Here is a 72089-nt window from a genome sequence, read left to right as displayed (position 1 = left end):
AAACTATGTCCGATTAAGATGATTTTTTAGATAAATAATCTTTGCTACTATTTTAATCATTTGAATGGTGATGATCATAAAATCCAAAATGTAATTATATGAACCATCAAAGAATGGATATTGAAGTTGCGAGAGAAGGAGCTTATTTGTATTTGTTTCGATTGAGGAACAGATACTGAAGTTGCAGAAAATATCAATCAGAATCTAAAAGATGTTATTTTAATTATTAGTCAAAAATCAAATAAATCTTATCCTTCAAATATGAACTCATTCTTCTCTTGCAACTTCAGTATCCGTTCCTCGATCGAAACAAATATGAGCTAGTTTCTTCTTCTCTTACAACTTTAGTATTCATTCTTCGATAGTTCATATATACATGATTTAGATTTTATGATCACCACTATTCACATGATTAAAGAGATAGCAAAGATCATTTATCTAAAAAATTATCTTAATCGGATGAAGTTTGGTCTTTTGATCACTCATTTTTCATTTAACGATCGAAATCATCGTGTGCTAAATTGACCATAATAATGATATTTGATTGAAGTAAAATTTTGATAGTGTACTACAAATATCACCAGATCTATCGGTAGTCTCTGTCTATTAGATCATTATGCGATCATTCGCGATCGTTCAAATCAAATTTTATTGATCGACATAGCTAGGGCCATCGGATCGAGACAGTCTTTTATCACGATACTCTAACAATAATTATTTAGATAATAAATGGTGAAGATGATATTTAAATTTTAAATTTATGTCATATTCAGAGAAAAATATAAAAAAAATTATATTTAGGCTCTATAGCAGCGGTTGAATAATAATCGCTGCTATAGGTATATTGCAGCGATTTGTAAAACCACTACCATAGGTCTATAGCAGCGGTTGCCACAACCGCTACTAAATGTCTGTTACAGCGGTTGATAACCGCTGCCATTGGCCTATAGCAGTGGTTTTAAAAATTACTGTCATAGGATTGAAATTTTTTTTCTCTCGCACTCTGTCTTCTTCCTTTCGTGCTTCCCTCTCTCTCTTCTCCTCTCTACCTGAACCCTAACCCCCGCCGTCGCTGGCCCGCTCGCCATCGGCCCCTCCCTCTAGCACCACCGTCGGTTCGCCCCACCATTGGCTCCGACTCCCTAGGCCTCGCCTCCCTCAGCCTCGGCCCTTCCTCCCTCGGCCTCGGCCCCTTTGGCCGCTGCCCTCCTCCCTCTAGCATTGCCCTCCCTCAGCCTCGACCCCCTTTGGCCTCACGCCCTGCCTCCCTCGGCTTGGGCCCCCATTGGTCGTTGCCCTCTTCCCTCTAGCACTGCCCCCCTCCCTCGGCTTCGGCCCCCTTTGGCCACCGCCCTCCTCCCTCTGGCGCCGCCCCCCTCCCTCGGCCTCGACCCCCTTTGGCCACTGCCCTCCTCCCTCTAGCGCCGCCCCCCTCCCTCGGCCTCGGCCCCCATTGGCTGCCACCATCCCTCTAGCACCGCCCCCCTCCTTCGGTCCCGACCCCCTTTGGTCGTCGCCCTCCCTCTAGCACCGCCCCCAACTGCCACCCCCTTTAGCGCTGCCCCAGGCAATCCTCGTAGCTCCTTGCGACCCCCCTCCCCACAGCAGGTATGAATTTTTTTTTTAAATTTTATTTTATAATAATATTTATAATCATTTCATAATAATATTTAAAGAAACCCTCGTCGGTGGGTTCTGGGCCGTGTCGGCGGGCTCTGGGCCATGTCGTCGGATTTTGAACCATCAGATTTTGGGCCGTACCGGTGGATTTTGGATTATGCCGATGGATTCTGGACTGTACCGATGAGTTTTGGATCGTACCCATGAGTTTTGAGCCACACCGGCCAGTTCTGGGCCGTGCCGGCAGCTATGGGTCATGCTGGATTCTGGGCCATTGTATTTTGGGCCATGACGATGGATTATGGGCCGTCGGATTTTGGACCATGCTGGCGGGTTTTGGATCATGCCCATGAGTTCTGGTCTATAGAATTAGTGTAATTTCTATTATGAAATTTATTGCATAAAATTTTTTGAGTTACTGTTTAGTCCCTGTTGCTTTTGCTTGTTGCATTGTATAACGATAGATCTGTTAATTGATTAGTATACATAATCTACAGTATCTGTATATTTACACATTTTATATACGAATGAAAGAATTATATACAATGGATAATTGATTGTCCAATTTGAATAGTTTGAAAATTATAAATATTCTATAAGTAATTACAGTAATCAAATGGTATGCTGAGGGTTCAAAAAAAATTTTAAACATCATTTTTTTTTGTTCTCCCTAGATGGGAGAACTAAAAAAAATACTACTAAAATTTTTTTTGATCCTTGTTGCGTATCATTTGATTACTGTAGTGAATCTATAGAATTAATGTAATTTTTGAATAGGATAGGATCTATCTTTATCAATTAGATAATGATCGGATGCATTTATTACATAATCAAAACAAAGAATAGAAGGTAAAAGGACTTGGTAAACCTATGAAATAATGGAAAGCAAGAATCTTTTCAACATAGCTTCCATTGATTCCAAAATTAAATTAATCTTAATTACAAAGAACATAGAATAAGTTGTAGGAGATATCATCAGAAATTCCTAATCAAATTCCTCTTTTTTTTTTTCTAGATAACAATAGGCCAAAAAAATACCTAAAGAAATTTTAATGAGTAGGATTACAGAAAAAAAGAAAGAAGGGAAAAAGAAAATAGATGAAGGGCACAGCACTAGTACACCCTTGACTTATTCTTCTAAAGAAAAGTCTTGTACCTCTAAAATCCTCATGTCTCCCATCAGAACTGTTGCATCAACAATTAAACAAGATGCCTAAAAGTCTAATTCTTCATCTCAAAATTGATTTGACTTTGTCAAGAAATATCGCATAAGATGCTCTGTATTTCCTCTCTAACCTAGTTGCACTCAGAAAATCATAGCTCCGACAAAGAATATATAGAAAAATAACACGATTGGTCACATCTATCAAGCCTCACATCAGTAATTTGTCATGAAAATTTTCTTTTACATAGGGAGCAAGTCACTTTTATCTTGAGTCTTGCATCAACTTTCAATAAATTTCAAACACTTACCATATGAAAGATTGAAACCAAACTTCTACTACCCCTCCAAATTTGTCCTTTATTGAAAGAATTGAATATTTTCCCCTATCTTATCCCATTTCTTCTCCCATTTGGAATGTGTGGACTATAATTTATTTTTTTAATTAATTTTTTTAGACACTCCGTACCTCCTCTTCTCTCAAAAGGAGAATAGCACTTGAAAAACAAGTATATCCATCCAGCTTCACACCATTAATTTGCTGTTAACTTTTTCTTCCTTATTGAATAGCCGAGTCAGTATCATCTTGACTCTCACATCAATCTTGAAAAATGTTTAAAGCCAACCATATGAAAGGCTTAAAAGAATCGGATATATCCTACTATTTTGTCCCATTTCTTCTTAAATTTAGAATGTGTGGACCATACTTTCATAATAGATCTACTCTCAAAACTTATTCTTAGAGAATAGTAGGCACCGAGTGGCTAAACAAACTTATTAAATTAAGAAAAAAATAAAGCTAGTATAGGTAGAAGTAAAGAGAAAGAAATGGAGAGTAGGATGTAGTCCTCTCAGACTAAGTGGAAGAAAAAACACCACTCAATTAAGTCCTGATGAAACCAAGCCGAGGTTTATACATAGATGCACACATAAGTTTGGGACCGGATAGGCCTTGGGCCGAGTGGATCTAAACTCCATATAATGGGCAGGCTCAAATTGTAGGCCCGTTTTGGCCCATTAGATTTAAAATTCAATCTCAGGCGTAGATCCGTTCGGAATGCTCTAGGCTTGGGCAAGCCGTTCGACATTTAAATAAATCAATTCTTAGAGTGCATATCCACTCCAATAGTTGAGAGTATGGGATATCAAAATAAAAAACTGATGGTGAAAGGATTGTATGAAATCATGAAAGGATGGAAAGCAAGATTCTTCTTCCACATAGCTGCTGTTGATTCCAAAATGGAACTAATTTTAAGCATGTCACAATATTATAGAGAACACAAAATAAGCCATACAAGACAACATCAGAAATTCCACAGCACAATAAGCATGAAAAAGCCTGAAGAAAATTTTAATAAATAGGGTTGCAAAAAAGCAAAGAAGAAAAATAGAAAATAAATAAAGGCTGCAACATTATGACACCCTTGACTCATTCTCCTAAAGAAAAGTCACATAGCTCTAAAGTCTTCAGGCTCTCATCAGAAAAGTTGCATCAACAATAAAACAAGATGGCTGTAAATGTTTGATTTTTTCCATCTTTGGCTTGATTTGTGTTTGCTGGGCATTTGGAGCTAGAAATATTGCACAGGATGCTCAATGTTTTTAGTCTAACCTAGTTACGCTTAGAAATACATAAATCTGATAAGAAAGATCTGAAAAAGTCACTGCTAGTCACGTCTATCAAGTCTCACACCAGTAATCTGCTATGAACATTTCTTTTTATATTGGAGAGCAAGTCATTTTTATTTTGACTCCCGTGTTCACTTTCAAGAAGTTTAATAGCTAACCATGTGGATGGCAGAAACTAAATTTCTGCTGCCCCTCCAAATTTTTTCTTTGTTGGAAGAATTGAATATTTTTCTCCATCTTATCCTGTTTCTTTTTGCAATTGGAATGCGTGGATCACACTTTATTTTCTAAAGAAATTTTTAGACACTCTATGCCTCTTGTTCTCTCAAAAAGAGAGTAGCTTTTGAAGAGCAAGCGACATCTATCACACCATTGATTTGCTATTTTTTTATTGAAGAGTTAGTCATTGTCATCTTGACTCTTGCATCAACTTGCTCAAAGCAACTATACGAGAGACTTGAAAGGATTGGGACTTGTCCTTTTATCTTCACTTATTTCTTCTCATATTTCATAGTAGACCTGCTCTCAAAAATTTGTTTTGAGATGATGGTAGGCATAGTGTGGCTAAACAAATTCTTTAAAGAAAAAAATAAGTTGGTTAAATGAGACAAAAAGAGAAGAAAATCGGGAACTGGATGTAGTAGTCCTTCTAGACTTAGTGGAAAAACAGAAAAAAGCACAACGTGGTTAAGTCCTGGATCCTGATTCTTTTGTAGAATAGGTAAAACCTTTTCATTTTCTTAATATACAATACTTGGTGCTTAAACCCTTAAGCCATGTCAAAACAAACTCACATGGTTTCCCCATCCAACAACACTCGAAACAAAAAAAAAAAAAATACCCGAAGCCTGAGCAGTTTCTTGTATCCCGATTAATTCTTATACGTTCATCCCTAAGGTGAGGCCACTTAATTAGGTTAAACAACTTGGTCAAGGATCTAGACTAAGAGGTAGCTCAGTGGTGATAGATCAATAGAGAATAATCCTATGATAAATAGATATCAGAACCTCAGGGATTGGAGAATTAATCGTTGGTTGTTCGAATACTATCTATGACTGCTCTTTGGGTTTTTTTTTTTTGGTGAACGTGAGTCTTCATTTGAAGACATCTAAAATAGGGAATCCAAGTTTGACATGTCGTGGTGGTTAATTAGTAGGTCCTCCATAATGTAAGATAGGATAAATTGTAGATTTTTAGCTGGCCTCAGAGACCCTTGAGTTAAAGGGTTTAATTTTTGAAATGGTTGTGATGATTTGTTAAAATTTAATGTCAGGATTGCTTATTTACTGAAGTTAATCGAGACTTCTATATATGGTATTGTTTTCAAAACGAGTCTAGTAGTTTAGGAAATTCAACTGATTTGGAATACCTAAGAAAACCATGAAGATAAGGAAAAGAGGCAATAAACAACGAGATGTGTATTGTATATTTATTTCTTAATTGTATTTTTAGTAAATAGTTGTGAAGAGAAGAATTAATATATTCTACTCAAATAATATGATATAAATAACCATAATCTCGTTAGTCCGCTACATTTATAATTTAATATTATGGAATATGCCTTGAGTTTATAAGATCTAGAGAGGCAAAAAGGAATCCTTTTTCAAAGCAGAGCCAGAGCATAGTGCAATGAGTAAAATGACGTATTCTAATTTAAGTCCAAATCAACTTACTTTATTAAATATATAAAATTTAAAAAGAAAGATAAAATTGAGTATTCTAGAGATCGAATGTATTAAAAGCTAGAGTTTGGAAGAAAATCTTGGACTCTCTAATTTTCAATTCTTTATAGTGGAACTTTTGTATCGACCTAGCTATGGACGTAGCTCAACATACCAAACTACATAAATATTATTCATCCCTATTATTTTTCTTTTTCTTTTTGTTTTATTGCTCTTCCTGTTTATCGTAACAAATTTCAAGATTTTGTATCGGCCACGGTTTATTATGCGAAGCTAGCTGGCCTTGGGTAGAGTAAATACAATTCTTTCACCGGTTCTAGCGTTATATCATGTGTTGTCTCCAAAATTAACTAGTTGGTCATTATATTATTAGAAATTGATCGAGCCTTCCCACGGAAGAAGCAAACGCTCTCATCACCTTCTATCGTAAGGCTTACAAGCAGAGTGGGGTACATGGGAGAGAGAGCTATGCAAACAATACAAATATTATTCAGACTAGGGAAAGTGAAGATAATAAAATTCATGAAAGCAATAGACACAAGTACTTAATCAGTATTTTTTCGAAAAAAAAGTCTTTCATATTGTGTAGCAAATTAAAAAAAAAAATTCAGAAACAAGGTCAAGCAACGTTCCACAATTCTGCATGCATAAAACAGGATGCACAATGCCATGGATTTATTGCAAAAAGAAATACAATCTGATAGACCCGTGCTTTAGTCAGGGAAAGTCATCATGCTCTGAAATGATTGATAATCCAGTGAAAAATGAGTTGGTGCAAGTCTGTCTCGCAGACTTTGGCTGTGGTGAGCAAAAAAAAAGGGCCTAGGTGGCATTTGCAGGTTATCTTTATCCCCTTCGAGCATCTCAACAATTTTGCTCATGGGGGCGATTAGTTAGTTGACTTCATCTAAATGCACCATAAACCCACTTTAGATAGCTTGCTTTCCACTTCGCTAATCTCCACGATGTTTCCAGTTTCGAGCCCTTCTTGTTGAGTGAGCTGATCATATATCCATGAGTAGTAATAAATCTAACTTGAGTTCTCCACTCTTGGATCCACATTCCTTTTCCCCCCAGCCATCTCCATGAGCAACATTCCAAACCTATAAACATCAGATTTGTTAGATATAACCCCAAAGTTCCTCGACATTAATTCAGGAGCGATGTATCCTATTGTCCCTCTGGCAGCACTAATGGACACTTGGCTATGATCCTTCGGATACAACTTTGCAAGCCCAAAATCTGCTATCTTTGGGGTGAAATTACGGTCGAGGAGAGTGTTGTGGGGCTTGATCTCAAAGTGTAGAATTTGCATATTATATCCCCGATGGAGGAAATTAATGCCTCAAGCCACTCCCAGGGCTATATCAACGAGTTTATCCTAAGTGAAGGGATGATGACTTGTTCCATTTGAGGAGACTTATCAAGTGATCCATTAGGCATGTACTCATAGATGAGAGCCCTATTCAATCCCTCTGAACAGAATCCAATCAGCCGCACAATGTTTATGTGATGAATCCTACGGATGGTAGAGACCTCATTGATGAATTCTTCTCCACTGCACTTGGAATTCCCCAACAACTTAACGGCAACCAGTTGTTCACCTCTACAATATTGACCGGCATCCGCATTCTCCAAATTTGCAGGGGAGAAAAAGGCCAAAAATTAATGGCGCAAATACAAACCTACTCACTATTGCCAACGCTGCAAGCAGAAGTTCTACCAAGATTTTGGATGTAAGTAGTTATTTATAATGATAAGTAAGCAAAATAGTTTGAACTGTGAGCCTCAAAATCATTTGGGATCTTACTATATAGTACTGTATAATCGCAATCAATATTACCAGGCCAAGTGTGATCCAATAAACAGCAGTAACACTTGCCTTGTAATCTACACATTTAACAAAATTAATCTCACTTTGTTTTATGAAGAAGACCAAAGAAAGTATCTGTTTGCTCGTAAAATGACTGAAAAACTCTCTGCATTTCATATGAAGGAAACAAATGTGGAGATGGATAAGATTACACACGTTCCTTGAAAAAAAAATGAAAAAGTGAGAGCCCATTTGGAAGAATGGGTTGAAATTTTCATTGGATTTATTAGATTGGGCCGGCAACCAATTACAAATAGACTTATAGATTGGGCTCGTGATCCAATCACCACGCATGGTGCAGACAAAGAATTTCGCTTTGTGGATATGGTATAGCCCAGCCCATATAATTCTATTTCTAATTGGCTGTATTGGCTCAATTCAATGAATCTAATGAGATTTTTAACCCATTTATTCAAACAGACCCTAAAATGAAAGAGAGTGAAGATGATCTTTGGGTTATTATCTGGCAGCTCAATTTTGGATGATTAATGTGGATATAGATGGATATAAATGATGGCTATGTACCTTGATACTTTTGTAAGACTGGAATGGATGATATCAAGACATGTGAATCTGCTACGTCTTTCCCTAATACAATGAACCCGTTTTGTAGGAGTACAAAAATATCTGTTGTTGAATTCATGACAAGAGCATCATGGGCCATAGGAATGTAACAGGCCAATACATTAGGTTGTGCGCTGCCCGACTACAGTTCACAAAACTAGGCCATACCCTTGCCAAATAGAAGTACAAGTCTTGGGAAATCTCAAATGCTGACCAAGACTCGAGGGGGAAGTGACAACCTCCATTTGCCAAGCTTGCACCGACAATATTAATCATCTCATACAAAGAACAAGGTAGAGCCTCCGTCTCACTTCTCCTTACTTCACACTGGTTGATCTGAAAAGAATGAAATAATCAAATCTTTCGATTCGAAGCATACTCTATTTTGAAAACAACGAAGAAATCTATCAAGGTCTTTGAAGAATGGATAATGAGAACTAAGGATTCAAAAGGATCAAAAAACTCAAAGCTTTATGAAGAGATAAAACGAATACAGGAGCACGCTTCGAATTTGAGAAACATATGGGCAGCTAGATCTTCTATCAGAGAGAACGATTCTGATAATTATCAAGCGTTAGGACAGGAGAGAGATCGATTAGAAGAAATCTGCCGGAAAAGCTATAATGTAGCTGTTCTGTTTTTCTACCTTCCTTTTGCATTCATCTTCCCTCGGGCATTTGGTGCTGACGACATTTCTAAACTACATTCTGTAACAAATATGTAAATATTAAATAAACTACAATCTGAAATAAATATGTAAATATTAAATATTAATATATAATATATCGCTCTGGGAAAATATCCTTTTCTTCCTTGCTTCTCAAAAAAGATATTAATCATCTCGTAAGATTTGGTCGCATGATATTTGCCTGAGTGATAGTCCAAGATAGTTTTGTTACTATCACAGATAAATTGGCACTTTGGATCCCCACATTCAGCTGGATCGCCTTTTAGATGGAAAGGGTGTCTGACGGGGAGTTGTCCTCAAGATGAAGGAGAAGAGTCTCTAGCTAATTCAACAATGGAGAGGAGACATAGGAGGAGAGAATAGAGAGCAAGGTGTGGCTTCATTATGATTGTTGGTGGACTCTTGCATCAATCTCGGAGAACTTTTAAAGCCAACCATATGAAAAGCTTGAAATGATTGGCATGTCCTTCTGTTTTATCCTATTTCTTGTTGAATTTAGAATGTTTGGAGCACACTTTTTACCTAACGAAACTTGTTTTGAGAAAACAATAGGCACGGAGTAGCTGAACAAGTTTATTAAAGAAAAAAATAAAGATGGTACAAGAAAAAGAGAGAGAAGAAAATGAGAAATGGGATGCAGTCCTCCCAGAGCGAAAAACAGCACCACGTGGTTAAGATTTGATGGAACAAAGTTTGGGGTTATATATATATATATTCATCAAAAAATATATATACAATTAAACACATAAGTTCCATATGGAGCCCACGGTTATATATATAGATATCAACGATAAAACAAGAAATCTAAAAGTCCGATTTCCCATATCTGGCTTGATTTGAGATTGTGAGGCATTTGGAATCAAAAACTTTGCATAGGTTGTTCCATGTTTCTAGTGCAACCGGGCTGTGCTTGGAAAATCATGAGAAATTATTGCCTGGACAGGTAGATCCAGGCAAATCTTGAAGCAGCATCTTCATGGTGGATAATGCATAATCGGAACTTCATGAAATACTGTGGTATGTTATCCACCGGGGATTTGGATGGTTTATTTGGGCGTGGTTCAGACAAATAAGGACAGGAAAAATCATAGCTTTGATAAGAAAGATGACTTGTCACATCTGTCAAGTCTCCTACGAAAGAACTATAGACTTCGTGCTAAGACGCGAGCGGTATGAAACCATCCTCCGACCTGAGAACGTTTTCTTCGCAAACTCCCTCACGCTAGGCGGTATCAAGGCTGTTGGAGAGAAGTGTAGCCCCTTGTTCCAGGCTCACGAAGATGCAGCCATGCTTGATCTCAAGGAAGTCGAAGTTCAGCGATATGGGGTGGTTGCTAAAACCACAGCCACCTAGACAGTCGTTTGATAGCCATCCATATTTGTTAGTTTTTGGGATGTTAATGGGTCTTATCTTCATCCTTTTATTCTTTCGGTAACCAACACGAGGTTTTTGGTGTCAGAAGTGGAAGAGGCCTTGTACTCCCCATTGATTACTTCCATCCTGGTTCATGCGATATTGCCACGATCAATGTATTAGGATGGTGGAAGAAGTCATGGACAACCGCAAATTGCTCAATGGATTAGGATAGTGGAAGAAGTGTACAATCCTGCGATGCACAACCGAATCAAGAAACATCCTTGTTCTTCTTGTTCTTTATTTTGTTTCTTCCTGTGTTCTTTTTTATTTTGTTTATTTCGAAAGGAATATTTTTTTTAAAAAAGAAATAAAAGGTGTAGCATCACTGCTGTAACTCATGCCAACTCAGCATCACCGCTATAACTGTGTTGTATAGGTTTTATTTAATAAAAAAAAAAAAGGGTAGCATCCTTCTACCATCTTGTTGGGATATACCGACCGGTCCCTCTCACGCCGACTCACCATCGGGCCCGCCTGACCGACGCCCGACTCTACCGACCGACGACTACCAACACCGTTCGACTGAAAGTATGTCGGTCGGACAGACCCTTTCCGTTTCCGACTGGCCGAACGATGGGACCCGACCTCCGACTTTCGCAACACGCCAGACTGACTACCGGATGGTCCCTGGGTCTTCACCTGACATCCCACAACCAAATGCCGATGCATGGCCGATCGGCTCCCCCAAATGTTGTACGACTGCTGAGGGCCACCGTCCTGACAAAGGTATGCGGCATAGCCGTCCTGGGACATTGTCTTGCCAAGGATATAGATTAATCCCAGTGATTTGACAACCCACGGTGACTTAACAGTCTGTGGCGACTTAACAGTCCACGGTGACTCTGACAGTCTCTGGCGATTTGACAACTCCCCCGGTTGTTTGCACCATTAATGGCGGCACCACGCCGCGCCCTACTATAAAACAGGAAAGGCAATAGTATTGCGAGGAGGTTTTTCGAAGCCCCTGAACTCCCCCTCTCAGTTCTCTCTCTCGCTCTCTCGCTGAGCTCTCCTGATTCTTTTCTACTGTTGCCTAGTCTCCTCTCTGACTTGACCGTCGGAGGGTCCCCGCCGGAGGCATCTCCGGTCAGTGTGGACTTCTCTTGCAGGTGCTCGTTCCCGACGATCAGGCGACGAGGAGATTGGCCGCAATAGGTTTTGGCGCATCAGGTAGGGGCCCGACCCCCACAGAGCTTGGAAAAATTCTTTCGGAATGACAAGAACTAGGGCTCAGCAATCGAGGGCCACCGGATTGGCGAGGCACTCTTTCCATCGGGAAGAGACCTCTCCTCCACCCTCCATGGTGGAGCCCAGCTCTCCGCATCCTGTGGTGACCATGGAGGCACAAATTACGGTGATTGTGCGGCAGATGATTGTGCTGACGGATGTAGTCAAGAGCCTTCAACAACAACCGATCCGGTTGCCTCAATCGTCGGTGGGGCAACCGGCGGCACACCCGATGCCCTCCAGGAGCAGCCACCGACGCCCACGTCGGTCTCCGTCTCCTCCTCTGGAGCAGCTGTCATAGCACTCCCATCGAGAAGAGGAGAGGCGGCCACGGCATGATACCCATCGATCCCGACGATCGTCTCCTTCCCAGCTGGAACGAGCGAGGAAGGAGAAGCGGCCGCGAACACCGTCTGCCTCCCTCTCGGATTCGTCGGGAGACTCCACCCCCGGGGTCTCCTAGCACCGACGGGCCGATGACTACGAACGCAGGTTCGAAGAAATCGACCGTCGGCTCGCCCAGCTTCAGGTGGACAGACAGAAGTCTTCGAACGACGTCGACTTCCAGACCGCCCAACCTCTCTCCCGACTCATCCTCGACGAGTCGATCCCTAGTCGGTTCAAGATGCCCCATGTGGAGCCCTATGACGGCTCCACTGACCCAGTTGACCATCTGGAGAGCTACAAGGCTCTCATGACGATCTAAGGGGCAACCGATGCTCTTCTCTGCATCGACTTCCCCACCACACTTCGTAAGGCCGTCAGGGCCTGGTACTCCGACCTCCGCTCAGGAAGCATCCACTCCTTCGGACAGCTCGAGCATGCTTTCGTGGCCCATTTCAGCACCAGCCGAAAGCCCCCACGAACTTCGGACAGCCTTTTTTCCCTCAAGCAGGGGGAAACGAGACACTCCGACACTTTGTGACGTGATTCAACACGGCCACGCTTGAGGTTCGAGACCTCAACGAAGACATGGCTATCTCGACCATGAAGAGGGGGCTAAGGGGGTCCCGATTTATGTACTCTTTGGACAAGATCCTCCCCCGGACATACGCTGAACTGCTGGAGCGTGCGTACAAATACGTGCATGCAGATGAAGGAGCTTCCGACCGACGCCTGACTGAAAGAAAGGTCGGGCTCCTGCCGAGCCTAGCAGGCCCCCGACCGACAAATAGGTCTCACCCCAGTGATGGAGCCCGAGATCGCCTCGACGGCGAAGTCCGAGATCGATGCATCCCAAGTACGACTCCTATACTCCCCTTTCTACTCCTCGTGTGCAGATTTTGATGGAGATCGAAGGGGAAGAATATTTGCGATGGCCTCCACCTTTGAAGGCAAAGGGCCTCGACCGACGAAAGTACTATCGATTTCATCGGGGCCACGATCACAACACCAAGCAGTGCATCCAACTCAAGGACAAAATTGAGGCCCTCATACGTTGGAGGTATCTCAAAAAATTTCAAAGGAAACCACCGACCCGACCCATCCCCGACCGACGACCCCAACCGACCGAGGAAGCAGCGAACAATCAGCCCACGATCGGAGTCATCAACATGATCTCCAAGCGAATGGACCCGTAGACGACTGCTGGAGGGGAGTCGACGAAGAAGCTACGCCAAGATGATGTAATTACTTTTACAGACGAGGATGCTCAGGGAATCCAAACTCCCCATGACGATGCTGTTGTTATCTCAGCAACAAAAGCAAATTATGATGTAAGAAGGATCTTTGTTGATAATAGAAGTTCGACTAATATTTTGTTTTACTTGACCTTCTCTCGAATGTGACTGTCGGCTGATCGGCTCGAAAGAGTCTCCACGCCCCTGGTGGGTTTTGCTGGGGAAGCCATCACGGTGGAAGGAGAAGTTACTCTTTTCGTGACGGTTGGAACCGAACCACGATAAAGCACCATCCACCTAACCTTTGCAGTCATCCGAGTACCTTCGGCCTACAACGCCATACTCGAAAGACCTGGGCTAAACGTCCTCAAAGCTATAGTCTCGACCTACCACCTGCTGGTTCGGTTTCCGACCAAAAATGGAGTCGAGGAGATACGGGGGGATCAATAGCTCGCTCGATGATACTTCCAAATCTCTGCTCGAAGTAATGAAGCAAAGGACTCCTTGACGGCCGATAAGTTGGACCAGCGGGGAGAGGAAGAACGGGGCAAACCGGCCGAACAGCTGGTTTCCATCCCGATAGCGGGGAATCCCGAACGAGCGGTCTGGGTCGGATCCCAATTACCCGACCCTGAGCAATTGCAGCTAGTAGAGCTGCTGAAGGCCAATACTGACGTATTCGCTTGGTCGGCAGCGGATATGTCCGGCATCCCCTCGGAGATGATGACTCACCGACTCAACATCAACCCTGAAATGAGGTCGGTGAGGCAGAAAAAACGGTCTTTTGCTCCTGAAAGACAGAAGGCCATCGACAAGGAAGTGGACAAGCTACTTGAGGTGGGCTTCATCAGAGAAACCACGTACCTCGATTGGCTCGCCAATGTTGTCATGGTGAAAAAAGCCAACGGGAGGTGGAGGATCTGCATCGACTATACCGACTTGAATCGTGCCTGCCCGAAGGACAGCTTTCCACTTTCGAAAATCGACCAGCTGGTAGACGCGACGTCCGGCCATTGACTGCTCAGCTTCATGGATGCCTTTATCGGATATAATCAGATCCGGATGGTGCCCGAAGATGAGGAGCACACAGCCTTTGTGACCGCCAAGGGCCTTTACTGCTACAGGGTAATGCCCTTCGGACTGAAAAATATCGGGGCCACCTACCAGCGACTCATCAATAAGGTCTTCAAAGGCCAAATCGGACGCAATATGGAGGTGTACGTGGATGACATACTGGTGAAGAGTGCACAGGCCTCAGATCATGTCCAAGACCTCGAAGAAACTTTTCACACTCTTCGACGACATCGGATGAAGTTAAATCCGACTAAATGCGCCTTCGGGGTGACTTTGGGAAAGTTCTTCGGGTTCCTCATTTCTCAGCAAGGAATTGAGGCTAACCCTGAGAAGATAAAGGCAATCATCGATATGTGGCACTCGAGCACCAAAAGGGAGGTACAGCAGCTTAACAGAAGGATCATCGCATTCAACCGATTCATCTCTTGGTCGGCAGAGAGATGCCTCCCGTTCTTCAAGACCCTGAGACAGGTGAAGGACTTCTCTTGGTCGGATGGGTGCCGGCAGGCCTTCGAGGACCTGAAAAGGTACCTGACCTCTCCGCCACTACTTGTAAAGCCAGAAGTCGGAGAAATGCTGTACGTCTATTTGGCAACCTCCCCAGAGGCGGTTAGCTCAGTGCTCGTCCGAAAGAATGAGAGCCGAATTCACCAACCCATATACTACACCAGCAAAGTACTCCACGAAGCTGAAGCTCAATACTCAAAGATAGAGAAGATGATATTCGCCCTGATCGTGTCTGCACAACGACTCCGTCCGTATTTTCAAGCACACGCTATCGTGGTCCTCACCGACCAGCCCCTGAGGGCGATATTGCGTCGCCCCGACACATCAGGACAACCGGCGAAATGGGCAATGAAGCTTAATGAGTTCGACATTCAGTACCGACCACGACCAGCCTTGAAAGCCCAGGTCTTGGCCGACTTTATTGCAGAGTGCCCGACGACCGACTAAGGATCGGAAGGCGGGAGCCCCAGAGAAGTTGCAATCTCCGAACCTGACCTCGGGTCTACCTGGGTGTTGCACATCGACGGAGCTTCCAACGCTCATGGGAGCGAGGCCGGGTTCCTGCTCACCAACTCAGAGGGAGTGGTTACCGAGTATGCCCTTCGGTTCGACTTCAAAGCCTCCAATAATCAAGCTGAGTATGAAGCGCTCCTCGCTGGCTTGAGAGTAGTGAAGGAGCTCGGGATCAACAGCCTCATAGTCTTCTCCGACACCCAGCTGATCGTGGGGCAAGTTAAAGGTGACTTTGAGGTGCGGGACCCGACCATGACAAAATATCTCCAGAAGGTGAGAGATCTCGTGACACACCTTAAGTATTTCGAGATCTCCCACATTTTCAAGTCGGAGAACGCTCGGGCCGATGCACTCTCCAGGCTTGCGACATCAGCCTACGATGCCTTGGGTCGGACATTGGTGGAGAGTCTTGAGCAGCCGAGCATCGACAGGGCCGAGGAGGTGCTGCAACTAGCGACCGAACCAAGCTGGATGGATCCGATCATTCGGTATCTGACCGACGGAACCAGTCCTGAAGATCCCACGGAAGCCAAACGACTCTGATAGGTGGCCTCCCAATACGTGATAATAGATGGCCGACTCTACAAAAGGTCATTCTCCCTTCCCTTGCTCAGGTGCTTGGGACCGACTGATGCGGACTACGCACTCAGAGAAGTGCATGAAGGGATCTGCGAAAATTACTTAGGGGGCAAATCCTTGGCCTACAAAATCCTACGGCAGGGTTATTACTGGCCTACCATGAGAAAAGATGCGGTCGAGTTGGTTCGGAGGTGTGAGCCATGTCAAAGGTATGCTAACCTACAACACCGACCAGCCAACCAAATCACTCCTATTATCGCCCCGTGGCCCTTCGCCCAGTGAGGGATCGACATACTCGATCTTTTTCCTCCGGCATCTGGCCAAAGGAAGTTCATAGTCGTCGCAATCGACTACTTCACTAAGTGGGTGAAAGTCGAACCTCTGGCATAGATCACCGAGCGAAAGGTGGAAGACTTCGTCCAGAAGTCTATCATCTTCAGGTTCGGACTACCGCATACCATTATCACCGACAATGGATGACAATTCGACAATCGAGACTTTCAGGAGTTCTGTGCAAGATTTCATATCACACATCGATTGACCTCGGTCAGGCACCCACAGTCCAACGATGAGGTCGAGGTGACCAACCGAACTATTCTGCATAGACTAAAGACCTGACTGAATGAAGCCAAAGGCCTCTGGGTCGAGAAATTGAATTCTGTCCTATGGGCATACCGGACGACACCCCGTGTCCCGATCGGGGAATCTCCTTTCAACTTGGCCTATGGGTCGGAGGCGATGATCCTGCTCGAGATCGGGCTACCATCGACTAGAGTCGAGCAGTACCAAGAGCCGGGCAACTCCGAGTGTCGGAGAGCCGATCTGGACCTCCTACCCGAACTCTGATGCGAGGCTCAACTCCGCATGGCTTCCTACCGACAGAGAGTGGCCTGATATTATAACACCAAGGTTAAGCCGAAGCTTTTCAGGCCTGGGGACCTAGTCTTAAGAAAGGCAGAAGTTTCGAAGCCTCTAGACCAGGAAAAGTTGGCTCCGAACTGGGAAGGACCCTACAAGATAGCGGACACCTACGGGCTGAGAGCTTACCGACTGGAGACTCTAGAAGGGAGCGCCATTTCCCAGACTTGGAATGCCGACAATCTGAAGTTGTACTACCAGTAAACTCTGTGTGCCCTTGTTCGGAATACAAATTCAGCTTCAAAACTTCAGAATTTAGAATCTCAGCACTCCAACGGTGTGTCAGTGCTTGCTAGTAGTACGAACCCCGACGCCACGGCTTGGGCCCAGAATTTCATTGGAAATCTGTGACCCAATCATCGATGGCACGTCGGACTCTTGCGATGACCGACATATCTACGTTGGTGGACGGCCGGCGATGGCGATGAAACCTCCCTAAGTTGAAGCCACGCCCCTTCCGCAGCCAGCTCTTGAGCAAGGCGACTGGCTAACTTGCCGACTTGACTACGGTCAAGAAAGGCAAAATACCAACGTGACCAACGTCGCGTTCGCGACATGCCGACCAGGTCACGATCAGTTGAAGGGTACTCGGCTTACCACCATTTATCACACACGTCCGTCAAAGAATCGGGCAAAAGATGACCGACCTGTCATCAACTAAATACGTCGGATACTATTCGACTATCGGACTCTACAAGATGATCGGGTCAAAGAGCTAGCCCGAAGGATGGGTGATGCCCGACTCGACGAATATGCCCGACTAAGGTCTGGGCAATGGGCACTCGACTTAAGCTCTCGACTGTCGGGTCATACGACAGTCGGGAGGCCGATCTAAAGTCGGAGCTTGCTCTGCCTTTACCATGGCATATGCTACCGACTATCCCGGCTAGCTAACTGGGATCTTATCGAACATCCTAGCTAGTACGTCAGGCCTACGACTTATACGTTCGGAAGGATTTCGGCGAGGCATACACGACATATCCCAAGATACATAAAGACAGAGAAAAAGTTAAAAAGATTTTGATTTCATTCAAACTTGAACTAAATTTACAAAATTGGGCCGAAGCCCGATTATAAGTACACTAAACAAAAATAAAAAGATAGAACAAGCTCTGACTACTCACCGGAGTCGGCTTCCTCTACTGGGAGAAGTCTGGGGGCGGTCGGCGTATCCGCTCAGGCCGAGGTAGCATCGGGGGTCGGAGCCGCCTCGCCTTCGACAGCTTGATCTGCGTCGGCCTCCTCCACGGTGGTGCGATCTCCCGACAATGGGTCGGCGACCTCTCTCGCGACTCTGCCCTCCGACTCTGGGGGGACGATACTGCCGAGATCGAGCTCCGGATATAGGCTCTGGATGGCTTCCCGAGCATCCTCGTACCCCACTCGGTACGAGAGGAAGCCGCTTTCCAAAAGTTCTTCCCGGTATTCATCGGAGCCGCGGAAGTCCTCCACGGCCCGACCTATGGCCTCTCTCGCCGACTCTGCCTCCGTCCTCGCTATGTCTGCGTCGGCTTGAGCAGAGGATAAGTTTTCTTCGGCCTTGGCGAGATTCTCCAAATTTATCTGGAGCTGCTCGCGTTCGGCCTTGAGTTCCTTCACGGAGTCATCCCACTCGTGACGCAGCCGACGAACAGTGCGGGACTTTCGCTTGGCATCCTCGCGAGCCGACTGCAGCTCGATCCCCGAAGTGGCCAGAGCACCGGTAAGGCGGGAGACCTCCTCGGTGAGGCGGGAGATCTCCTCTTCAAGCCGGGCCTCTCGATCGACCGACTGCTTCAGCTGGTCGACCATTACCGCCTTGTCGGCCTCGACGGCCATGGCCTTATCTTTTCAGGCCGCCCGGAGATCGCCGAATCTCTGATATCCAGTCTCCAGCTCAGACATGTTATAAATCAGCTGCAAACAACAAGACCAACCGTCAGAAAACCGAACTTATAAAAAAAAATGATGATGAAAATGAAAAGTAAAGGGGAAAGAATTACCCGTATCAGGGTCGGGTAGGAGGAAAGCATGTCGGATACCCGCTGGTTCTTCATTACCTCATGGTCGGCCGGAAGGATGATCGCCTGGCACAAGCTCCTGGCCAAGTCATGGTTGGCCAGGGCCGACGCTCCTTTGGGAAGTAGGGCATCGAACGACGTGCCACGATCGGCCGACCTCCTGTTGTCATCGGGCGCCATCGGGGCCTTCCCTCATTCAGACACCTAGGCCCTGACGTCAGAAAGGGAGGGCAGACTCGAGCCCGACTGGGCCCCTCCCGAGGGTGCAGCGGCCGCCGACGCATGTTGATCGGGCTCACATACCTCTGTCCGAACCTCTTCCACCGGTTGAGCGGCCAGCACATCCTCGACCGTTTCCTCAGTCGCCCATCCCTCGGATGGGGCTGCTCCCTCAGCCGATCGTTCCTCGGACAGGGCTTCGGTGGGCACTGTCGACACCGACAGTGCGATGATCAGCTCCCGATCCGACACCCGTTCAGAATCGGGCTCCGCTCCCGCCACCGTTGGTGCTACTTGGGGCCTTTTGGGAGGCCGTGATGGTTCGGCTCCATGCACCGGCCTCTTCCGTGCTGCGTGTTGCCGAACGTCGACTTCCGTTAACCTCACCCTCGGTGGCATGTCTGCAATTTCGACAGAGGATCAGCACCGCAAAAAAAAAAGGGGAAGAGAAAAGAAAAACAGACCTAGGCGAGGAACCGAGCTCAGACCGGCATTGTACAGGGCTTGCTCGATGACGAGCTCCCTCTGCTTCGGTACCGAGATATCCTTCAGACGGTGGAAGTCCTCTCGGTCCTCGATCTCCACCCGACTGTTCTCATTTGGTTGAGTTCAGGGGTCCCCCCAGCAGGAAGGGAACCCCCAAGGAACGGGAGAAGAGACAAAGAAGAATTGGTTCTTCCATCCATGAATTGACGATGAAAGATCAGTGATAAAGGAAAGACCCTTCCGAGGGTTGAAAAACCACCACCCTCGGACTTTAGGGTGGGGTCGGAGAATGAAAAAGGCTCAGAAGAGGGAAATACGAGGATTGGTCGGCAAAAGCCGACACAACAAAACAAAGCTGACTACCAGTCGGACTGAGTTCGGCGCCAGCTGCGTCGGACACAGTCTGTAGTAGTCCAGCACGTTCCGGACAAACTCCAGAATCGAAAAGCGAAGACTGACCCAGAGGTCTTCGACGTAAAAAGCCACCTGACCCGCGGGCGGGTTGTTAACCCGACCATCAGCTCCGGGATGAAAAGCCGAAACTGCTCCGGGATGCAGTACTGCTCCCGGAGCCGATCGACGTTCGGCCCCGAAAGTGAAGAGACCTCCACCTCCAGGGTCGATCGAGAATCGTCAGTCGAGTTCGCCGACCGACTTTCTCGTGGGGAGGTTCTGGCCATGATGCTAGAACCGAAGTCAAAGAATGAGGCGAAGAAGAAAGAACTTTTCAAGGAAGCAAGAAAGAAACAAAAGACAACGAAGGCTTCTAGAAAACTCTCTAAGGAAGGAAGTGGAGGCAACTACCTGAGACAAGGGACCACTCGGCCAGAGTCTCGACAATAGGATTGAAAAGTAGGGTTTTGGATGCAGGTGACCCTGTATATATAGTGCCCCTCGACAGTCGGGATGAGAGCACGCCCAATGAGAATCTCCCAGATCGTGACACGTGACAGCATCTGGGTCTTCCCTCGGTCCGACGATTCGACGCATCTATCCCAGATCAGGCCACGTCGCCTCCATCCGCCTAAACGGATTCGGCCCAATGGCCCCCCGCCACGTGGTGGAAAAGCTGTGGCGGTTCGCGTTCCCGAAGAGACGACGGAAACGATGGTTCCTATTCCTGATAGGATGCCTGGCATTGATGGGATGTCTGGCGTCTGGCATCGGACCGATCAATGGTACGATCGTCAGAGTCAGAGCTTAACGCGATGGATATTCACTCCTTTCGCCTGAAGCCGCCGCCCATGCAAGGATGCTGGCCAGCACGTCATCCGACTCAGGAGTGGGGGGGGAACTATTGGGATATACCGACCGGTCTCTCTCACGCCGACTCACCATCGGGCCTGCCTGACCGACGCCCGACTCTACCGACCGACGACTACCGACACCGTCCGACCGAAGGTATGTCGCTCGGGCAGACCCTTTCTGTTCCCGACTGGCCGAACGATGGGGTCCGACCTCCGACTTTCGCAACACGCCAGACTGACTACCGAAGGGTCCCTGGGTCTTCACCCGACATCCCACAACCAAATGCCGATGCATGGCCGGTCGGCTCCCCCAAACACCATTCGACCGCTGAGGGCCACCGTCCTGACAAAGGTATGCGGCATAGCCGCTCTGAGACATTGTCCTGCCAAGGACATAGATTAATCCTAGCGATTTGACAACCCACGATGACTTGACAGTCCGCGATGACTCTGACAGCCTCCGACGATTTGACAACTCCCTCGGTTGTCTGCACCATTAATGGCGGCACAATATCACGCCCGACTATAAAACAGGGAAGGCTACAGTGCTGCGAGGAGGTTCTTTCGAAGCCCTTGAACTCTCCCTCTCTAGTTCTCTCTCTCTCGCTCTCTCGCTGAGCTCCTCTGATTCTTTTCTACTGTTGCCTAGTCTTCTCTCTGACTTGATCGTCGGAGGGTCCTCACCGGAGGCATCTCCGGTCAGTGTGGACTTCTCTTGCAGGTGCTCGTTCCCGACGATCAGGCGACGAGGGGATTGGCCGCAACACACCTATTCATATAAAAAAATAAAAAAATATGACACTGCTTTCGATAAAATGAACATTTGCAAAGAATTTTGAAATAATTCAAACATCTGATAACAAGAAAGGCTGCAGCTTGTGCTAATCTCTTTTCGATATACCGTTTGAACAAAGACTTAAATTATCCAAACCTGGATCTAAAGGGCAAGATTAGGATGTAGCGATGGAAGAATCGATACTTCATGATTGATGTACATAGAAGTAGATGCGGTTGCTTTAACTTGGGTGGCATGGAGGCTATCTCATACCAGGCCTCAGTGCGAGAGGAACCTTGGTGCTTGAAACTTTGCATGGAAAGAAGCAAATAATCTGCTGAATTTATGTAGCTGGTTGATTTTTTTTTTTTTTATTTTGAGCATCAAACATAATCTATACTTTATAATACTTAGTAATTGATGTTTTAAACATGCTATTATAGAGGAAGAGAAATTTGGATACGACACTTTTGAGATTATTTAGATCCAAATATTTTGCAGGAATTTTATATTGTTTGCTTGCTTCCTAAGAACATGTTTTACAGAAAGCAAGAAAAATATTCTGACAAAAAAAAATATTTAATCATTCTATTTAATTTATATTTTATATGAATTAGTTTAATATGATCTTTTTCGCATGATCATGTTTGCATTTAGCTCAAATCTTTCATAGTCACCAAAATGACCGTGAACTCAGTTTCCTGCTGCTCTAGTATTGCTTGCACAAAGAAAATTTTAGGAGCAAGACTAGTAAAGATCGAAGAAATAAAATTGAGAGGAGGAATCATTTTTTTTTTTGCTTTGTTTTTCTAATTTTATGCCACCACTAACTACAAGATAAAGACTAGGCATACGCAGCTAATATTCTATAGTAATAGGAGATATAGACTCAACAAACTAATCTGGACTAACAAACTCACCAAGGGTTATTCAAGTAAAAAATAATAAAGCCAAACAATAAAGCTAACATTCCTCCTTAATCCTGATTCAAAAAAGAAGCCATCATTTCAAGCATATGCTTTAACTTGGTAAAAGCATCATACTTCTAACTTGATCTCTCAAAAAATGATAGCATGTATTAGTGTGCTTGCTTCTTCCATGTGCGATAGAATTCTTTGCCAAGTTGATTGCAGAATTATTGTCAATGAAGATCTTCATTGCCCCTCAACTGGAGCATGGATTTGGCTCATTATGTTGAGCAATCATATTGCTTGACATGCACTTGAAGCTACAGCTACATACTCTGCTTTACAAGTTGAAAGTGCAACTATGGGTTGCTTTTTTGATGACCATGAGCAAGCTATAGCACCAAAAATAAAATAGTAGCCAGAGATACTTTTATGGTCATCTAAATCTCCATTCCAATCACTGTTGGAGTAACCTATAAGAATATAATTATTAGATGAGGAATAGAATAAACCATGATCATAAGTCCCCTTTAGGTACCGCATGATTCTTTTGGCCACCTGCATATGAGATTGGTGAGGAGATTCCAAAAACCTACTAATCAAACCAACACCATAAGAAATATCTGGCTTTGTGCGTCTGAGATATCTCAAACTCCCAACAATTTGTTTGAAATAAGTTGAATTAATACGCATCCCTTCTCCATTCTTTGACAATTTGGTACCAACCTCCACAAGAGTTCTCACATAATTACAATCTTGCATATGAAACTTCTTCAAGAGTTCAGTAGTATATCTCTTTTGACAAATAAAAATCCCATCTTCTCTTTGAATAACTTTGATACCAAGGAAATATGACATGAGACTAAGATCTGTCATTTCGAACTCATGCATCGTAGACTTCTTGAAATCTTTAATCATTTTGAGATTATTGCTTATGAATATTAGATTATTAACATAAAGACACACCAACAATATATTTATATCACCAGAGTCATTAATCTTCATGTAGAAAGCATATTCAGATTGTAGCGAAAATTTAGTGCAGGGGCAAAATGGTAATTTTAAAACTTTTTCAAAATTACTATTTTACAGTGAAATTATTAATTAATCTCATTAATTAATACTAATTAAGCCTACACTAGGATCTAAATATGATACAACAGCATGCATTTAAATTTGAAATTCAAATTTGAATCAGTAAACCTTTTACAGTACTATGTTCAGAACACATCACCTTTTGCGGGTAGTCGATTATCGTAATTTGATCACCGTCGGGGGGCTCTGATCGTCACGTCATAGCCACACAAATATATGACCTCTACGGATCATCCACACGAAGCTCCCGTCTGATCAGCTCCTCACGAATGCTAGTTCATGATTTCAACCTTTTGATGGCAGATGTTGATCGAACTCCTTCGATCAATGTGTGCCGACTCCTCGGATGCTCCAGATTATTTGCACGATTGCTTGAGAGGCTGATGGATCTCTCCCTGAAATTTGGTGGACTCACGACACTCGTGGTACACCAATCTCACTTCCCAAACCCTAGGTAGAAACCCTAGGGTACACACTAGAAACCCTGCGCTCAATTTTCTTTCTTTTCTTTCTTTTTCTCTCGGAAGGTTTTGGACCTTCACCTTGCGCACAAACTTTTCTCATGCCCCAAAGTTTCTCTCCTAAAATTTCTACGCACGTCCCACCTTTCTCCTCTTTTTAAAACAATATCGAACGTGTCTTATCCGCGTGAGAGGATAAAGATAAGTGGTTGCACATTTGAATTCAAATCAAATTTGAATTCAAATGCAAAACCAACTCATCCCTATCCACTTGTGCGTGAGAAGAGAAGGGGCGTGAGTTGATTTGTGCGTGGAGAGTTTACACGAGAAACATTTTTTCGTGTAAAATATGGGGCGCACAAGATAAGACCATGGCGCATGGATTAGTTGGTTGCTCATTCAAATTCAAACTTTCTTTTGAATTTGAATGGCCAACCAACTTATTTTTATTCAGATATTTGGTACACAAGGGTGGGCATGGGATGGCTTCTGCGTGGAGAAAATTCATGAGAAGTTGCTTCTCGTGAATTTAAATATGCACAGAAGAAGTGAGGTGGCGCAGGGAGAAAAGTCAAGGTGGTTTGAACCTAATTGAGCCAACCTAATCTAAATAGGTTAAGCGCAATTAGAATAAATTAAATCTAACTTAATTAGGCTTAATAAAATCTTAATCAAATCAAAAATTAACTAGACCTAATCCCTGATCAAATCAGGGACTAAACCACCTTAGCGATTAGGTCAACATTTAACCTAATCGGGTCAATCCAAACTGAATCCAATTCAATTGGATTTGATCCAAAAATAATTACTCAATCAAATTGAGTTAATTAGCGATCAAATCACTAATTAAACCTCTCATAAATATTGAGTCCAAATTCGATGGGCAATCAGGCATCAGAGACCATCGATATGAAACCCTGATCAAAGAGTTCAAATTTCAAATTCAAAATTTAAAATTCAAAATTTTGACCCCGATATCCAAAATGTGTGGAACTCATGATCAGAGAATCCTAATTCTCAATCATAGAGTCCCAGACACATAAGACTCATAATCAGCCATCTGATCAGAAAGGAACCACTAATGTGTGTGACCCCACAAGTTCGAACCTAAGCCGGTAGCACAGGAACCAATTCCTGTACTAATCAAAGTGACCATCTAGCAATGGTACCCGACGACCGGATAGGTCGAATAATCGCAATCGCAATATTCAGAACCTACGTGAATATGGTTATCGTATAATTCATCCCTTTTGACCCCTGTGTTTAGGACGACTCAGGGTTAAACTGTCAACCCTGATGATATCATTCGAATCGTGCTCAACTCAATTAGTCCTGTGACTCCTCACTAGGACTACCCTGGCCAAGGTTTTGCTAAATTGAAATACGACTGTACACAGCTCCTAAACTGGAGTGGTCAATCCCATTTTGACACACGCACCGACAAGTCAAGTACTTGACTACACCCAGCAGGGAATTTAAAATAAGGTGGTTTGATTCAAATTGAGCCAACCTAGTTTAAAATAGGTTAAGCACAATTAAACCAGATTAAACCCAATATAATTAGGCTTAATTAGGCTCAATAAAATCCTAATCAAATCAGAAATTAACTAAACCTAACTCCTGATCAAATCAGGGACTAAACCACCTTAGCGATTAGGTCAACATTTAACCTAATCGGGTCAATCCAAACTGAATCCAATTCAATTGGACTTGATCCAAAAATAATTACTCAATCAAATTGAGTTAATTCCTAATCGAGTCACTAATTGAGTTACTCAATCAAGTACTTGACTACACCCAGCAGCCTTCCGTCATTGAATTAGAAATTCAGGTAGTCCAGTGCCTAAGTGCAGTGAGTTGCTTGCAAGTAACCGTGACGGTCTCAGATCGGAGGGACATTTATACCCATATCCCATCAGAGCAAATCTTGACAGCAGAAATAGCTCCGAAGTTGGTCACGTTCAGTGCAGATGTACCATTACATCTCACCTGTATGCCATACCAGTGTCTCCACACTCTTTGGTTATGAGGACAACCAACCCATATGGCACACAACGACCTATACTCGATAAATATTGTCGTCCTTGGTAACAACGTATCATTTGATCGCGAACATGTTTAAGGACTAAGTGACAAATCCTCCTTTATCGAGTCTAAATAGTCCTAAGGACTTCACCACAACACAGGAGTTCATTAGAAGATGAAACATTTGTGATGAAAAAATACCAAAATAACTTTTATTTATTTATAATTCATGTACTAATACAAAAGGAGCACAACCGTCAACAGACTGACGATTGGCTTTGGGATACTATTCTCAACAATCTCCCACTTGGCCTAAAGCCTATCGGTGCAGTATGTAATACCCATCTTTGACTTGTAGTCGTTGAACTCCTTCACCGCAATGGCTTTAGTGAATGGGTCGGCCAGGTTCTCCTTCCCGTCGATCTTCTGAAGGTCGACGTCACCTCGATCCACGATCTCCCGGATGAGATGGTAGCGGCGCAGAATATGCTTCGTCCGCTGGTGTGCCTTTGGTTCCTTCGCCTGAGCAATGGCTCCAGAGCTGTCGCAGTAGAGCAGAACTGGACCAACAAGGGAGGGTGCTACTCCGAGCTCGGTGATGAATTTTCTCAGCCACACCGCTTCTTTGGCAGCATCTGATGCAGCAATATACTCCGCCTCGCATACTGAATCAGCCACAGTGTGCTGCTTGGAACTCTTCCAGCAGACAGCCCCACCATTAAGGGTAAAAATAAATCCTGACACACTCTTGCTATCATCGCGATCAGACTGAAAACTAGAGTCTGTAAACCCTATAAGTCTCAAGTCCGATTCACCATATATAAGCCATTGGTCCTTAGTATTTCTTAAATACTTCAGGATGATTTTAACAACCTTCCAGTGATTCTCTCCTGGATCAGATTGGTATCTACTCACTACCCCTAGTGAGTATGCCACATATGATCGTGTACATGTCATGGCGTACATGATAGATCCCACTGCCGAAGCATATGGAATCCTACCCATACGTTCTCTCTCTTGAGGTGTTGTCGGACAATCCCTCTTCGAGAGAGAAATTCCATGGCCTATCGGTAGATAGCCTTTCTTGGAATTTTTCATGCTGAACCTTTTCAGCATAGTATCAATGTACGTAGACTGGGATAAGCCAAGCAATTTTTTTGGATCTATCCCTATAGATCCTCATCCCTAGGATGTAGGAAGCTTCTCCCAGATCCTTCATGGAGAACTGTGACGATAGCCAAATTTTTATTCCCTGTAATGCAGGGACATCATTCCCGATTAAGAGAATGTCATCCACATACAATACAAGAAATACTACTACTGGATCATTAGCCCACTTATAAATGCAGGGCTCTTCTCCGTTCTTAACGAAGCCATACGTTTTGATCGTCCTATCAAAACGTATGTTCCAACTCCGAGATGCCTGCTTAAGTCCATAAATGGACCTCTGTAGCTTGCACACCTTAGACTCATCTGTGGATGTGAACCCTTCAGGTTGTATCATATACACCTCTTCGTCCAGCTCTCCATTTAGGAAAGCTGTCTTCATATCCATCTGCCAGATTTCATAGTCAGATGGGCAGCTATCGCAAGCATAATCCGAATGGATTTGAGCATTGCCACAGGAGAAAACGTCTCGTCATAATCTATACCATAACGTTGACGATATCCCTTGGCAACCAGACGGATTTTATAGGTCTCCACCTTTCCGTCTGCGCCCCTCTTCCTTTTGAAGACCCACTTACACCCTATGGGTTTTACTCCTTCGGGTGGGTCAACCAATGTCCACACATCGTTGACCTTCATGGACTCCATTTCGGATTTCATGGCCTCTAGCCATTTCTCAGAGTCAGGTCTCTGCATTGCATCCATGTAGGTGATCGGATCCTCATCGTTTTCATCAAGTTCGACAGGATCACCATACCGGATCAAGAAACCATAGTATCTGTCCGGTTGATGTGGTACTCTACCAGACCGCCTTAAGGGTGCATAATCAATGGGCTCCGGATATGATCTAATCAAAACCAGTTCAGGTTCAGTAACATGTGTCGGTTTTTTCACCTGTCGAACTTCGTCAAGTTCGACCTTAGAGGTAACAGTTTTTTCACTAAGAAACTCCTTTTCTAAAAAAATTGCCTTAAGGCTAACAAACACCTTTTGCTCATCAGCAAGATAGAAATAATATCCTTTGGTCTCTTTTGGGTACCCTATAAAATTACACTTGTCAGACCTAGGTCCAAGCTTGTCTGTAATTAAACGTTTAACATAAGCCGGACACCCCCAAACCCTAAGGTGCGAGAGTACTGGCTTACGTCCTATCCATATCTCATATGGCGTCTTGGCTACAGACTTACTCGGAACTCTATTTAGAAGGTAACAAGCCGATTCGAGTGCATATCCCCAGAGGAAGATCGACAGACCAGCAAACCTCATCATTGATCGAACCATGTCTAACAGGATCCGATTCCTCCTTTCAGACACACCATTATGCTGTGGTGTTCCAGGAGGAGTCCACTGAGAGAGAATCTCATTCTCCCCTAGATACGTCAGAAACTCATTGGAAAGGTATTCACCTCCTCGATCAGATCGAAGAGTTTTAATATACTTTCCAGTTTATTTTTCTACCTCATTTCAGAATAGTTTGAACATTTCAAATGATTCCGACTTATGCTTCATTAAATAGACATATCTATACCTAGATAGGTCGTCTGTGAAGGTTATGAAGTAGAAAAATCCACCTCTTGCACTTGAGCTCATGGGTCCACATACATCAGAATGTACCAGACCTAAGAGTTCACTGGCTCGCTCACCTTTTTCAGTAAAAGGTGACTTGGTCATCTTCCCAAGAAGACAGGACTCACAGGTTGGAAGTGATTCACAATCACTAACTTCAAGAATTTCTTCTTGAGCCAATCTGTTTATCTTGTTCTTATTGATATGACCTAGCCTACAGTGCCAAAGGTAGACTTCTGACACATTATCTATTCTAGAGCGTTTACCGAAGTTTTGAACCACATTAACAGACTGTGATAGTAAGTAAATTCTATTATTTAATTGTCCAACAAATATTGTAACACCATTCAAAATGATATTGCAAATATTTCTTTTTATTAAAAAATCATAACCGTACATGGCCAAAAGACCTACAGAAATAATATTTAATAAAAAACTTGGACAATAGTGACATTCACTCAGAATTACATTATGAGAATTGATTACAAGACTCATGATTCCTAAAGCTAGAACTGAAACTTTGCTTCCATCTCCAACGTTCAGGAACCTCTCACCTTCATCAAATCTCCTACTGACCTGCAGACCCTGCATCGAATTACAAATATGATAAGGGCTTTCGGTATTCAATACCCAGGCAGTAGTATCACAAATCGAAAAGTTGCAAGGAGTTATCATATAATTACCTTGCTTCTTCTTTGGCCTGTTCGGGTCCAGGGAGGCAATGTATTGAGGACAGTTCCTCTTCCAATGCCCGTGCTTCTTGCAAAAGAAGCACTCCGCCTGGCTCTGGTCGTGCATGCGCTTCTTGGTCTGACCCTGTGCTACTGTCCCAGCATGAGATTACACCTTCTTATTTTTCTTCTTCTTGTTCTTCTTCCCCTTCTCAAAGGGTTGACGACGAGAAGAAGACCCTCCCACTACATTCACCGACTCCTTATGGAGTTGGTGATCCTTCTCAAAGTTCTGCAGCAACCCCAACAATCCGTGGTAGTTTACTGCAGGCTTTGTCATTCGAAAATGAGTAAGGAATGGGAGGAAGGACTTGGGCAAGAAATTAAGGATCGCATTCTTATCGAGCTGCTCGTGCAGAGGAAAGCCCAATTTGCTTAGGCACTCAATCATCTCGATCATGTACAGTACATGATCAGTGACTGAGGCCCCATCCCTCATCCGAGCATTGAAAATGACACAACTAGTTTTGTGCCTTTCAACATCGTCAGGCGTGCCAAAGGAGTCGTTCAACATTTGAAGCATCTCCTGTGGCTGGGCGTTCTCAAACCTTCGGCTGAACTTGTCATTCATTGCTGCCAGCATAATACATCGAACGGTGGTGCGATCATTGAGCCACTTCAAGTAAGTGTCTCGGATCGCCTTACTAGCATTCGGAGCTGACTCCTCAGGTGCTGGATCCGTTACTACATAAAGGATCCACTCATGCTCAAGGATGATTTTTAATTTTCGATACCAGCTATCGAAATTGGGTCCCATGAGCTTGTCATTATCTAATAATGACCGGAGCGACAGGGTAGTGGCCATAGCTGCATAAAGGAAAACGAGACCTCTATTAGTACATAAATTAATACTAAAGACTTGGACTTTAGTCTAAAATTTTTTCCAATATTTTTACGAACTGGTAGCCTCATCCTCCAATTCGAGGAATTACTTTAATTCCTTAATGGGTACTAGAATCCACACAGACTACACACGAGCCCAACTTTGGTTGGTCAATCCATGTGCATCTATGGGTAGGTTCTTAACCAGTTGTTTCTCTAAACAACTTCTAGTAATTGATTTTGCCCCAGAACCTAATCAGTAGGCTTTGACCTCTACTGAAAAGATCTGGTTAGGTCCAACCATTAACATGACTTAATTTAGTGAATCGGACCAATAAATGATCAGACCCGACTTTGGCCGGCCAACCTAACCACCATCAGAAAGACTCAATCAAATTATCATATTATGAATAATAATTTCATTAGCCAATGAGCACCAGGCCTTTGGGCCTCCAATGATCATTGAACTAATGGACTCATTATCACTCACTTAATGGGAGGCTATGACTTAGTTATCATTATAACTTAATCATTTTAGGGACCTAATAATTTTGAGGATTTTATTAAAGAATAGTAGAGAAGAAATCATCCAGCCAATTTCAATCCTCCCACTGACTTCACCAAGTCAGATTAAAAAAGGATTTAATTAAAGCTGGCATTAGGAGCACCTAAATCAGTCACACTGATTTACCTAATGACATGGGTGAGCTTTAATCACCAAGTGATCTAATCAAAATCTAACTTACCAGATTGGTCAGGTAAGTGAGATCAGTGGTGGGGATTTGCCATTAACTCGTCAATGATCGAATCAATACGAGTAGCTCCCGCTTAAGAACCACTGGTCAAAACTGCCGAACTTACCTTAGACACCAACCGGTTCATTAGTTTTAATTTTGATCAACTTAGTAAATAGGGCTCCACCGCGTAGCCATGAATTAAGTCCATCTTGGTCTAGTTAAAGACATGGACCCATTCAACTACAACTATTGAAGTTGAGTCTAGAGTATCCTTGACGTAATCTAATTCAACTTTTGATTAGATTTGACCAATTACTCCATTTAGTCTATTTTTTAAGCTAACCTTAGGTCTAACCCAATTATGAACCTAATTCATCTAACCCATTGACCCACAAGTTTATGCAATTGTCTTAGGTCTTAATTCACAATTCTAGACCTACTAGACAACACTTAATTCTTTTAATTAAGTACTTGGGCTGATGGGTCAGGATTTGGCATTTCAAAAATAATTTTCAAATTTTGAAAGATTTTATTTTCTGTTCACCAAATATGTTGACTCATTTCACAAACGGATCAGCACATTTCATAAACAATAATTCTATTGCTCATTTCATAACAGAAAATAACTCAAAATAAATTATAATTTTTTTTTAAATCTAATCTAACACATTCATGATAAATTTCTTAATTAAGTCCTTTCGCTGCTTCATCGGCATGGGATATAATTGCATCGGCACCCCTACCGCCATAGGAGACCCCATCGAATGGGAAGAGAGGACCTTTAAACCCTACTTTTCTCCTATGACCGGACGGCCATGGCAACCAACCCAATTAGATTACTTGCTACTTGGATCAAGTATATCTAAATATACCAATTTCAAAATTTAAATTTTAAATTTTAAATTTTAAATTTCAAATTTCAAATTTTAAATTTCAAATTTGAGATTTCAACCAAATTTTAAATTTCGAATTTCCAATCTTTGAATTTTAAATTTTAAATTTTGAATTTCAAATTTCAAATTTTGAATTTCAAATTTCAAATTTTAAATTTGAGATTTTAACCAAATTTTAAATTTCAAATTTCCAATCTTTGAATTTTAAATTTTAAATTTCAAATTTTAAATTTCAAATTTCAAATTTCAAATTTCGAATTTCAAATTTGAGATTTCAACCAAATTTCAAATTTCAAATTTTGAATTTCAAATTTGAAACTTCTAACAAATTTCAAATTTTAAATTTTAAATTTCAAATTTTTTTGAATTTTGAATTTTGAATTTTGAATTTCAAATTTAAACTTATAGATTACACCTTAATCTATATATGCATATGTATATCATATTCTAGAACCATGCTCTGATACCATTTGTAGCAAAAATTTAGTGTAGGGGCAAAATGGTAATTTTAAAACTTTTTGAAAATTATTATTTTACAGTAGAATTATTAATTAATCTCATTAATTAATACTAATTATTCCTACACTAGGATCTAAATATGATACAACAGCATGCATTTAAATTTGAAATTCAAATTTGAATCAGTAAACCTTTTACAGTACTGTGTTCAGAACACATCACCTTTTGCGGGTAGTCGATCACCGTAATCTGATCACCGTCGGGGGGCTCTGATCATCACGTCGCAGCCACACAAATATCTGGCCTCTGCGGATCGTCCACACGAAGCTCCCTTCTGATCAGCTCCTCACGAATGCTAGTTCGTGATTTCACCCTTTGATGGCAGATGTTGATCGAACTCCTTCGATCGATGTGTGCCGACTTCTCGGATGCTCCGGATCATCTGCACAGTTGCTTGAGAGGCTGATGGATTTCTTTCTGAAATTTGGTGGACTCACGACACTCGTGGCACACCAATCTCACTTCCCGAACCCTAGGTAGAAACCCTAGGGTACACACCAAAAACCCTGCGCCCAATTTTCTCTCTTTTCTTTCTTTTTCTCTCGAAAGGTTTTGGACCTTCACCTCACACACAAGCCTTCCTCACGCCCCAAAGTTTCTCTCCTAAAATTTTTACGCACGTCCCACCTTTCTCCTCTTTTTAAAACAACGTCGAACGTGTCTTATCCGTGTGAGAGGATAAAGATAAGTGGTTGCACATTTGAATTCAAACGAAAACCAACTTGTCCCTATCCTTTTGGGCGTGAGAAGAGAAGGGGCATGGCTCTTTGTGCATGAAAAATGTTTCACGAGAAACCTTTTCTCGTGTAAGTAATGTGGCGCACAAAATGGATAAGGATGAAGGGGCAAGTGATAAGTTATCCATTCAAATTCAAACATGCTTTGAATTTGAATGGCTAACTAATTATTTTATCCATCCATATGGTGCACAAATGAGGGCGTGGAGAAGGTTTTTGTGTGAGAAAAATTTTATGAAAAGTTTCTTCTCGTGAATTCAAATGGGTGCAAGGAAGTTGGGTGTCGCAGAGAATTTAAAACAAGGTGGTTTGATTCAAATTGAGCCAACCTAGTTTAAAATAGGTTAAGCACAATTAGACCAGATTAAACCTAACATAATTAGGCTTAATTAGGCTCAATAAAATCCTAATCAAATCAGAAATTAACTAAATCTAACCCTTGATCAAATCAGGGACTAAACCACCTTAGCGATTAGGTCAACATTTAACCTAATCGGGTCAATCCAAACTGAATCCAATTCAATTGGACTTGATCCAAAAATAATTACTCAATCAAATTGAGTTAATTAGTGATCAAATCACTAATTAAACCTCTCATAAATATTGAATCCAAATCCGATGGGCAATCAGGCATCAGAGACCATCGATATGAAACCCTGATCAAAAAGTTCAAATTTCAAATTCAAAATTTGAAATTTAAAATTTTGACCCCGGTACCCAAAATGTGTGGAACTCATGATCAGAGAATCCTAATTCTCAATCATAGAGTTCCAGATACATAAGACTCATAATCAGCCATCTGATCAGAAAGGAACCACTAATGTGTGTGACCCCGCAGGTTCGAACCTAAGCCGGTAGCACAGGAATCAATTTCTGTACTAATCGAAGTGACCATCTAGCAATGGTACCCGACGATCGGATAGGTCGAATAATCGCAATCGCAACATTCAGAACCTATGTGAATATGGTTACCATATAATTCATCCCTTTTGACCCCTGTGTTTAGGACGACTCAGGGTTAAACTGTCAACCCTGATGATATCATCCGAATCGTGCTCAACTCAATTAGTCCTGTGACTCCTCACTAGGACTACCCTGACCAAGATTTTGCTAAATTGAAATACGACTGTACACAGCTCCTAAACTGGAGTGGTCAATCCCATCTCGACACACGCACCGACAAGTCAAGTACTTGACTACACCCAGCAGCCTTCCGTCATTGAATTAGAAATTCAGGTAGTCCAGTGCCTAAGTGCAGTGAGTTGCTTGCAAGTCACCATGGCGGTCTCAGGTCGGAGAGACATTTATACCCATATCCCATCGGAGCAAATCTTGACAGCAGAAATAGCTCCGGAGTTGGTCACGTTCAGTGCAGATGTACCATTACATCTCACCTGTATGCCATACTAGTGTCTCCACACTCTTTGATTATGAGGACAACCAACCCATATGGCACACAACGACCTATGCTCGATAAACGTTGTCGTCCTTGGTAACAACGTATCATTTGGTCGCAAACATGTTGAAGGACTAAGCGACAAATCCTCCTTTGTCGAGTCTAAATAGTCCTAAGGACTTCACCACAACACAGGAGTTCATTATAAGATGAAACATTTGTGATGAAAAAATATCAAAATAACTTTTATTTATTTATAATTCATGTACTAATACAAAAGGAGCACAACCGTCAACAGACTGACGATTGGCTTTGGGACACTATTCCCAACAGTTGGAGACCTATTCAACAAGTAAACAAAACATGAAACAGCTTCACCCCAGAATGAATTGGGCATTTCTTTTACCTTTAGTATGCTCCTCGTCATATTCATTATAGTTCTATTTTTTCTTTTGGTAACTCCATTGTGCTATGGAATGTAAGAAAAAGTGACTTCATGCTTGATTCCCTATTCTTCATAATATTTATTAAATTCATTGGAAGTATATTCAACCCCACCATCAGTTCGTAGAACTTTAACAAAATAACCACTTTACTTTTCAACATGCACCTTGAACTTCTTAAAGCAATCAAAAACTTCAGACTTCCTTTTGCAAAAGATAGACCCAAATTTTTTGAGTAAAATCATCCATAAATGTCAAAAAAATACCTATTATTACCATTTGACAAGATATTCATTGGGCCACATACATCGGAATGAATAAGCTCCAGTGGTTGTATTGCATGTCGCTGTTCTGCTGCAAATGGCAATCTGTGATGCTTTCTAAGAGTGCAAGCCTCACACAATTGTTCTGGATGATGAATACTAGGCAAGCCTTTCACCATATTTTCTCTGACAAGCATTTTTAAACTTCTAAAGTTCAAATGTCCAAAGTGAAGGTGCCACAGCTAAGACTTATCATTTATGGCATTGAGACAATTATAAACACCACTGAAAATATCAACTTGAAACATAGGATTCTTTGTCAAAGGTGCTTTGAGAATGAGCATACCTTTTTTATCAAGAATGGAAAGTTGGTTGCCATAGAGGTTCATAGCATACCCCTTTTCCGCCAACTGACCTATACTAAGCAAATTACTCTTCATGCCTGGCACATAGAAGACACTAGAAATATACTTACGATCTTCATTCTTCAAGTTGATAAGAATCTGTCCTTTTCCAGTCACTGGTATGGTACTGTCATCGGCAAATTTAACTTTGGTGCGAAATAACTCATCAAGATTAGCAAATAGCTCCTTTTTGCTACACATATGATTGGTACACCTAGTGTCAAGGAACTATGTATGGTAGTTTGGTGCTTCACCAGTTGCAGTGACCATCAAGAGAGCATGGTCGCCACCATAATCATCATCATCTTCTTGTACACAATGAGCCCTCTGAGTGTTATCCTTATATCTGCACTCATTTGAATAATGGGCATATTTGTCACAAGAATAACACTCAACATTGGATTTGTCATACCTTCCTCTACCGTGTCCACGGCCATGACCTCTTGAGTTTTGTTGATGGCTAGTACTTGATTTTTCTTGATTATTGCCTCCAACTCCATGATTGTTATTATGACCACCACGATCTCTATTGTAGTAATAGCCACCATGTCCTCATCCTCTGCCATGAGAACCACTGGGCTTTTGGCTTGTTTTACCACCTTGATCACCTTTGATGGGGACTTGACTTTGAAGAGCTTGCTCAATAAGGTTCTTAACTTTCTTCTCATTCATGCGTTGTTCATGGGCTTGCAAAGTGCTGGATAATTCCTCAATAGTCATTGAAGAAAGATCATGTGCTTCTTCTATCGCCACCATGATATGCTCAAATCTAGAAGTGAGTGACTGTAAAATCTTCTCTACTTTGGGTTGCTCCTTGTACTCCTCTCCATATATTTTTATTTGATTTGTCAAAGTAAGAACTCGAGTAATATAAGTAGTAGTAGTTTCTGAAGACTTATATTGATGTCTCAGAGTTTGGAGTCTCACCTTCTTAACTCTGTCCACACCTTTGTATGACATCATCAAGGTATCCTAAGCTTGCTTTGATGTGATTGGTCTCACAATCTTCTCAAAAACTTCATCATTCACCTCTTGATGAATGAAATGTAATGCCTTCTTATTCTTTTTCTTGCTCTCGTGGTGGGTGTTCTTCTGTGCATCGGTTGCATTTTCTGCAAAATCAGCAACACCATTTTCCACGATATCTAGCAACTCATGGTAATCGAAAAGCACCCTTATTTGAACACTCCACCGATTATAATTTTTTCCATCCAAGATAGGAATTGAGAATTGAGTCGAGCTATTCGTTGTACAAGCTCTGATATCACTGATGTAGTATTACTTACACAAACAAAATTATAGGAGCAAGATGAGTAAAGATCGAAGAAATAAAATTAAGAGGAGGAATCAATTTTTTTTTTTTTTTTGCTTTGCTTTCCTGATTTTATGCTACCACTAACTACAAGATAAAGACTAAGCATACATAGCTAACATTCCATAGTAATAGGAGATATAGACTCAACAAACTAACCTAGACTAACAAACTCACCAAGACTTATTCAAATAAAAAACAATAAAGCAAAAGAATCAGGATTAACAGCTAACACCTACAAGGGGGTTTGGACTTTGAGTTTGAACAACTAGGCAAATAGATTGTTGATACTAATTATAATTTTGGTGCATCTGTCACTAAATTTGAAACTTTTTATTACCCTCCATTTAAGCTTTTCTATCAGCTTCTGTTCATCTTGAAGGACAATGAATGCTTTCATTGAATTATTTCTAGGTATTATTTACAAAAAACACTTAGAGGAAGTCATGATAGCTGAGTAGAGGATTGATGAAGTCTTGACATGGCTTAGGATTAAGCTATGCAAAGTACGAACATAACATTATACAGGATTGATAGGGTAGAACATGTATAGTATTTTGTAGTATATCAATAGATTTTGCTCTTGAAATCTGCAAATTGTTTACACACCATTCCCTTGACTAGTGGAGGAGACGAAAGGTGTGGAAGGTATTTGCAAGCTCTCCAGGTTCCCCATCAGCATCTGAACCACTCTGGTCATAGAGGGCCTATCCAGGGGCACTTGGCTATTGTGATGGATTGAATTGAGGGGTCGATGAGGGTTATTACTATACATCTCTTTTATTATGGAACATTCAGAAGGGATTTTGTAGATCAATATATTGGTTACTCCATTGTCTTTTTACAATATTTGTTTTTTATTTGTTTGACTTGTTTGGTTGTATTCAAGTTGTATGAGTGCTCCGCCTTAGCCAAAAAAAGATAATTTTCGGATGGACCCTTAGTAATGTGAATGGTGATGGAAAGAGAGGAATGGAGGGGTCTGGATTGTATCTTATGTCCGAAAGAATAATTGATTTTCTCTCATGATGTCAGCCACTAGATGACATCTCATATAGATTTCAAAGCACCATCGAATTTTTCTTTCATCTGCTTACATAGCTTTCAAAGTGTAGATTGGGCAATCTAACGGTTAGCAATATGAATGGAGGTGAATCATTCTTTAATGTAAAAGATGCAACTTGACACCTTCTATGCCTTCTAGGGGACCATAGAAGGCGCATTTGTCACATTATGATTTGTGAAAGGGTGTTGGCATGGAGGCCCACCATGTGACAAGGAGTGGTGTGATGGGATGTTCATAGCCATTGGATGAGAATGGTGACATTTAAGGAAACTTATGATTGGTGGGGTTTGGCATCCAAATCTTTTTCAGAAATAACTGGAGGGATCGGAGTCAACAGGAGAGGAAAGCTTTGCAATTGGTTGGGGTTGACCTTGGGTTCACTTACCCTATTGAGGTAGGAGATAATTTAGTATTTGGTTCTAAATAGAGATTTTATAGGAGCTCATACATGTCACTAAGGAGGGCCCCTTTGCATCAATCTTATATCATGCTTGAAATTGCTATGTGTTTTTTAAAAAAATTAATAATAAAGTGGTTATGCTACTACTATATTGCCATAAACTGACTATCACAAGACATCAATAGTAGATAAAAGATTAAAGAAAAAACAAACCCAAAAAAAAATATGAGAGAGTAAGCAATAATATATAAAACAAGAGAAGAAAGCTATAATTAGCTCCAAATAGAGTAAGTAAGCATTAGGTTAAATGATGGCCCAAATTGCATCCTCAACACCTTAAAAAATCATTGAAACTGTGCAGCAAGTAGAAAAAAACTAGAGGCCCTTACTTGTGAGTATGGGATTATGAAACACCAGAATTTGAACAATTAAAATGCCTATAATAGATTTTCTGAATAGAGACACTTGCATATGGTTGTAGAAATAGCCACGCAATATAAAAAGATGAAGCAAAGGAACCTTAGAAGTATAAACATGACATGAAAACCCTGATGATAAAAGCCTTGGACTAGATGGCTTCACTTTTCTCTTCTTCCAACATTTTTGGGATTTGGTTATCCAAGATTTGATGCTCTTCTTCACTTAGATGTTCTTCCCGAATCTTGACCTAGCCAAAATCAACTATGTTTCCCTCACCCTTATCCCAAAGAAAAAAGTGGCTAAGGTACCTTCCGACTTTCAGCCAATAAGTCTTGTTCATTGTTGTATAAGAATTTTTACCAAGCTGCTCGCTAACAAGTTGAGACATTTCTTGAATGACTTAATCGATTCTAGTCGAACTACTTATATTAAGGGGCATTCTATTTTGGATAACTATTTCTATGCCAGTGAGATCATTCACTACACCAGGCGATCCTCTGGATAAAATCTGATTTGCAAAATAGACTTCCCAAAAGCCGTCTATCAGATTATTCCTTCTTACATTGTCAAAATTCTATCTTGGTTCAACTGCTATATCCCTCATTTTTCATTCAACTATCTTGGGCAGTCGTTGGATGGTCAGAGGCTCTCAAGATCAGACTAAAATGTTCTTCTCTTAAAGGTTGAATCCCGGTCTACCACATAAAAATTCAAGCTTCTTTCCTTTATAGGGAGGCTCATCTTGGTCAACTTAGTTCTCATCTCGCTATCCTTATACTTCATATCTTTATTCAGGTTACCTACTTGGGTGGCTAAGAAGATCGACTCTTATTGATGGCCATTTCTTTGGGCCAGGTCCTCCTTAACCAGTGGCTTATCTTGTAAGGTCAGTTGGAGTATCGTTTGCCTGAAAAACAGGATGGCTAAGGTTAAGAATATTTACTAGTTAATACCTCTCTTCTTGCTAGGTAGTGGTGGAGATTGCTCTCAAATGAATTTGGTATGTGGAAGAAGCAAATTTAGTGGCCATATCATAAGAAAATTAGGTTAGCTAACTTATAAAGACCACCTAGGAGGTACTCTTCCTTATGGCAAGATGTCATGCATGTCTTATCTGCCTTTTGGAATCGCGCTCAATTTAGCTATGCAATAGTCTCCACAGCCTCTTTTGGAAAGATAATTGGATCATCAACACTCCCCTCCAAGTGCTTTCTCTGACCTCTTTAAGCTCTATAGGAACAAGAATGACATGGTAGCAAGTTACTTCAATTCGAGTTCAAGAAGATGGCATCTCAAACTACTTTCTAATTCTTCATTTGAGGTATGCACCCAATTTGCCCACATCTTTACAATCTTGAGCTCTATCATGCTTTGTAGCAATGAGGACCGGCTAATTTGGAAGGCTATTGGCAACGGTGACTTCACTACTGACTCGTTGTATCAATTTCTTAACTCCTCTGGGAGCGTCTATAGGTTTGCTTCCACTTTGTGGAATCTCTATTTCTCTGAAGGTTTGATATTTCCTATGGCTATATTGGAATAATAAATTGAATACCAGAGATGCTATTGGAAAGAAGCTCGGTAAATCTTAGGTGGCTATTCAATCTGTAGCTCTTCATCTAAAATTATTGACCACCTCTTCTCCTGTTGCCTCCTCTCTATGATTTGGAAGTCCATGTCTTGCCTTGGGGGTCTTCCACCCTCAATCAACCTTCAGGTACATATGCATAGATTGGATGGAAATAAAGTTTTCAAAGGCTGTCCAACCAGTTATCCTGATGCTCTTTGTCGATGTTGCTGGGACATGCTAAAAGGAATGTAACTCTAAGCTCTTCCTATAAAGAACCTCCTCTACATTGGTGGTCGCACGCGATGCCTTTTTCCTCTTCAATGATTGGCTTGTCCTCTGCAAGCCCAAGTAGCTTATAGTCTTTGGTGCAATTTGGTCAAAGATAAAGCGAGTCCCCACTTCCTTGGCTAGCGCCTAATCTCCATTATCTTGCATCTTGGTCTGTCCTCATTTGTAGATGTATCCTATTCGTCTCCTTAGAAGTATTTCTCTTCCACTATGTCAAGGAGCTGTGTAACCTCTCTAACTTGTAACTCTTTCTCTGATTCTTTTTTAATAGGATCTTCCTGGTGGTTCTAGTGGCTTTCAATTTAGATAAAAAAATAAGAAGAATTATAAAACTATAGGAGAATGGGAAACTAGGCTCTCAATCGCTATAGAGAAAGAAAAGAAGCCCAAGAATCTGCAATATAACATGAAAAACTAGATAATTATAGATAAAAAGAAGACTGACAATAGACTAAAGATAGAGGCCATTACAAAAATTTAGAAACCACAAGTCTGGTAGCCTAAAAAATCATTAGAGAGCACCACAACCTATCTTTTGAGATTCAATTGAAACATAAAGAGAAGACGGAAAGCAAAATAAGCAATATTAACCATTTGCAAAATATTAGATTCAAAATTTGTGTAGCTAATATATGAGCCAGATTAGGATGAACCTTCTCATATTGAAACTAAAAAGTTATCATTCAATGCATGCTCAGCTGCTCACAGCTGCTTTGTTAGTAGCTTGATGTCCTTCCCTCCTCATGTGCAACACCTTGAATTTTTTAAAAGAGTGCTTCCTTTGCAAGATATCCTGCAATATTGGAGAGCAACCAGCACTGCGGTGTGAAAAACAACTAATCTAGGCCACTGCAACATACAATCAAACTTTTCGTGGGTTATAATGAGTAACTAGAACATATAGTCTCAGCCAAGCCCCATTAATATTAGTTCAGCATAAGATAGCGAACAAGGCCACTTATAGCTTCCTAGTTTCTCAGGGTCCCATCAAAGTTCACCATCAACACTCTAAAAGAAAGGGACATCCAAGAAATAAAGGTCGAAGAGGGATGAGGCTGATGAATCAACTGAGAGATACCTAGGTCTTTGACCAAGTGCCAATGGTGAGTAAGTGTGAACCAGGTAACTGGAACATATCATAATAGAAGCAATGACAGTCTCACCAAATCCTCTGCTGTATTATGCTGCTATCAAAAAAAATACTTATTTATGCCATATAGGTGGTCATTGCTCATATCACCTTCCTTACCAAGATATAAGATATTTGAAATTATTGTTGATGAATAGAAATTTGCTATTTAGGACTCGATAGTAAAGTACTATCTCCTCAATCCTAACAAGATTTCCATAAGATTTTAGAGTAAAGATGCTAGTTTACCATGGTAAAGTCTTAGATATTTGTGCAAATAGAATCCAATTTTCATTGACATCTTGAGGACAGTATAGAGTATGAAAAACATAAATCTTTTGTGTGAAAAACCATCTCCAACTTTCATTGAGATTTCGAGGGCAAATAAGATATGAAAAATATAAATTTTTTGCATGGAAAATATGTCAAGACATATGAGTACACTTAATTACACATGCTTAGAACCTTCACATTGAGTTGTAGCAAAATTTTGTAACCTCTAGCAAGTACTATTTTTTTAGGCATAGTCTAACAAGTGAGAAAATGTTGTCACTACTATGACATCATATGGATGAACTTCTCTCTCTAATCTTTTTAGAGAGAGAAGGTTTGAGAAATTTTTTTCCTCCCACTAATCTTTGAGCACTGAGGCCTCCTCTGACGGATCCCTTCCTTTAGCGATCGACCACTGGGCCCCTCTCTCTTCTCCTTTCTCTCTCCCTGTTCTCCTTTTTCTTCCTCCTCTCTCTTGTTTTCTCACTACTTGAAATAAGGGCTTCACTAGTGAAATTTTCTGACGGACATGATCCATCAGAAATTTCTGATGGATCACTAATAGATTAACGTCAAAAAAGGAGGTACAAAACATAATTGATATATCTCAAAATCTCTGATAAATTTTTGATGAATTATTTATCAGAACCAACTTCATCAGAACATCTGTTAAAACATCTGTCTGAATTTTTTTAAAAAATCTAAATAATATAAAAAATATTTGGGACTAATTTTGTGTTAAATTATTTATCAGTAATATTTCTAACCAAAACTTTCATCAGAAACATAATTTTAATAATTTTTAAATTATTAAAATATCTATTTCTAATAGAAGAGCTATCAAAAATTTGAAATAAATTTTGTGATGGATAATTTGTTAGAAATTAACATCATAAGTATGATAAATTTTGTGATGGATAATTAGTCAATAATTAACATCATAAGTTTGTGATGGATAATCTATCAAAAATTAATAACACAAGTTTGAAATTTTGTGATGGATAAATGGAAGGATTTGAACTCTAAATCCTTAGATAATTTATTCACTACTTTAGCCATCAAAACCTAACCAAGACATACTTATACCATGATTGATAAACTATTTATACTACTTAAACCCTTCTATATAAATCCAACTCAAAACCCTTATTTTCCCATTGACTAAGCTTCCCTATTTGAACACCATGTTTTCTGTTTGATTGCTCCTTCATTTGATTAAGGTTCTTGAGGATGAAAGAAGTAGAGAAAAAATAAATAAAAAACTCCAAAAAAATCAGAGGAAAAATTTAGAAAAAATCAGATAGAAATAAGAGAATATGACAAGAATTGAGAGTAATAGTGGTGACACAATAGTAATGATCTAAAAAGTTGTTACTGCGCTAAGTCTATAGTGATGATATTAACATTTGTCATTAATATTGAGTATAATAGTGATAACATATAATATTGTCATAAGAGATTAATTTGTAGTGATGATATATTACTCGTGGCTAAAAAATCATCATAAATAATATATTATTTGTAAGAACATCACGTGCCATCATAAAAATTATACTATTTATGATAATATATAAGCGTTACTAGAAAGTTATGACTAATAGTATATTATTTGTGATAATAATTTATATTATCATAAAAAGATACTATTTATGACAATATACAGTGTAACTAAAAAGTTATCATGATTTGTATATTATTTATGATAATATAAAATATCATTATAAAAAAGATACTCTTTGTGGCGATATGTAATGCATTACTATAAAACCATTATGATTAGTATATTAGTTATGACAGCATAAGATGTTGTCCCAAAAAAATATACTATACATATGCAATATCAAAAAGTTGCCATGATTAGTATATTGGCTTAGTTTAATTTTAGTTTACAAAATATAATTTGTCAATAAATAATAGATGATTAATTGAATTGGCTACTGAGTTATTAAGTATGAGTAAATATTTATTATAAAATAGATTATAATAAAATTATCTATTTTTTATGTAATTTATATTTATATAATTTTTTTATATATAAATATTATCATATTAATTAATTCTTCTCACAAGTTGGTCGAACTGATTTTACTTGAAATTTATCAAACTTGAGTGACTACAATGCAAAATTTGATAGACATGAGGCCAATTCCCCTCCATTAAACTCAATATAGTATCTGTTGCTTAATACACACCTTCGGCCCTTTTACCAAAAAAAGGAAAAAAAACTCAATATAGCCTATGAAATTAGTTAGCTTTGATAGTTTTTGATGTCCCCAACAATATCCAAAAATATTAGTTAGAATGTTATTAATGGAGGGCCTTAACTGTACTTCGTTGTTCATGATCCCTAGCACCCACAACCCTGAGCAACCCACATCCCAAACCCCTTTCCTCAAAACCCTCGCGACTTCACCATGTTCTTCTCCTCCGCCGCCACCGCTGCCGCACCGGTTCAACCAGCCGCTGTGTGGGCTCGGATCCGTCTCGCCAACAGCCGGGACATCCCCCACATCCACCGTCTTATCCACCAGCTGGTGTTGTTCGAGAAGCTGACCCACCTCTTCTCCGCCATCAAGCCCTCCCTCTCCTCCACCCTCTTCCCCTCTCCCCAACCTCCAGGCTTCCTGTCCTTCACCGTGCTCATCCTCGAGCGCTCCCCGAATCTCTTCTCCAAAGGCGATGAAGAGCACAAGGACGCGGCGAACCCCTCTCTCTTCTGCCCGATTGTTCGGCGGGTGGAGCTGAAGTGCTGGAGGACCCGAAGGCGGTGGAGTTCGCGTCGCCGCGCGGCGGAGGGGCGGTGGGGTTCGTGCTGTGCTTCCCGAACTACTCAACCTTCCTGGCGAAGCTGGGGCTGTACGTGGATGATATATTTGTGAGGGCGGCGTGGCGGTGAAGGGGGCTTGGTCGAATGCTTCTGTCGGTGGTTGCGGCGCAGGCTGCGAAGATGGGGATGGGGAGGGTGGACTGGTGCGTGCTCGATTGGAACGTGAATGCGATTAGCTTCCATGAGGAGAGGGGGGTGGAGGTGCTGCTACAGTGGCGGATCTGCCGGCTTACTGGAGAGGCCCTTCAGCGTTATGGGGCGGAGGGTGGTGGCCGGAGTTAGAGCGAGTTAAGTTCCTAATTTTCTATCTTTTTTCCGCTACTTCCTTCTGAATATTGATTTTTTTTTTTTTTTTTTTGTTTTAAGAAAAGGAGCAGAGCAGTGATGGATTTGCCTTTCCTTTCTGTTTTTGTTTTCTAGGGTTCCTTCCCTCCCTTTTCCCATCTTCTGATGATTAGAAAATGCCTTTTTGTTCCTGTAAGCTAGGACTGGGTGGGTGTGTCCGATTGCCGTCATTTCTTTGGGATGTGCTTTCATAGACATTCCTGTTCTATGGGTGCTTTCATGCACATCCCAAGTCCCGTGATTTCATGTATGCATTTGTTTTTGTTGCTTCCAGAAAATTTGCTGGATTACATTTTGTTTCCTGCAAGTAGTTGAGCGACTAAGAGGATCTCATAGTGTGGATGCGTACTGCTGCTCTGCCTACCTTCAGGACACTGTATGGTATAATTGAAGTGGATATAGATGGTGATGAGATCATAATAGTACATCTTGTCAACAAGTACTATACTTACAGCTTTGAGGGGAAGAAAGAAAAAGATTGTTCTTACTACATCCAATTGGCTGGGAGGCAAAAATGGTTTCCTTGGGATGGCCTATATTGCCACTGGCACCTCCTTCATTCTGATCTGTCTTGTTTGCTTTGATTCATGTGAAATACCCAAAGTAAATTTCTACACTGGCATGATAGCATTCCTTTTAACATAATGACGTGTCTTGAAAGATTGCGTACTTTCAATATGTTGATAACAGCTGCATATCAGGATGATCTCTTCATTCCTATCCATTGTTTTTTCTTGTAATTTCTGTATCTCTGTTGTAATATGTTATGTTTGAAGCATTCGGTTTATCATGTCAATAACAAGTTGGTTTTGCAGCAGTGACTTTCTAACTAATGCAATTATGCTGTATAGCAATACATTAAGTCATAGTCTCCCCTTAAGGTTTAAGTATATGTTATCCTTTCTTATGATTTCTGTTTGCAAGCCCCGTGGTGATCCAACTTATTTGTCTTGGAACAAGAAAAGCAACGCCCGCTAATGTGAGATTTCTGGACCAATAATTTCAACCCTCATTCATATTTTTCTTCAATGACAAGTTTTATGATCGAAATCTAGGTTCCAGAACAGGTTAATTTCTTTGGCTACTCAGGTCTCAAACAATTTGATTTACTGTGCCACTGGGGTGGCTCACTGTCAGAATCCATTCAGTTTCATGTGGCTGATTGTTGGCTGGTGATCATCCAGATTAGCTACATATGGGGTCATTGATGCTTAGCATCCCAATTACAGACACTATCCCAATCAAAGTTATTGAGGAGAGTTTGCGAAAAGCTTTTCTTGACAAAGCTTGTATTTTTAAATAGGACAGACAGATATCAAGTGTAGAAGCTTTTGTTTTCTTGTTCTTTGATGTGCATGTTGGGGGGTGGATAGTGGATGATGAGCGACACCAAATTATCAAGAGAACAATGCTGTCTCTGTTATAACTGAAATTAGCTTATGGTAATTTCTGTAATTACATTAATTAAAAATGATTACATATTTAAAATTACTTAGGTGCTCAGAAAAGTAGTGTTTTAAATTTGACTATGTAATTTATAATTTAACAAAGTTCTATTTTTAAATTAGCAAGAAAATGAAGGAAGTACCTTTTTTTTTAATGTTGAGGATAGTTATGAACTGTTGGTACCAATCAAAATGTTATCTGGGTATCTCTATGATGAGGCATAAACATTCTTGACTTAAAAAGAAAGATAAGCCATGTTGTGGCCTCATTGTTGGCCCGTTCACTGAAGTGGACGATTTTTTGAAGGATGTCTAATTATGCTGTTTCCTTTTCCTTTTGACTCTCCTTTCAGTAACATAATTGCAGTAAATCTAAAAAGTTATGATTTTCTTGACCATCTGAATGTTTAGATGAGTCATAAATTTTTGCAACAGCAGCTTAAATTATTTCATTTGATTTCTTCTCAAGTACATGTTATTCTCTCTTTCCTGAACTAGATATGCAATGAGGGACGCCAAGCTGCTTTGGCTGAAATATTGAAAATCCTCACCATGGTCTGTGAAGAAAGTAAGTTGCCTTTGGCTCGGACATGGGTTCTTTGCAGACATGGTAGGATTCTTGCACATGGTGGTGGTTTGGAAAAGAATTGCTCCAGCTTTGATGGTACTTGCACGGGACAAGTCTGCATGTCAACAACTGATGTGGCATTTCATGTCATTGATGCTCACATGTGGGGATTCAGGGAGACGTGTGGAACATCATCTTCAAAAGGGACAAGGTGTCGCAGGTAGGGCATTCACATCATGGAGGCCATGTTTCTTTAAAGATATTACTCAGTTCTCCAAAATTGAGTATCCTCTGGTCCATTATGCTCAAATGTTTGGATTGGCCTGCTGTTTTGCTCTATGCTTACAGACTACTCAGACTGGACATGATGATTATGTATTCGAGTTCTTCCTGTCTCTTGACTGCAAGAATGTTGGTGAACAACTGGCATTGTCGTAGTCAATGACAACCATGATGGAAAAATGTTTTTGTATCCTAAAAGTTATCACTGATGTAGAACTACAAGAAGGATCATCTCTTGAAGTTATTGACATGCTTGAAATTGAGAGTCAAAAATCGATCGGAACCTAAACCAATCTGTATTTGAAGCCGTGAGAATGGTCTTCATACTTTCCTTGAATGTAATCCTGTTGAGGGCCTTAATGAGATGCAGAAAGAGAAGAATGCAATTCCTGAGTTGTCAGAACAACATTTCCTGACAGATGCTAATGATGAAAGGAATACAAAGATTGTTGTTGATTCAAGTGGTACTGGAACTCCTTGTTCTTCCTTGGTCAATAAAAATGATAGGCCACTTGAAAGGAGACAAGGTAAAGCTGAGAAAACAATTAGTCTAGAGGTTCTCCAACAGTATTTTGCTGGGAGCCTGAAAGATCCTGCAAAAGCCTTGGAGGGAAGCTTAAGCGTGCAACTGATGCCTCCAGTCTTTTTTATAAGCTCTTACTTAGCAGTATTTATGGATTTTAAATAATGTCATTAATGCAATGTGCCTTTACGAAATAATCATCGTTATTTTTTTCCTCCTCTGTTGTCTCAGTGCAATTCATGATGTACAATTGGCCTCTGCTTGTTTATCTTCTTACTCATATAACGGGAAGTCCTGGGATGTTGACTCAACCACTAGATTCAACTGTTTTCAAAATTTTAATTTTCTTAACATACAATAGTGAGTCTTTATAGAACCTCAATGCTCATCAACAATTTATGTAGGGTCACATACATTGCATGTGCATAATGCTAGTTTTCTGAAAATTCTACCTTTGTTTGTTGCACTTGCAATCTCAAAACAGATAATCATGTATTTTTCATTTTACATATGTTATGGTGGAGCATCATGTATCTGAAACTAGTTATTTTATGGTTTCACAGTTTGCATTACAACCATGAAACATATCTATAGGCACCATGGAATCTCCAGATGGCCATCTCGCAAGGTCCATAAGGTCAATCGCTCTCTTTCCAAATGGATCTTCTCTTCTATATGTTGCAGGTAACTTATGGATCTCTCTACATATCCTGTATCTTCGCTCCAATTTATTTGCTTCACAAGTTGGCTGCTTTAGTATTTCTCTTCTATAAGTTGTAGGAGCAATATCCATACTTGGAGGTCCTTCCGCATCCTACTCCTGCACAGTCAAACAGCTCTTCATTTCAGTCTAATTGGATACAGGAGCAATTTGAGGAGATGCTCAACAAATGGATGGAGGAGCGAGCGATGGTAGGGACAGTCAAGATAAAGACACGAGTTGTCGCTTAGATGATGGTTCAGATTTCTCACTTGTTTGAAGTTTAGACACATTCAAAGGGCATGGAGATGCCATCTTTAGGCCAATTTTCACATTCTCCTCATGATGATAATGATCCTCTAGTTGCTGATTGACTAGACATTTAATATTTTAGATTTAACATTTATATATATAATGCACTTTTATAAGTATGCGAAGAATTTTTAGTTATGGTATTTGATATATTTTAATGTAATTGATGGTAAACTTTAGATCTTAAATATGTGTAATTGGTTGAATAATAATGCGTGAATCTCAATATTTTGTTTTATTAAATTTGATATTCATTTAAGATTTATAAATTTTTGACAGATTTTTGATAGATTTCTTATCAGTAAATTTTGCGATGAATTATTTGTTAGTGGATGGAAAGAAATTTAAATACAATAGTGATAGATTTTTGATAGATATTCTGTCAAAATTTTTCTTATGGAAAATCTATTAGTATGAGTATCAAGTTGTAATTTTTTTTTTTGATGGATAGTTTGTCAAAAAATTTTTTGATGAATTATCTATCAAGAAATTCTATTACAATTATATTTTTTTGACAAAAAAAACATGCATTGGAGAATGTGGAAAGTATATTTCTAACAGATTATTTGTCACAAATCTATCAAAAAATTTTCTGATGGATACGATCTGTCATAAAAAAATTACTGATATGATTTTTCTGACAGATGAGAATCCATCAAAAAAATCTGTCAGAAATACATATTTTGATAGATTTTATGAATTTTTCTGATGAAATTGTTCATCCATGAAACATTTATTTCTACTAGTGTTTTCCTCTCTCTCTCTCCTTTTTCTCGTTTCTTCTCTCTCCCTATCTTCTCTACCTCCCTCTTCCTCTTTTTCCAACGTTGGTGGGCCAATTCGGTTGGATGCTCACTTATTCCCTCATCCTCTATTTCTCTATCTTCACTGGCCCATTTCAGTGGTGAGCTTGGGCATTTTCGGTTAGTAGTCGAGCTTCTTTCCCCCATCCTCTCTTTCTATCTCTTCATTGGTTTTTCTTGACGATTGATAAGGCCATTTTCGATTGGGAGTCGAGCCCCTTATCCTCTCTTTCCTATTGGACTTTTTATGGGTTATCACTGGCCTTTCTTGATGGTGGGTCAATCGTTGGAATTTGCACTTGATTTCTCACCTGCGGTATGGTTGGTCGGGCCCCCCCATTCCTCTCCGTTCTCTCTTCTCTGCTTCTTTCCTTCGGCTCTAAGGATCTCTATCTTCCTTGATTGGGAACTAAATCCTCCCCCCTCTCTCTCTCCTTCATCTTCTTTCCTTCCTCTAAGGTAGTCCATTTCTTTTGTCTCCAAGCGCTGGGATCAGGATGTTCGCCAGCCTTTCTCGATAGTGGGCCTGCCATTGGAAGCCCCTCTTCCTTCCCTCTCTCTCAACTTCTCATTCTTCCGGATGTCGAATGCTGGATGCCTTCTCTGTGCTTCTCTCCTTTTTTCCAATGCTATTGGTGTTGTGGCCGGCACCCACTCTTCTCCGATTGCTAGATTCGTGCTTTTTTTTGGTGCCGTGCCTAAATGAGTCATGAAAATTCTTCTCATTTCTCTCTCCTCTTTTCTCTCTCTTGCGTTGATTAAACCCCTTCGGCAGTTAACCATCTCCTCCATTCGAAAGTCTCTTTATCTTCTCTTTCGGAGTTTTGGTGTTATCAGCAATCCTCTCCTCTCTAGGTTGGCAGGTAGATCCAGCCATTAAACAGTTGTCAGACCTCCTTTTCTAGGCTGCAGACTGGGTTTAGATCTTCCTCTCTTCTCTTGAGGCAAGTTGAATCGATGATTTTCTTCTAATGGTTGGCAATGCTCTACCCCTGTCGGTAGCATGAAGGAGGTATCTTATTTTTGAAATTTAAATTTCAGAATTTAAAAATTAGTATTTTTATTTATATAGGGGAATTTGAATTTTAAATATTGATTGGATGCTAGGGGGAATTTGAAATTTAAATTTCAGTGGTGATGGGGGGCTCCTCTTTTCTTAAGGATCCTTTTGTACTTTATTTTTTCTTAATAAATTTGGATTGGTTTTTTTTTTTTTTTTTTTTAATAAATTTGGATTGATTTTCCTTCTCTTTTCATCAAAATAAACATGACATCATATAAAAAAATAAAAAAAGGGGAGCATGCCATCCCAGATCATGTTAAGGCAAGAGTTGCTTGGACAAGCAAAAGCGAAAGCTACACAGGTACAAATTTTTCAAAAATTTGATCTAAAGATAAAGAGGACAAACGGACAAAAGCCTAATCGAAACAAATATGTGTTTTGCCGGATTATTTAGTAAACTGCCATCCATTTATATAGAACTTCAATCTTTTTTTTTTTTTTTCTGATGAAATATAGAACTTCAATCTTGATGATATACAATAACACAAAGTGACATCCAGTTCGACCTCCTAGTTGGCGTACTGCAAATGGCTCATGGGACAGCTTTTGGGATCGGACTTGGATGCTAATCTGGATGAGGGGAAGGAGTGAGACCTGTTTGTCTTAAAATAGCATCTCTCTTGTCGAAGACATCTGTCTTCTCCGAGAGAAAATCAGAAGAAATTATTAGTGTGTGGTGCTGAAAGGTATCAACAGGGGGTTCCCTAAGACTACAGGCTGATGCATTAAAGATTGTGGCGCTCCTGTATCTTATCTACTCTAATTTTTCTTTTTACATCCTCAGGCAAAAAATTTCAATAACATGTTCCTGCCTAGGAAACCAACAAAGTAATGCCAGCAGGAAAATATAACACAATAAATTAGCATGCAAATTATAGTGTGATTCGCAGGACTCTGGATTGCCAGGAAGATGACTGGATAATGTGCAATCAAATCTAGAAACATTTTTATTTTTCTAGTTCGCTACTTTGCTTCTTTTCTTTGTTCCTTTTTCTTTTCCCTTTTTTTTTTTTTTTGAAAGAGAATGAAATTGAACAGGAAACAATGTTTGCAAGAAAATGTACATTTGTAAAGAATTTTGAAATAATTAAAATATCTCATGACAAGAAAGGCTACAGCATGTGCTAATCTCTTTCCTTCATTTGAACTAGGAATTAAATCATCCGAATCTGGGATCTAAAGGGCGAGATTAGGATGCAGCAACGGAAGAATCCATGACCTCGATCGGGATTGATGTGCATAGAAGCAGATGGGGTGGTTTCAACTTGGGCGACATGGAGGCTAGCTCATACCTGGCCTCAACGCCAGAGGCACCTTGGTGCTTGGAAAAATGGTCAATAATCTGCTGAATTTACATGGCTGGTTGAATTTTTTTTTTTTTTGTTCTTTGATGAGCATAAAAAATAATCTATACTTCATAATACTAAGCAACTGATGTTTTAAAAAGACTATAGAGGCAGAGAAATTTAGATATAATACTTTTAAGATTATTTAGATCAAAATATTTTGCAGAAAGTTTTTATTACTTCCTTGCTTCCCAAAAACATGCTTTACAGACAGCAATGAAAATATTCTGGCAAAAAAATATTCCAATTTTCTAGTGAATTTTATTTTATGTGAATCTATTTAACATGATTTTTATGGCACGATCATGTTTGAATTGGGCCCAAATCTTGTTAAGTCATCAGAATGCCTATGAACTCATTTTCTTGCAAAGGGGTTTCGGACTTTGAGTCTGACCAAGTTGGCAAATATATTACTGGCACTAGTTATAATTTTAGTGCATCTGTCACTAAATTTGAAACTTTTTATTACCCTCCATCGTTTTAAGGTTTTCTACTAGCTACTGTTCATCTCGAGGGACAATCAATTCTTTTATTAAATTATTTCTAGGCATTATTTATAAAAATCACTTACAGAAAGTCATGATAGTTAAGTAGAAGACTAGGAGTAAGATATGAAAAGTATAAATATAATATTTTACAGTATTGATAGGGTGGAACATTTATAGTATTCTGTGGTATGTCAACTGAGTCTTCTCTTGAAATCTGTATTTTGTTTACACGCCATTCTTTTGGCCAGTGGAGGAGACGAAAGGCGTGGGAGGTATCTCCAAGCTCTCCAAATTTTCCATCAGCATGTGAATCACTTTTGTCATGGAGGGCCGATCCATTGGATTCCACTGTATGCACCACAATGCTATTATAGCAAGCTTTTTGGCGATATCTTCTTCAACTCCGTTCCTCTGCATCACCAATCCTAGATCATGACCTTGTACTATCTGGCCATATACCCACTCTGGAAAATATATCTCGCTTGTTTTCTCGATTTCAGGATCAACATTCTTTCTCCCACCCACCATTTCCAGCACCAACATTCCAAAACTATAGACATCTGATTTATAAGACACTGTTCCAAAATTTCTACAATAGATCTCGGGTGCAATGTAGCCCATTGTTCCCCTCGCAGCAGTCATCGTGATAATACTCTGGTCTCTTGAGCATAGCTTTGCAAGGCCAAAATCTGAAATCTTTGGATTAAAGTTATGGTCCAATAAAATATTGTGAGGTTTGATGTCAAAATGTAGGATGCGCTGACTGCATCCCTGGTGCAAATACTCGATACCCTGAGCAATCCCAATAGCGATCTCTTGCAGCTTTTTGATGTCCAATGGTTGATGATCTGTTTTGTTTCTTTTATCAAAAATATACTTCTCTAGTGACTCATTTGGCATAAATTCATAAATAAGTGCACGCCATGTTCCTTCTGAACAAAATCCCAAAAGACGAACCACATTTGCATGGTGGATTCTTCCAACTGTGGCTACTTCATTGATGAAGTCTTCTCCCTCCCCTTTAGATTTTATCAGCGTCTTAACTGCCACTGGAATCCCATTTGGTAGCTCTCCTTTATACACGGTTCCAAATCCACCTTGGCCTAATTTATGCTTAAAATGCTTTGTCATCTTTTTAACATCAGCAAATGAGTATCGCGTGGGTTTTGTGGCCCTGTAGGTTGCAAGAAACATTTCTACCTTTAAACGTACTTCTTTTTCCTTGTCAGATTTTCTAAAGATGTAGACTAGACTGAATGCCACCGACACAAGTACGACAAATGCACCAAGAGATAAGCCTGAAGCAAAACAATGCAGTAGTTAGCACAATTTGTCCTGCCACACTCAGTTGCAAGAGGAAAAAATGGTAAAATTATTGTTATATATCATCGAGAAGGCCTCTCATCCTCATATGCGACCAAGTCCGGCTGCAGTTTTTACCAATGTCATGCAGTTCCTCCTAAGAGTCACTCCATCTCGAATACTTAAAAAAGTCACATGGAAATTTTATAGGTGAGGTCTAATGAATAAACTGTTTATACCATGCCCTTCTTTTTACTTTATTTTTTTTATTTTTTATAAAAAGGGAGGGAGTTATCCCCCTTCCACCCAATTTTATGAAGGAATAAATTTATGATATTGGAAAGAAGAGAAGAGGAGGTAGGAAGGATAAAAGAGAGAGAACAAATTAGGTTGGGGGTGCAAGAGAGAATGCTCTACTGAGAATTTCCGGAGAAAGCCACGTCTTGACTGTTTTGTTGGTCATCTATCATTAAATGTTATGTTAGATGACTGGTTCAGTGGAGTGCTTTCCTACGAAAGTCTGTTAAGAGTTTACAGGGACTCACCTATGATGAGGTTGACGTTTGAAGGATCTGCACCAGCAGAAAATTAAGATTAACAGATAACATGAATTAGTTGGATGTAAAACAATAGATATGTTTAAATTAGTTAAAACAAGATAGATTATCTCATTAGCATTGGTTGACCTAGTTATGAGATGCATATATATATATAGGGAAATTATGTGAGCACTATAGATATAAATTCCGATATAAATGAATCCACATGGATATAAATTCCGATAAATATAACTTTTGAGAAGTGGGAGGGAGTGAAACTCTCCCCCCAAAATTTTATTAAAAAAGCAATTACCGAGTGTGCCTTGCGGGAACGTAAGAAGTTCCCACAGGAAACAAAGTGTCAAATAAAATAGAAAAGAGGATGGATCAAGGGATGAAAGAACCAATTAAACAGAAATACTAGCCATCAGTTGGAATATAACTAATACCCGCATTTTATGGTTTTACCTATATTTCAAAGAATTCTTCCAAATAAGCAAAAGCCAAAATTGTGATGTCTTAGCAGTCAAAATATGATGTGTCTATGAAACTAAAAACTATGATCTAAACTGAAAACAGAAAAGCATCAATTCCATGATAGAACCCAAACTCTGTAGCAGGGCGTTTGTGAAGCTCCCACTTGTGTCCACAAGTCTCGGCAATGTTGTAGCCCATCCTGCGCATCTCATGCATCATATTTCATTTTGAAGAGAATACAAACGGTGAAGAAGGGTCATTCAAGAGTACAACTAATTTAGCTGATTGGATTTACCCATATTGGCGGTTGGAATATGGTTGAAAGAAGAGATGTGAGGTTTATATGCCTATTAAATGTCTCGTGTCTATTTTTAGCCATATTTTATGGAATTTGTTTCCATTAAACAAGTCTTGTTGATTAATAAAACATGCAAAAGTCAAAATGTGATTCACGAGAGTTCTTCTTTTCTTTTTCTTTGATTTTTTACTTTTAAACAATGTGATTCACGAGAGTTCTTCTTTTCTTTTTCTTTGATTTTTTACTTTTGATTTGAACCCCTAAACCTTAACCAAGAGCAAGTTCTTAAGAGAGTGGTGCCGACCAGCTGAGACAAGGTGGGTTGAGTTGTGAAATATTGATGGCCTACTTAGTGTAGTTTTTAGGAGTTGCTAGCATAGACCATGCAATGAAGAGTAGTAAAAATCATTGCATATTCCAGTGTTGTTAAGAGTTATGCCAACGAAGTCATGTTAGTTTTAGGACTGGTTGAGTCCATTGATAATTATACCGGCATCTAAATAGAAAAGCATGTAAAGACTCAACCCAAGAGATTAGCATATAAAAGGTTTGGCTCGCCATTTGTGGCTAGTGCCACCCGAGTGTGAATAGTAATGACAGGTTGCACGCATGATGCATGTCCTCACATTACCGTGCATGTGTGGTAGCATTCACCACCTTAATGAATAAGCTTAATGTTGATAACATGCTCTTCTTTTTGCTTTTTTTTTTTTTATTATTTTTTTTTATTTTTATGATAGTGAGGGAGAGTTATCTCATTCCCATTAAGGATGAAAGTGGTATGGATATTATCTGTCCGAATTTGTTTCCATATCCGAATCAATCCGAATATGGACAATAATTTGAGAATTCGACTAATATCTGCATCCGTATCTATATCCGTAAAAAAAAAATTGATATAAATATCGATGGACAACTATCTAATTTGTATCAGAATATCCGAATCTACATATAACCCTATATAATTTTATATAATATTTATTAATTTTTTTAAAAAAATATACAACCATATAAATATATTATTAACTTGATTTATCATCTAATTAGTAATATCTTTGACTTGTAGTTATAAAATTTAATTATTTAAGTTATATCTGTCATTATATGCATACTTGCAAATTTCGAATTATATCCCTATTCGTTTAAAACAAATATGGATATGAATTTTTGCAGACAAATAATATTTGTATCTATATTTGTATTCATCAGACAAAACAAATATGGATATGGATATGCTAATATTCGATCTGTATCTGATCTGATTTTAGCCCTAATTCCCATCCAATTTTATGAAGAAATAAATATAGGATGTAGAAAGGAAGACAGAAGTGGTAGGAAGGACAATAGGGAGAATACTAATTAGATTACATACCAGTAAGATTGAATAAATCATTAAACTACATTCCATAGCAGAGACAATGCTCTACTTAGAATTCTCCAGTCAAGCTGAATCCTTGACTGGTTTATCTGTCAGGTATCATTAAATTCTATCTTATATGACTAGTTCAGCTGAGTGCTTTTTTATACAAATTTGCAAATAGTTTACAGGGACTCACCTGCAGTGTGATTCTTGTTTGAAGAATCTAAACCTGCACAAAAGATTGACAGATAAGATGAATTTGTTTGGATGTTAAATTATAGAGATGTTTAAATTAGTTAAAACAATATAGAAGAAAAGAATGATCTGATTAACATTGAATGCAATATGAGAAGCATATAAATATAGGAAAATTATATGAAGTTCTTCAGAGCTTTCGCACACAATCAGCACAAGTCGGATAAAAGGTCATCCAAGAGTATAGCTTGCACAAACCCCTAATGATGTAGGTTCCAATTCGTTGGAATATAAGAAATACCTACTACTAAGTGCCATGAGGATTATTTATGATTTTGCCTGGATTTGAAAGAATACTTTCAAATAAGCAAATGCCAAGATATGATTTTTTGAGTAGCCGAAACATAATTTATGGATGAAATGAAATAACTTGAAGACAAATAAGCATAAATTCCACTACATAACCCAAACTCCATAGTAGAGTATTAGTGGAAGCTCTCGCATTTCCACAATTATCGGCAATGTTGTATCCTATCACGTGCACATGTATCACATTTTGTTTGAAATTAACATGAAATAGAAAGTTTTGGAGTTATTTAGGCAAGGACTACAAGGGGTGAAGAAGGGTCATTCATGGGTATTACTAAATATGACAGAAAGAAGAGATGCGGTCTTTATGTGCCTATTAAATGTCATCGGACTTGTTACCAAAAAAAAAAAAAAATGTCATGGGACTACTTTTAGCCATATTTTAAGGAATTCATTTTAAATAAGCAAAAATATTGTTTTAAAATGCGATTTGTGAGATTTCTTCTTTTTTTTTTTTTTTTGATAAATTTTTTTGTATTTTTCTTTAAATTTTTATTTTTTAATAAATAAATAATTTAATTCTTCGTGACCCTTGTTCTCGCTAACGCTAAAATCTCATCTCCTGAGGACTAGCACTTAGAGGAGTCATGCCAAAACGGTTGAGACAAAGCTAATTGACTTGTTAAATAATTAATGCACACATTTTGTTGATCATGCTCAATTTTTGCATGATGGGTGGTGGATTTATAGCATACTTAATTTTGATTTTGGACTTGTTGTCAGCATGGACTATGCAATATTAAAGAGTACTGAAAATCATTGCATATTCCAACCATGTTAAAAGTAATACGGATAGAAACTATTTTAGTTTGAGAATTGGTTGAGTCGTATTAGTAATACAAAGTGCCGTCCCCTGGTCCGAGCCCAGTCTGACCTGCCCGATAAGCAGGCCTAGATCTAAGTTTATATAGTTTATTCTTGGATGAGCGAGATCATGTAATTTTCTATATCCAAATGCTTTTAGGATCTTATGATCTTAGTTTCTGTCAAATCGGAAGAATTCTTCCTCCCCTTTTAACTCATTCCAGTGGTAAGTGAATGTCTAACATATCCACGCGTAATTAGACCGGCATCCAAATAGCCGAGCGTAAACAGAGACCAAAGGGACTAGCAATTGGAAAAAATATGGCTCGCCACCGGTGGCGAGTGCCACCTGAGTGTGAATGGTGATGGCCCGGTGCGAGTATGATGGACACCCTGGCATCGCCGTAGCTCACCACCGTGGGTTAAACTGCTTCCGGCTTCCCTAGCTAGCAAATAACTATCCACACAGAAGGAAGGAATATGGAAGCTCACCAGGCTGTTCGGGAAAGCTGCAGGAAGCTTGGTTTATTGTCCAGTCAAATTTGCAACGTCCTCCCGCACTTTCGCAGTAGCTGCATGTGTAGCCGATCTCAGGAAGGTCCCACTGAAGCATCACCTCTCCCCTTTGCACACTTGTTCCCCATCCTGGAATCACAAGATTATTTGAAACCACCACACAATCCGAAGGTAGCAGGACCACAGGCATGTCGACTTCAGCCAGATAAACAAAATGGTCGGCACTGCTCAAGCATGAGACCGGTCCCACGTCATACGCCTCTCTTAAGGTCCGGCTCCCGTAATTCCATGCTTTTGAACAGTTCACCAAACTGGCCGATGCCACAAGAGGTTTGTAAACTGTCGTGGTGAGGCTGGCGGAGCTGAAGTTTTGCAGCTGGCAGCCAGACCACGGGTCTCCAAGCCTGATCGTTATGAAGGATTCTACGTAGTCGATGTCAATCACCTTATGGGAGCCCCAGTCGGGTAGTGAGAGGAGGGTTTCGTTTCCCCAGCACGAGAGAACGAGGCCCGGGGCACCACAGTGTGATGGACTGGATTCTACTCGGAAAGGGTATCTGACATCTAGGCCTCCTTTTCCACAGTTGGAAGGAGGGCAAGCTGTGAAAAAATCTTCTTCTTTATAGCCCAGTGTCATCTTGCTTCTGGCTTGGAAGAGTAGAAGAAAGATCGCACTGAGGAGCCCGGACACCGCCATGAACGAGCATAAGTGAGAACTTTCAGCTCCAGAAGAGATCTGATCGTTTCTGAGTTTTTCCTTACGGCTTTATGGGAACTGAAATTATTATGCCATCATTGACCACAGCCAGATTTGACTAGTAAGTGATTGACCTGGTCATCGATCCACTGAAATGCGCGTAACCAGTGAGTCTTATCGCAACTGAAAACAAATTTATCTTTACAATATTGGAAGTATTTCCAGTATATATCAACATATATATATACGCGCTGCTTACACCAGCGTCATCCAAACCAAGTACTCACAGGAGCCCTCTACATGATAAAGTGATTATATATAAACTTCAGCGGCTAAAAATATAATAGAGAGGCAAAAAGAAAAAGAAAGAAAGAAAGAAGGGAGGGGGACAGAAACGGGACTCGTGCAGCTTGTAAATTGAGATTTTACTGTTAACTTTATGTTTTTTCAATAATGAGCTGTATTACAGATGCATGCTTACACTTAAACATATTCTCTCGGTATCGATGCTAATGGCATCTTTTTTTGAATAGAAACGATGCTCATATCACCAAACTACAAAAGGTAGATATCCATAGAAAAGTTTGAAGCCCAAACTATTTGGTTGTCCAAACTATGCCCGAAATTTTCTACTTGAAGCAATAAAGAGTGATGCAATAAATTTATCAAAGAAGGAACATGATCGAATTTCCCTTGTATGAATTGACGAACGTTCCATGTACAAATCCACATCAGTGTGTCTTTTTTGTGCTATCTGATTTTTTTTTGAGGAAATTTGTCGTCGCATCTGATTATTGAATATAGAAATGCTCTCTTATTGTTTTATACATGGAAATTTGTGCTATCTGATTCTTGAATATAGAAACGCTCTCTTATTGTTTTATACATGGAAATTTGTGCTATCTGATTATTGAGTACAGAAATTTGGCCCACCCTCCCTGCAGCTAAATGCATCTTTCTTATTGTTTTGCTTCTTTTTCCCATTCATCAATGTGACCGTAAGCTGAAATTTTCTGTTGTTGGGCTCTATTGAGAGCTCTGTTATAGAGCATTTTGTATTCCTTAATTGAATAAAATGGGGGTATAGCTTCCTGCTACCTCTTGTTCGCATCATTTAAAAAAAAAAAAAAAAAAAGGGAAATGCTCTGACTCCATTCTCACATCAAGGTAATGGAAGACATTCACTATAGTTCTTTATTTGTTTGTGTGATAGCCCAGCCAGCCCAAACAAAAAAAAAAAAAAAAAAAAATGATGAAGACTCCCACAGGGAGTCTTCTTCTCCCGACCGGCTCCTAATCGGAGTCGGAAACCTCACCGGAGAGGAGTCAAACTCCTCTCCTTTGGTTCTATTTAAAGGGGAGACCCTTCTCCCTTCTTCCTACCAAAGAATCCCGGGGCAAAACGGCGGCAATCGCCGGAAATTTTCTCACGGAAACCCGTCCTTGTGCCATCCAATTTCTCGCCGGAAAAGCCTCGCCGGCGTCGGAGGTAAGCTTCCTCCCCTTCCTCTCTCCTCCCCCTTCCTTCCCGTGCCGATGTGCACGCTCGCCGGCGACCGAAGTCGCCGGATTTTGTTGCGGAAGAATCTTCTTTTTTGTCGTTTTTCCGTCGCCGGTGGTCACCGTTGACCACCGGTTTGGCCTTCTCTTGCCGCGGATCGTCTCTCCTCTTGCCGACGGTCGCCCCACGCCGGCTACGTCGTCGGCCGGCCATCCAACGAGGGGACCTCAAGGTCCCCTGTTTCAGCCCAAAATAAGTCCACAGGAAGAAGAAAAGAAAAAGAAGAAGAAGAAGAAGAAGAAGGAAAAGAAAAAGAAAAAGAAAAGAAGAAGAAGGAAAAGGAAAGAAAAAGAAAAGAAAAAGAAGAAAAAGAAAAGAAAAAGGAAAAGAAAAAAAAAAGTAAGAAAAAAATAATATGATAATAATATAATAATAATAAATAGGATTTTTTCCTCTCTCTTCCGTGAAGAAAAAGAAAAAAAAAAGAGAGAGAGAGAAAAAAAAGAAAAGAAAAATCATTAAATTAATTAATAAATAATGATATAAATAATAAAATATGAGAAAGAGAGTTTCTCTCTCTTCCCTCTCTCTCTTCAGCCTGAACTAGTATTTTCTCTCTCTAAAATTAGACTTTCTCTCTCTACTTTCTCTCTCTAAAATCTTCTCTTTAGATTATTTCTCTCTCTTAAGATTTTTAATTTTGAGAAGAATGATGATGAATTTAAATGATTCTCGTAATGGATTTTTGATCTGTGATCGTCGGACGATACACCGACATCCACTTTGATCAGATCAGGTATTTTTAGATTTTATTTCTCATGATCTTATTGAATTATCCACACGATAATTTTAGCATGATTTGATCTGATCGATCAAAATTTGTTGAATCATATTGTCTGAAGAATTCAAGATGAGTTTTCTCTCTCTAGAATTTTCTCTTTCTAAAATTTTCTCTCTCTAAAATATTCTCTCTCTTGATTGATTCTCTCTCTAAAAAAAAAGGTTAGTGAACGAAGATATTTCTTTTAATAAGTCTGATATGATTTTAATGAAGAACCATGATCTATGATTGTCAGACAGTGTACTGGCACCCACCTTAATCAGACCATAAATCTTTAGATTTGATCATCCATGATCCCGATCTAGCCATGACTTGATTTGATCATGTTGATTTCACCAATTGAAATATTGGATCAATCGTAATGTTGGATTGTGTCACCTGATCAGTTCGAATTGTACCTCATGAATTCTCTCTCCTCTAATTTTCTCTCTCTACTTGATTTTATAAAATCGATGAAGAAACCTCAGTCCTATCACTTCGAATCCGATTTGATCTGATAGTCAAACTTTGGATCGTTTAGGTCCTAATTAGATTTTGATTAGATGAAATTAGATGATCGGACCCAATCTAAATCGTTGAAATATGGTATTCGTATTCTTTCTAATTATTGAAATTGATTCTGTATAGGATTGTGGATGTTTGATCATGGGATATCGCGATATGATCTACGAATAGAATTTTTGGAAGAAAATTTATAGAATTATGTGGATTTATTGGAATGCGTTCGAGGTAAGTAATGTTTCACTTTTTCTAGATTTATCGACAAATTATAATGTATTCTTCTGACATGATTTGTGAAATGATGCATGAATTGGATGAATGGTATTTTGTTATGAAAATATCTTATTTGAAATGTTATGATGAAGCATGATTGAATATATTGATTTCATGATGCATTATATTGATTGATTTCGATACTACATGATTATATGTTTTATTATCGAGATTAGAATATGAAACATGATTTATGAAGAATTATGATATAAGAAACAATAAGAATTGACAACCTGACTATGTAAAGGACCCTGCCAATGGGGGCATGTATGTTGGCAATTGATTGTCCTGAGGGTTTATGTCGCCAGCGAGACCAGCGACATGTCGTCAGAGAGACCAGCGACAAACCGCCAGTGAGACCAGTGGTTCCAAAGGACATGGCTGCCAGATGATTCGCAGCCTACCGCAAGCAGATATGCGGTATTATGACCCTGCCACAGGGAAAATGTGGTCATAGCTCATGGTTGACGAAAAGAAATTGAAGAACAAAAGAAATTGAAATTTGGAAAGAAACTTGAATTTTTGAAAAAGAAATGAATTTGGCATGAATTATGTTGCATAATTGAAATTGATTTCGAATTGATGAACTCTATATGCTTATTTTTTATAAATGATGATTTACTTAAATGCCTGATGAAATCTGTTGAAAAGTGATCATTGCTTACTGGGCTATTTAGCTCGTGATAAGTTTTATATTTTTCTTACAGATTCAGAAAATTAGCATGATGCAGAATTTCGGTTGGGAGAGCGATTAGAGATGGAGTTAGTTCATTGATTTAGGATTTTTCTCAGAATGGATTCAAGATTTTTAGTTTTGTTTTTTTTAGTGCTGACTTTGTCAGACAGTTATTTTCTTTTGAACTCTGAGTTTTGATTTGTTATTTGAACTAAGTTTTGATTATTAAATACAGAAAAATTTATTTAACTGTTTGTGAAGATATCATGATGAGATGCCTTGCATGCTTATGGAAAAGGTATTCTATAAGTATGCGGTGGTTGCCATGACCCTCGATTCAAATCTCGGGTCGGGGGCGTGAAAATTAAAAATGGTATCAGAGCATAAGTGGATGAATTATGAAACATAGAATCAGATATAGAATGGGTGTAAGTGGATAGACACCAAGGACATTATAGTGTAGATCTTTGATGATTGTAGTGGGAGAAATATTTATAAATTTTGATTAAACATTGAGATTATGTATAAAAGGATCGCAAAAGATTATAACATATGGAGTTTGAAATATGATGGATGATCTATTGATCATGATATGATTAGTTAGATCTTGATCGAAAGTAATCACAAAAGGATTGACATAAAATTTTATTATGCATTATGGTTATTAATTTGATCATTGGTTATTCAAGTGAATCGTAAGTTCAAATTCGATATGAAAATAATACTATGATATTACTTCTAGTTGAGAAGTTGACTATTATTGGCAAGATAAAGATTTGATAATAAAATGTTATTCCAGAATGGACTAAGAAAGTTTTTTTTATGATGCTTGATTGGAATATTTATCGAAATTGAATTTGATATGTGGATTATATATAAAGTCTAATACTGAAGAAGAAGAGAAACGAAAGCACAGAACAGATGGATGAAACTTGGTGTGTGCCCATAATGGGATGGAGAGCAAGCTTCTTCCCCGCAGCCGAAATGGTTGGAAATGAGGCGAGCACAAGCATGTGTAAACAAGAAGAAGAATAAAGATCCGCACCCGTCAAACTGACATCATTGGAAAAATTCCGAGCTCCTAGTTGATGGGGACGTAGGGAGCAACTGAAACCAGACATTTGGTAGCAACGGTGGCAATAGATGCCCAGAGGAGACTAACAGGCCAAGGGTGGTAGACTTCTGATAATGTGTTTTTTTTTTTTTTTTGGTAAGTCGAACTATGAAATAATACGAGTGTAAATATATCCGTGATAATTAGAAAACAAAAAGTTTAAAAATTGAGGAGGGAGACACGTAAGAATTCGGAAAGATAGTTCCAGTAGATAATGTTTTTCCACACTGGAACAATTGTGCTTCAATTTCCGATCGAGAAACAGAAAGTTCAAATGGTCGTGAAGACCTACAAAAAAGTCATATTAAATGAAGTCCAAATACTGAATAATCACTCTACAAAAGTCCCTAGGGTCTATAAAATATCTATGAAGGTTCATTTCTTATAATAAAGCGAGTAGATATTATGTTGAGCACCTCCAAATCAGGCTCTTTGTAATCTTGTTTGAGTAATTAATGAAATATTGAGTATTTGTTCCTCATCATAATCAAACTTGTTCTTTGATTATGAGAACGACCACCCTGTGCATCGCTATATGCGCATATGCAATACCAGAACATGGATCATGTTCCATGACAATCGTGCAAGTAAGGCAAGATAAGCAAATTTAGATTAAAATTTGTTTGGATCATATTTTGATGAATTTTAGACTAAAGTAGGTTTTTTGAGGAAAATTAAAGTAGATCTTATGAAATCTCAAGCCAATATTTATTTGTTTTTGTTGATTTCCAGAATTTAAGATTAGAAAAATAATTAGAGCTCATGACGTCCTGGGTCATTGATCCCTGTTTTATGTTCACGGCACAACTGATTTGATTCATCCCCAAACTCATTTGCTGTTGGTAGTCATTTTGGCCGAATTAATTGAAATAATAGAACTGGGTAGAGGGGAAGTTCATTTGCCCTGAATTTTGGTGGTATGGCCGGTTGCGCTATATTCAACCTACATCTTACATTTTCCATCAAAACGATCAAAAAGTATCCTGCATGGCTTGGGATTAAACAAATTAGAATCAGGCATGCATCTGTAAAGCTTTTTCAGAGTTTTATCCCAATTTAGTGAGGTCACAATAGCATTAGTACATTCCCTCGAAAAGAGGGGGAAAAAAATTCTCAAAATCATAGGTTTGACATGTGACTACCGGACGCGTTAAAGGCGTTGAAGAGCTAAAGTCTATCGCCAAGAGCCTCAGTAGAGGTGCTTCATTGTGGAAAGTAGGTTGGTGATGTATCGATAGCCGCTCTTCTTGATGCTTCTATCGAAGTGTGATCGATCGCCTAAGATTTCTAATCAGGGAGGCACACTGCAATCGGGTCACATGGGAAAGTGTATCGCTCTTGTAGGAGTCTATGATCTAAATATATCCGAGGGTATTTCGTCTCGGGGAGGGACACCGGCATCATTTCCCATGAAAAAGTGCACCCCCGTTGGAGGAGTCAATGATCCATATGCATCCAGATGCATCGGCTCGCAAAAAGCATATTGCTGGAAGCTCGAACAATCAAAGAGCGCACGCACCCCCAGCAGAAAAAAAAATAAAAATAAAAAATAAAAAAAATAAAGAGGCCTAGTTAGAATGTATTTCTAGAGTTTTTTTATTTGTATAAATCTCCAAATATTGTATAGATTCTCATATATATATTCCCTATTTTTTTATTTGTATAAATCTCCAAATATAATTTTTTAATATATTTTTGTTCTTTCAAATATTTGTTTATAATACATGCAATATTTGGCTAGTCCTTCTCAACTTGTCATGATTGAAATAATATTTTTTGTTTGCATATATAATAATATTATGAACTCTAAGCATTGGTATGCGTGTGCAAATTATGAGTAATTACTATCAAATTATCTTGCTGTTATTGTATTATGTCTCATTTTCATACATGATTTAACTGCAATATCATCATTTTTATAATGGATAAGGGGTGGATGAAGTTGAATAGGCTCTCATCAGAATATGAGGTTAGACTTCAAAATTTTTTTGATTTTGCTATAGAGAAATTCGAAAACCATGAATTTATCCAATGTCCTTGTAAGAAGTGTATGGGTGGGCTTTGGCTATCTCGTCAAGATGTAAATGATCACCTCACTATTTATGGCTTTAAATCCGGCTATGAATTTTGTTGGGATCAACATGATGAGGGTAGGCCGCAAGGAGACGATCAATATGATGGAAGAGTGAAACAAATGATTCGTGATATCTTTCTATTTGTTGGCCACAATGATGGTGCATTTATATCCATCTTGATCTTGTGGTTGGTGGAATGACAAACAGTGAGGATGAGGAGAAGGTCTGTAAGTTGATGGAGAATGCTAATATCCTGTTGTATATCGGATGTGAAAAGATGACGAAGCTTGAGTTCTTAATCTAGTTATATCATGCGAAATGCTCCAATGGATTCAGTAATAATGGAGTGAACTGCATACTAGAGCTTTTAGAGGATATTCTTTCGAACAATGCACAAATCTCGAAGAATAACTATGAGGCATCGAAGATTATTAAATAGTTGGGCTTTACTTGCAATAACATACATGCATGCCCTATGATTGCATACTCTATTGGGAGGAGGATGCCAACCAAAATGAGTGCATAAGGTGCAGTGTATCAAGATGTAAATAGAACAAAGATGGCACATGGACCCATATTCCTCAAAAATTAATGTGGCATTTTTCTTTGATAACGAGACTACAAAAGTTGTTTATGTTGGCAAGGACATCGAAGGACATGAGATGGCATAAAAAAGAGTGAATAAAAGATGATGTATTGAGGCATCCAGCTGATGGAGAGGCATGGCAAAAGTTTAATGAAATACATCTCGACTTCACACAAAAGATACGCAATGTGAGGTTGAGCTTGTTATGCGATGGTTTTAATCTGTTCAAGCACATGAATACTAACTATAGTGTATGGCTAGTGTTTGCTCATGTTTCCAACCTTCCACCATGGATATGCATGAAAAAATTCTTTGCTTTCATGACAGTGCTCATCTCTGGACTGATGGAGGTAAGAAATGACATTGATATCAATTTGCAGTCTCTTATTGTCAAGCTGAAACAGTTGTGGGTTTAGGATATTTCAACTTTTGATGCTTTGATGAATGAGTTATTTTCTATGCATGCGGTACTTATATGGATAATAAATGACTTTCCAGCTTATGTTCTAATATCGGGTTCGAGCATGAAAGGTGAGCTAGTGTGTATGATTTGTGAAAAATACATCCGATCTAAAAGGTTGACACATTGAAGAAGCTTTAGCTTTATGAGGCATTGACGTTTTCTCCGTTGAAACTATCTATACAGAAAGGATGCATGCTCCTTTGATGGCACTGTTGAAGAAGGTGAGGCACCTGGCCGGATGTCTAGAAGTGAGGTGTTGAGAGAATTAGATGATCTCAGTATTGAATTTAGAAAAGGTGATCTGATTGGTGGTAAGAAGAGGAAGCGTCGATCAAAGGCAGATGTCGACACACACTTTAATTGGAGGAAAAAAAGTATATTCTTTAACTTGCCATATTAGGAGACAAACTTATTGCGTCACTGCTTAGATATCACGCACATTGAAAAGAACAAGTGTGAGCTCTTATTGGCAATGATCTTGAACATCAAGGATAAGATCAAGAATGACTTGAATTTTTTATTTGACTTAAAAAAATAGAGTATTAGGAAATCACTCCATCTGGAGCCGTTAGGGGGAGAATAGTAGAGGCTCCCTCATGCATACTATATTATGAATATCTCTGAATGGTCCACATTTCTTCGTGTGTTGGAGAACATAAAGATCCTAGATGGATACTCAAGCAACATATCAAAGTATGTGAACAGTAAGGATGTGAGACTTGGTGGATGGAAGGCTCATGATTACCATGTATTGATGCAGGAGTTAATCCCAATAGTTGTTCAACATGTGTTATCAAAAAATAAGAGAATGACTGTTATTTGTCTTTGCAACTTTATAGAGATATTTGTGTGAAGAGGTTACTTAAGAAAGACGTGAAGGAAATAAAGATAAAGGTGGTGATTATATTATGTGATCTGAAAAAGATATTTCTACTATCATTTTTCACAGTTATGATGCATCTCACCATGCATCTTGTGGGAAAAGTTACACTTGGAGGCCCAGTGTTCTACCGATAGATGTATCCCACCAAGAAGAATATTCAAATACTGAAATCTTATGTAAGAAATATGAATTATCCGGAGGGATCCATAGCAGAAGATTATTAGGATCAAGAGTGTATTGATTTTTGTACTATGTACTTAAATAAGCTCCAGACACGTCGTAATCGATCAATGAAGAATCAGGATGATCAGTATAAGCCAATTGAGCCTGTATTTAAGTCTATTCCACAGTCAAGTGAACTTTTCACTTCATATCGCCTCACTGATTTGAGGCTTGAGAAAAGGGATAAGGTGCACCGCTACATATTATTCAATTATGATATCTTTGAACCGTACATAAGGTAAGTCACTCAACCTTATTTATTTCTCATTACTTAGAAAAAAATATTCTGTTGCACTAGTAACTCTAAATTTGTTCTTTATATAGCAAACACAAGGAGGTCATAAGAATAAAATACGGTGCTCTAAGCATGCAGAAAAAAGAGAAAATGCATAGCAAAAAATTTTCTGAGTGGTTCAAAGATTATGTAAGCTAGTATATATTTCTGTCTTATACATCCTATTTGAACATGTTTACTAATTAGGTATCATATTCTTAGATGTGGAGAGTATCGCTCGATAATGTGAGCCATGAAGTGCATGCTCTATCAATGGGATCTAATCGTATCATGCGTGAGTATAAACAGCTCATCATCAACGGCTATAGGTTCAATATTCACAGTCGAGCTTAAAACATAACAACACAAAATAGTGATATGATGTTGAGTGCCACCACTGGATGCTATACTAGCTCGAGAGATTCACAGCCCATACGGAGGATTTGAACTATTATGGGGTTATAGAGAAGATAGTCATTTGGGACTACTATTCTAAAGGGAGGGTTATATTGATGAAATGCGATTGGTTTGACATCTTGTCTCAGTCAGAGATGAAGACTGATGAGTGTGGTTTTACTCTTATCAACATACAACACCATCTCCGCACTGAAGAACCGTATATACTTGCCTTCCAAGCTAGTCAAATCTTTTAGGTTAGTGATTCCTTGGAGTCTCAATGGGGTGTTGTTGTGAGGATGATGCCTAGACATATCTTTGATAATACCGAGGTTGATGACGATGTTGGACCATGTATACAAAGTATTCCTTTAGGACAAAATTTACTTGATGTTGTCGAGATCTCAGATACATTTGTCAAGAGCGATAGTGATATCCATATTGTAGATGCCAGTAGGTCAACATCCTAGTATAAATATTAGTGTTTATTTATTTATGCTCTAATAATATTATTATTTAACAACATATTATATTTATTAATGTTCATTAACATTGTAGATCATGATCGCATCGAAATACCATCTAGCTTTCACCCCCACCGCTCGGTGGGTTACATGGAGCTCCACCTCCACATCCACCTCTGTATCTACATCGGCTTCGGAGGCACATACTCCTCTCACTGCATCGGCCTCAGCTTCAGTTTTGCAGGCACATCTTCCTCCCATCGGCACATATGAGCATCTACTGGCAGCAACATCTCCAGCACATACTCCACCCACCGATCTAGCTCTACCAGCATCAACGTCGCATGATCTCAATGAGAGTAGATTTTCATTATATCAATTATTTATTTATTTATTTTATATAGTTATTGTACACTTTTATATATTCATAATGTATTTTCATTGCAGATGCATCATCCAGTAGAATATTTTGCGGTCTCATATGCATGCCGCATGTATGGAATTGCCAGCATCAGATCATGGTAGAGTACGATCAGAAGGGGAGGCTAGTAGGGGAGACCGCATAGGAGATGCATTTCTTTTTCAGAGTGCCTGTGATGTGGTCCGACATCATTTCCATACTGTCCGTAGATTGATGATTGATGGACTCTCGGGACAAAGACTGGATGTGGGAAAAGATTTGGGTGAGTGTATCTTAATTATATATATATATGATATGTTTATATTATGTTTGATTAAAATAATTTTGTAACTGATTTTTGATAACTTTGTATAGAGGAGGTAAGACTTTCCAGATATGAGAGGGCTCGAGATGTCTGATTGTAGAAGATTGAAGAGTTGTATCAAAACTACAAGATCAAGCTCCACAAAGGATGGTTAGAGCACCATAGGGACACTAAGGAGGAGCTTGCTCTTTGGATCCAGGATTGTCCCCTGAGTCAGTGGGAGGAGATGATCAGGCATTGGAGGAGCCAAGACTTCTAAATTTAATTTATAATTTTTAAATTTTTTATTATACTAATAATTGTATTTAATTTTAACTTATGTAATTTAAATATTTTTAGGCTACATCTCATCAGAATCGAGAGAATCAGACTGCTCAGAAGTACACGTACACTCTCGATTGTGAGTCTATGGTCAGTTGTGTGTATAGAGAGGTAATAAATTATGATCCTTTAGTTTATAAGTTATTGAATTATTAATTTTTTGCATGTTTCTAACAAGCTGATTGATTATTATAGCTAACCAGAGAAGGGGTGATGCCCAACCGTAGCATCATCTTCTGATCGAATCGTACAGACAAGAAGGATAGGTCGATGAACATCGTGATCGGAAGAATTTTTATAAGTAATAACTGGAGTATGATTAGTATGATTAGTATTATAATATTTTTATGAGATTTTATTTGAATTTATAATTACAGGAGCAACTAGACGCACTTGCGAGCGAGGGTCGGGACACCTCTGACCCCCATGACCATCTGTCTCAAGTCTTGGGACCTGAGCACTCTAGGAGGATTCGTTGCAGAATGAGACATACGCCGATGAGCTACTGATCTGAGGTGAGTGTCTCCTCACATGCTTCTGAGGTCCTCAGTCGGGAGCAGTTTGACAAGGCCTTGGTGCAAGCAGCTCAGGCTCAGGAGCACACATCTCAGGCTAGGAGCGCGCATCTCAACTACAGAGCATCATATCTGCTTTGGTGACACAGCTCTTCGTTCATCTTGAAACTGATTTTTCGAACATTCAGGACATGTTGGCTAGCATTTCAGCTCCAGCTCCAGCCCCTCCAACTCCTGCTACAACCCCTCCCAGTCTTTCTTCAGCCCTTTCTGGTGATGATGAGATGCTTAAAGAGGAAGATTTTGATTTAAGAGATTTTTGATGTATTTTATTTTTATTTAAAAAATATTATAACATAATTTGATTAGTAATATAATTTGAATATTTGAGATATATTCCTATATTATTATTGAGTTTTATATAAAATTTTTTGTTCTTGCAAGTTTTAATTTGAGTAATTATATATTGAACTATGTCTATCAGATAAAAAATGATAAATTTAAGTAGTTGGAAAGTTAATAACTACAGAAATGGGCTATGACAGCGGTTCACAACCGCTGTCGTAGCAAAAAAAT

At 39.7% G+C, this 72089-nt stretch overlaps 2 protein-coding genes and 3 pseudogenes across 2 annotated transcripts; 2 read left to right on the top strand and 3 right to left on the bottom strand.

Moving 5' to 3' along the window:
* Positions 1-6806: 6806 nt before the first annotated feature.
* Positions 6807-18890, bottom strand: LOC140853090 (rust resistance kinase Lr10-like; annotated as a pseudogene).
* A 25810-nt stretch (positions 18891-44700) lies between these two features.
* On the top strand, positions 44701-45533 carry LOC105036486 (GCN5-related N-acetyltransferase 8-like; annotated as a pseudogene).
* An 11-nt stretch (positions 45534-45544) lies between these two features.
* LOC105037473 (protein NLP3-like) lies at positions 45545-49666 on the top strand (annotated as a pseudogene).
* Positions 49667-53160: 3494 nt separating this feature from the next.
* LOC105056506 (rust resistance kinase Lr10-like) lies at positions 53161-55007 on the bottom strand. Its single transcript, XM_073248181.1, has 2 exons — positions 54974-55007; positions 53161-54424 (listed from the first exon to the last, which is right to left on the bottom strand). The coding sequence occupies exon 2, from the start codon at positions 54318-54320 to the stop codon at positions 53352-53354; it is 969 nt and encodes a 322-aa protein (XP_073104282.1). The 5' UTR covers positions 54321-54424; positions 54974-55007; the 3' UTR covers positions 53161-53351.
* A 2020-nt stretch (positions 55008-57027) lies between these two features.
* Positions 57028-59721, bottom strand: LOC105056495 (rust resistance kinase Lr10). The gene is made up of 2 exons (XM_010938713.3): positions 58963-59721; positions 57028-57331 (listed from the first exon to the last, which is right to left on the bottom strand). Exons 1-2 carry the CDS (start codon positions 59681-59683, stop codon positions 57285-57287), a joined length of 768 nt encoding a protein of 255 aa, XP_010937015.1. The 5' UTR covers positions 59684-59721; the 3' UTR covers positions 57028-57284.
* Positions 59722-72089: the final 12368 nt, after the last annotated feature.

The sequence above is a fragment of the Elaeis guineensis genome, chromosome 13 (genome assembly GCF_000442705.2).
Source record: "Elaeis guineensis isolate ETL-2024a chromosome 13, EG11, whole genome shotgun sequence".
NCBI classification, from domain to species: domain Eukaryota; kingdom Viridiplantae; phylum Streptophyta; class Magnoliopsida; order Arecales; family Arecaceae; genus Elaeis; species Elaeis guineensis.
The sequence above is the reverse complement of the archived record's forward strand: the minus strand, read 5'-3'. Positions and strand labels throughout refer to the sequence as shown.

Excerpts from the sequence above, each read along its gene's own strand:
- LOC105056495 (XM_010938713.3), bottom strand. The coding sequence starts at position 59,683 with ATGGCGGTGTCCGGGCTCCTCAGTGCGATCTTTCTTCTACTCTTCCAA. Across the intron at positions 57,332-58,962 it reads CAGCTTTCCCGAACAGCCTG|GTTTAGATTCTTCAAACAAG; the intron begins GTGAGCTTCCAT and ends TCTTTTGTGCAG.
- LOC105056506 (XM_073248181.1), bottom strand. The coding sequence starts at position 54,320 with ATGTTTCTTGCAACCTACAGGGCCACAAAACCCACGCGATACTCATTT.